A 72,089-nucleotide genomic window follows, 5' to 3' on the forward strand; every position below is an offset into this window, starting at 1 on the left:
AGGCTACCTTTATGTGCTTTTTGGAGCTTCAAAGTTCTGGCCACTATATACTTGCATTGTATGGACCTACAGAGCTGAAATATTCTTCAAGAAATCTTAATTTGTGTTCTGCAGAAGAACGAAAGTCGTGCACATCTGGGATGGCATGAGGGTGAGTAAATGATGAGAGAATTTCCATTTTTAGGTGAACTACTCCTTTAAGATTGATTGCATGTTTATATTGTTTTAAAACAAATATGTCAGGGGTATATGGGGAAATAAAAGTATTTTTTTCAGTCTATTTGACTTTGTGTAATATAATATAAAGCCATAATAATGATAAGTCACATATAAGTAATACAGTAATTTTTATCATTATCAATGGAGATACATTTTAACATTACAGTACATCAATACATACTTCAAAACTAACTTATTTAAATCCCCATATTCCTCACTGCCAAGCCAATATTAGATCTTCACATTTGTCAAACAGCTCATTAAAGCTTGTTTTATCTCATGCACACGCATGTTGCACAGTTATGCTTCATGCATGACAATTTAACATGCAAACGAGTCAAACTTTGTGACACGAGTTGAAAAAACACGGAAGATGTGCATGGTTTTCTTCACATTTCGTCTCATTTCTCCATGTTTGACAGGCGCAGCTGTAGTTTTTGGGTCAGTTTATATACTCCCAAATCCAGGGAGACCCTCGCGAATGACAGGATCCAAAAAGGGTGTGAGGCAACCGGGACTGAACTGGAAACTTACAGGAACTGGGGCTTATATGCTTTTATTAGACGCAATGACATGTCTACAGTGGTAGTATTGTTAATGGGCTTTTCAAGGCAACCATGCATTAGATTATTGCATTAATAATAAACCGTCAAAATGATTGAGAAACAATACAAGATTCACCCGATGTGGTACATTAGGGAGAGTATAAGCTCCACTGCGCATGCGCACTACATAGGCACACTATTTGACAGCGGGCGTTGCGTTCCATACGTGCTGTGCAACGCGGGCGCACTATTTGGCAGCCCAGCCCTGGTCGTGTCCATTCAGCTGTACGATGTTCCATGTACGCCGCGGAGCGAATATAGTGCATATATTAGAACATACAGCAATCCAAACGGTTTTGAGGGGAAAATAACGAAGTAAAATGCTCTTACCAGCCGGATACTCTACGTGAGTTAAGGATATCGACCGCCATCGAAGTGGTGCCGAGCACTGCTCTTCCGACGCCATCTTACCCGGACACCGGGCATCTGGCTTCGACCAATCAGAATAAGACGCCCCCGACGCGTCAGACCAATCGGATTCACCGGACGCTATTAGCACGAGCGGCCATTCACCAAACGCAGTCTCACAGGAAAAAAAAAACCTGCACGGGAACAACGGACCAATCAGAGGCGTCTGGATGAGAGGATTTGACCAATCAGAGGAGGTTCGGCTGGACATATTAAAATTTGATTTATTCAAATGAAAGAAGAAAAATTAAGTGAATGGACAGATTCTCTTCAACTGATATCAGTTTGAATGCATACATTTTACTCTGGTTCATCACATACTGGTTTAAACACGTTTAAAAAGCCAAATTTCATAGTCTAAAAATGGTAAAATCAGTAGACATTGTATATGTTTGCAAATGTACATATCTCCATTCACACAATCTCAAAACAAAGGACATGAACCTGGGGGCGGAATGATAAGCACAAGACCAACATAAATATATAAGATATGTATTTTTAGGGCTCTCAGTCGATTGAAAGTTTTTAATTTAATTAATTACATTAATTTAACTTAATGAATTAATGAATGTAATTAATTTATCTTCCCCCCCAAGTCCTATTCGTCCGCCTCACCGTGGTGGGGGGGTGAAACAGGAGTCTGTCGTCGATGTACAGCGGGAAGCAATTCCTGGCAGGTTCAACCATGCTGAGAAGATAACAGACACCTGGCTAAGGACGAGGGCACAGACCTAGTGGCCTTGCAAGCCGAGGTCTGAACCCAACTGCAACGACAACGACAAACAAGGGCCTCAGTACCCTGCACGCCCCTGCGCCCGTTCTACGGCGGCGGAGTGATCCGGCCAGGGACGAGAGGCTGCTAAGAATCTCAGGTACCAGGCCGCCATACCGACCAAAGGACCAGACTTTCAACGCCAGGACTGTGTCAAATGAGGACAACCTGGCTGCCATCCTGGAAGGCTGGAACAGCATCCGCTGCGACGTGCTCGGGCTGTGCGAGACCAAGCGCCGGGAGCCGCTGCACGTGCGCCGCGACGACGGCAGGACGGTCATCTTGGGTGCCAGAGAAGAGACGCGGCCTGTCGGTGGCGTCGGCTTCATTGTATCCAAACGATGGTCACCGATGATTGACCTGGTCGACGTGACCAACCCCCGAGTCGGCGTGCTCACCCTGCGCCTACACAACAAAGCCACCATCCGGATCGTGCAGACATATGCACCAACAGCAGCAGCTGCGGCCAAGCAAGATGAGGGTTTGCTTGAGCAGTTCTACGAGGCCGTCGAGGCAGCCACTACCCCCCGTCCTGATGGGCGACTTCAACGCCAAGGTGGGCAAGGGGTTGGATGGCGAGCGCTTTGTCGGCCCGTTCGGCAGCGGCAACAGGAACGGACCGGGCGAGCGACTGGTTGCAATGGCCGAGACCAACCGGCTGTTCATCGGCAACAGTCTGTTCAAGAAGCGCCCCGACCGCCGATGGACATGGATGTCTCCCAATGGAGAAACAACCAACGAGATCGACTACGTCCTCTGCAGCCACCGCCGCATCCTGCAGGACGTCGCTGTCATCGGCCGCAAGTTCTTTGACACGGGCAGCGACCATCGGCCGGTAAGGGCCAAGCTGGTCATCGACGGCAGGACCGAAAAGCGCACACTGGCAGCCAGCAACAGGGCAAAGCAGCCGGCCACCACTGACCTAGCCGTCTTCCACACTCTGATCGACCACACCAACTGGGCCCAGCTTGAAGCCGACATTGACCAGGACTACGACCACTTTATAGGCCTGCTCAAGTCAAGCCGCGATGCAGCTACAGTGCCGACCAACAGCCGGGCCAGCCGAATTTCGGACGCCACCAAGTCCCTGATGCAGAGGCGGCGGCAGATGCGCGCTGACGGACCCACACACGTCGAGTACGGCCTGCTGTGCAAGCAGATTCGGCAGCAGCTCAAGACCGACCTCGACCAGTACAGACAGAGGCGCCTGCTGGCGACAGCCGAGAGCCGCAAGAGCCTGAAAAAGTGCAGGCGGGCGATGCAGCAGCAGCGCGGCCAGATACCAGCACTGAAGACGGCCGACGGGCGGACGACCAGGACTCGGTCCGGTATTGAGGCCGAGTGCAGGCGATTCTACAGTGACCTGTTCGCCAGCAAGGTCCCCGTCCCCCCACCTAACCTTCAGCTCGACCAGCTGCCACCCATCCTGCCAGTGCTGGAAAGTGAGGTCCGACATGCAGTCGAGCAGGCACAGGCGGACGTTGAGATCGACCTGCTTAAGGCCGGCGGCCACTCACTTTGGACAGCCATGGCAGCCCGATTCAGCAGCTACATGGCACAATGCCAAATCCCCAAACAGTGGAAGACGGCCAAGACAGTACTGCTGTTCAAGAAGGGCGACCGCGAGCTGCTCAGTAACTACCGGCCGATCACACTGCTGTCGGCCGTATATAAGATCTTCACCAAGGTGCTGCTCAACCGGTTGGCCAAGCAGCTGGACGAACAGCAGCCCGTCGAGCAGGCCGGATTCAGATCTGGCTTTAGCACCATGGACCATGTGCAGGTACTGAACCAGCTGCTCGAGCGGGCCAGGGAGTATAAGATGCCGCTGGTCCTGGCCTTCGTCGACTACGAGAAGGCCTTCGACTCGGTCGAGATCAACGCCGTGCTGCTCGCCCTCCAACAACAAGGCATCGGGGACGAGCATGTGGCCCTGCTGCAGGAGCTGAACAGCAACTGCGCCACTACCATCACCCTGTTCGACCGGCCGCTTAACATCGAGGTCGGCCGCGGGGTCAAGCAGGGCGACACCATCTCGCCCAAGCTTTTCACCGCCTGCCTCGAGCAAATTTTCCGGCAGCTCAACTGGGACGAGGTCGGCATCAAGATCAACGGCCGCTGGCTCAATCACCTGCGCTTTGCCGACGACATCGTGCTGATAGGCTGCTCGGCAGTCGATGTACAGCAGCGGCTCGACCAGCTCAACCAGGCTGGCGCTCGGTGCGGCCTCAAAATCAATCTGGCCAAAACCAAGTGGATGCGCAACGACCAGGTGGCCGACACTACCCTTCATGTCGGCCAGCACCAGCTCCAGCAAGTCGATAGATACATCTAATTGGGCCAGGAGCTGACTACCGACCACAAGATTGGTCGAGAACTGGCACGACGACGCCGAGCCGCCTGGGTCAGCTTTGGCTCAATTGCCAAGACGGCCACTAACAGAGCCATCGACCCGGACATCAGGGCCGCCCTATTCAACAGCACCGTCCTGCCGGCCATGCTCTACGGGGCCGAGACCTGGGCAATGACGGCGGCCGACTGACAAAAGCTGGCCGTGACAAAAGCTGGCCGTGACTGAACGCGCAATGGAGCGCAACATGGTCGGGGTTAAAAGGATTGACCACGTCCGCAACGAGCAGCTGCGGGCCATGACCAGGGTGGACCTGGCCAACAAGGCCAAGAAGCGCTGGGCTGGGCACCTGATGCGGCGGACGGACGAAAGATGGACACGCGAAGTCACCGTCTGGTTGCCGATCGACATCAAGCGGCCACGCGGGCGCCCTGCAACACGATGGCGCGACTCGCTACGACAAGATCTGGGACACAATTGGATGGGACTCGCCCAGGACCGACAGACCTGGGCAGATCGTTGTGGTCTGCGCTGACCACCTTTGGCCGGCGAAGACAGACCGATTCTGGATTCTGGAATTTAACTTCTGCATTTAGACATTTGCTCTATGAGACACAGCGTAAACACATTTGCCCTGTGAAAAAGTGAGGGGGGTGAACTTTGGTTTTATTAAAAATGACGGAGACACGTCCACTGCGTATCCTACGCCCTTGACATGAACTTAACATTATTTATATATGATTAAAATTAAAAACATGATGAAAAATATAACAAATAGAACATTAATCAGGTTCACTGTACAAATAATATAATGTATTAAATAAAATAAACTACAGAAATTAAAGATAGATATATATATATATATATATAAACAAAAACAGTGGGTTCCAAAGTCTGAGCGCACATTGAAAATCAAGGATTTTTTTTATTTAAAATGAAAATAAACAAAGTTGTATAATGTGTAAGCATGATTTTATTCTGCCTAATCATATATAAAATTATAGATTATATTGCAAGAATAATACAGTTAAATACTACACTTGCAAATTAAAACGTTTATCAAAATACTGCAGCTTTGCTAGATGGTTAAAATAGAATTTATCTGGGAATTACTTCAGCTTGGGGTCAAAGGTCATTTTGAGTTAGTTTAAGGGGGGGGTCAGACATTAATAACACATGAATATGAATGACATTTTAAAACAGTCAGATAAAAAGAACATTTATGTTAGCTAGGGAAGGCAAAATGACGATACAGTTTTCAATAATAAAGCAGTGCAATGATTGAAACGTGTCATTTTTAGGAACAGTAGACAAAAACAAAAACATGCACACCAAACGCATTTAAAGAACACAAATACACACACCAAGACAAGATTTAAAAGAAAGTCAGTCTTGCTTTTCCACCTTTCCTGGTTCATTTACTTTGGCCATCCGATTCTGCCTAAAACATTATAATGTCCCAGCTGTATTAAAACACAACCATGCTTTGCCATGTACATTAGTTACCAGTAATGAATCGGCAAAATACAATCTTGTACAACCTATTTAGTAGGTACAGGTGTCATCTATATATTAGTTTTAGCTAAGCAGGCACACATATGCATTTCAGATATGACTTCATTTCACACAAGAACACTGAAAATAAAGTTATCATCAGATTTTGTAGAAAAACAAACAAAGATTATGATTGAATAACCAAGATTGTGCACCTAAAATTGAACAATTATTAATAACAATCATTGGAATAAGGACGTGTTTGCCAAGTTTATCATGAATAATGTCTTTGCTTCAAATTTCTTTTGAATACATTTAGGTTGCATAAACACATTTCAATTTAAGAAGGGTAAATATCTCGTGTGTGCTTGTGTGTAACTCAATTAAAAATATAGTACATCAATAATAGCGGAGGAACAAGATAACTCGTCACCCTGCTTTTCATTGTCCAATTGCATTCAAAGTTAAAATTATACATTATATTTAACAATGGTCATAATTTTCTCCCCTTTAAACTCGTAAAACCCAACAATTCACATTTGCACCAGGACATTTTTTTTTAATTTTTTTTTTTAGCACCAGTACATTTTAAATACTTTTTCATTATGTACGTACAAATTATACATCTGAAATTAAATGTAGTAACCAAAAAAACGAAAGAAATGTAACGGATCTGTCTTTCATTAAAAATAGAGAAAATGAACGTGTGTATTTCTTCTTCTTCTTCTTTTTTTTTTTTTGCAAATAAAGTGCAAGACAGCCAACACAGACATCTTCACGATATCAAATGGTCAATATTGGGAGGAAAAAAATATTTGACTTACTATTGTAATTCCTAATTTCTCAAATTCCTCCTGAATAATATTAAGTAACATTGTCACACCCATAACAATTTTTTTTATTAAAATCTTTTTTTTTTTTTTTTTTTAAGATATACGCATTTCATATAACAATTGAATGGTGTAATATTTAACAAAAAAAATAAAATAAAAAATATTATACGTTTTATTCATTTCATTTTGTTAAAAATTACACAATTCAATTTGATGGAAAGCTGTTATGAAATTGAAATAGCAAATCTTAAAAATTGGCTAAAATGTTATTTTGTTTTTTTTGAGTGCAGCTTTTAAGGTCATGTTTTGCTAAGGCTGTATAATTTTGAGGATAGACGTTTACATTTCATGCACATTCAGTATAAAATAATCAGAATTCGGAGTATTTTTTTACTAACGTTTTAGCGCGAGCGTTGCTTAATGCTGTCATTGCAACAGTAATTACATTTAAAATGATGGTGTAATTGACCAATCAGAAGATAAGTTAACCCGCAGGACGCTAGCTGCTGCGCTTTGGTGTTTGTTTTAATTTTAAAGGGAATGTTGTGGGTTAAACTCATGCTAAACAAATGTTTGACTCGTCCATTGGTTTGTAAAAACGAACAAAAGAAAAAAATGCAATGACAGTAAGTCATAAAATAATCTCTAATATTCTGGTTAGTTTTGTGAAAATGCAGTTTTTTCAGATTAATTACAATAAAAGATCTAGACTGCATCCGTGGCACATTTTCGATTACCAGAAAAAACATTTTCAAAGTCATTTTTTTCTTCCATAGAGTTATATGCAATACATTTATAGACATCTATGCAATATTTAGTTTAATCCAATTTAGGGAGTTAAACAGCCTCTAGTCCATGTTGGTGTGCTCAATGTCAAATTTGTTGATGGTTGGCCAATGGCTGCCATGTTTCTCAATATATGCAACTGTCCTCATAATCAATGATGGCAACTCCCACAAAGACACTGTGTGTCTTTGTGGGAGTTGTTTTAATTAATCGGACCGATGTTTCTATATTTAGAGCCACTTTCATATTGTTCCCTGTTATAGCACCACCAAATGGCCAAACCCAACAACTTTTTCTGTGTGTTCTCAGGTTGAGCCCTTATACAAGAATGTATATTGTATATAATGTCAAGTTTGGTGAAAATATGTAATTTTACTTAAGAGTTACATAAATTTGCGTAAAAGCAGAGACCACTTTTAAAATTCATCGGCCTGTTTTGGGGATTTACGAGACAAATTGTGCCGTGTTCTCTTTCCGCTTGAGAAATGTACTAATGACGCTTCTTATTTTGGTGGTTTCCGATTGGACAAACGTCTTTGAAGCAATTCGCTAAAGTAGTTTCGTAACTATATTCAAAGCGGTAACAGGCCATAAAGCGAACCATAGCCAATATGATATCGTTGCACTCGGCAAGTCCTCCCAAACTTAACAAGACCCATCCTGTGAAAATAGACCAACGCCATTAAAAGTTACAAGCTCACAAATGTAATAAAAATCCTTTTTTCCAGCACTAGGTGGCGCTGGACCCAAACTTCTCAGGCACCTTCAGGACATGGTCCTGATGACACATACAAAGTTTCGTAACGATATGCCAATGCGTTCATAAAATACAGCATTTTGCGACAAAATAAAAAATGGCCGACGCCCAAAATGGCAGACATGGGAAAATTCGGTATCGTTTCACTCTGAATGTTTCACTGAATTCACTGAAAAGAGATTTATCATTTTTGGCCAAAGCGTTCAAGAGTTATAAGCCAAAAAAGCCGTTTTTGCTATCTCCTGACCAGTAGGGGGCAGTGTGGCGAAACGCTACAGGTGACCTCAAGGCATCAAGGCGATGACACATACCAAGTTTTGTCACAATCTATCAAAGTGTTGCGGAGATTCGGAGATTCTTGAAGCCATTTCTCAGGAACGATTTCAAACATCGAAAAGTAAAAGTAATACGTTTGCGTAGCTCTATCTCACGATCGTTTTAAAACAATTTGGGTGGAAATCGGACAAAAACTTCCATCCATCCATCTTCAACAGCTTATCCGAAGTCGGGTCACGGGGGCAGCTGCTCCAGCAGGGGGCCCCAAACTTCCCTATCCTGAGCCACATTAACCAGCTCTGACTGCGGGACCCCGAGGCGTTCCCAGGCCAGTGTGGAGATGTAATCTCTCCACCTAATCCTGGGTCTTCCCCGAGACCTCCACCCAGCTGGACGTGCCTGAAACACCTCCCTAGGGAGGCGGCCAGGGGGCATCCTTACCAGATGCCCAAACCACCTCAACTGACTCCTTTCGACGCAAGGAGCAGCGGCTCTACTCCGAGCTCCTCACGGATGACTGAGCTCCTCACCCTATCTCTAAGGGAGAAGCCCGCCACCCTTCTGAGGAAGCCCATTTCGGCCGCTTGTACTCGTGACCTAGTTCTTTCCGTCATGACCCAGCCTTCATGACCATAGGTAAGGGTAGGAACAAAAATTGACCGGAAGATAGAGAGCTTTGCCTTCCGGCTCAAAAAACGTGTTTCCTTAAAATTCTAAATGGTTATTAGCGTGAACATGAATGAAAATGTGACCCGTTGGTGGCGCTAAAGGGTTCTAGTTACAGACTCCAAATTTGCCGTGGTATCAGTTCAGACTGTCTTCTCGCTGTGTGCAAAATTTCATAACTTTTCTGCAAACAGAGTTGAAAATATTTCTTTCTGGTAATCGAAAATGTGCCACAGAGGCAGTCTAGATTGTTGTTGTTGTGATACGTATGAAGCTAGCTTGACTGGTGATTCACTGTAATGAATATATATATATATATATATATATATATATATATATATATATATATATATATATATATATATATCTTCAAAAATGATAATACATACAAATGGCTAATTCTCTTGAAACGTATCAGAAAATGTCCAGGTCATATTTAACTAAGATTCTGCTCTGATAAACACTGATATAATGTGAGTGTGAGAATACCAACAGCACAAACCACAACAGTTGCACGAGCTCTCAGCGGACACAACTGAACTCAGTTTCCCTCTATGATGCACTTCCTGTGTGTTTCGCTCTCTTAAACCTTCTCACAAAGCCTTTACATCCTCTGCACAAGTTATACGGTCAATCTGACGTAAACATGTCCAGGACACATTTCACCCAAAAATCTAAAGAAATAAATATATTATCTAATTGTATATTCTGTAAGAATTTGAAGCCTATTTTTAGGAATCCTATTTGCATTCTGACATTATTTTAATGACCATTTATCAAACTTACGTTACGCTTCCAGATGTTTACGTTTGAATTTCCAATTTATTCTCAATGGTGAATCTTATTAGTATAAAACAGTACATTTTTGACATTACAGTAAAATAATTACAATAATGCAAAATTACACCAACACTATATAATACCAAAATCAATAAAAATACTTTACAATTTAAATAGGAGAAATAATTATAATTTTTTTCACAATACAGCAATATTCAGTTATACTATATAAATGAATGAATAAATAATACATACATATATATATATATATTTTTTTTCAATTATACTAAATAAATGAATAAATTAAAAAATAAAATAAAAAATTATAAAAAAATACATATATTATTTATTTATTCATTTATTTAGTATAATTGAAAAAAATATTTTTGAAATATATATATATATATATACACACACACACACACACATTTATTATTTATTCATTAATTTAGTATAATTGAATATATATATATATATACACACACATATACATACACACACACACATTTTAATTAATTAATATATATATATATATATATATATATATATATATATATATTAATTAAAATGTGTGTATATATATATATATATATATAAATAAATACATTAAAATGTATATATACATATATTCAATTATACCAAATAAATGAAAAATAAATACGTATATATATATATATATATATATATATATATATATATATATATTAAAAAAATATTATTATTAATTAATTTATTTTATTACGATAGTGAGGATTTAATGTGCTTGAATTGAAAAATGTCACAATGAAAATAATTGAAACTATTAATAATTAAAAAATGTATGTCACAATGCAAAAAAAAAAGAAAAGAAATGGTCCTAAAATTGGCTTCATGTTCTTTAAGCAACATATTTTTTTCTTGCTTTTGATTTTGGGGTGAAATATGCCCTGAACTTTTTCTTTTGTAAGATTCACCCTCATCTAGACCAAAGCTTGTCTCTGTTCAGTAATTCACACTAAAATACACACAGAGCAAAAACCGTCTCCATTCACCCCCTCCAGATAACGTGTTCAGTGCAACTCATGATTCAGTGCAAGACTTTATTTGGCCATTAACACGAGCATAAATGCTTAATGACACAAGTTCATGCACAATAATCTGAAGGCCTGTGTTCAGACGTAAGAGGCATCCGTTGATGTGTTGTGGGTACAATTCAAGAGCAGCAACTCCAAACGAGGCTGCAAGTTTGGCTAAAAGTCTGCCGTTCGTGCCGCCTGGTACCTTCAAGTCAAGACGGTTCCAGACAGGATCGGTTTACAAAGCATCAGTGATTTTGAGCTGTACAAACCGGCCGTCATTCTGGACGCCAGTCCGATTTCTAAATAGCAGCACTGGGCATTCGGTGGCAAACGAAAATGAGTACAAGCAAATAGCCTCCGATGACCTCGTGGTAGTCGTTAATCTCTCTAAACATGTAAAGAAACGAGGTCGAAGCAGGAGCGTCTATGTCCTATGAAGTCCTCATAGTCGCGTTGATTGGTCTGAGGTGATGAATAAATGCAGTCTAAGTAATTAAGGCCACGCCCACACTAATCCATTTAAGTTTGAAACCTCCGTTTTCAGTTTCACAATGTCATTGTTTTCCAAAGTATGCGGATACGGAGAGCGATGGAGGAAAACGGCGTTCCAGTGTGGATGAGAGGAAACGGATTAGTGTGGGCATCATCCAAGTACAGGTATTATAGAACTGTGTTGAACTGCTCTGAAACCTCAGTTGAGCTGTTCGCCCAGTTCTGGATGCCCGGTGTTGGCTTGGCACGGGCTCTTGGGGAGAGCTCCATTGGTATCAGGTAGAGTGTCGATGCCCAGGTAACCAACCAGGATGTCCGCTCGTCTGTGGGACAAACTGAGGATGTCTTCGGCCAGCGATGGGACCGAGGTGAAGCGCACCTTATCGTGGTCAAACATGTCCGTAAGATACTGCACAATCTGTTGCTGTGGAAATCAAAGGAGACACACAATAGCACTGAAATGAACATATTCAATGTTTAAAATATGTTATTTGTTTGGGGGCGGGACTCTCAGTCAATCCGACCAATGTGAGATGGGGTAAATGTTAGGGAAACCTGTTTGAAAACAGTGCTTTTATTTGCAGATCCCTTGGGTGACGCTAGTGGCGCAGAAATGACACACTTCGCCTTTAAACCTTTTTATAAAATTACAATAACTTCTGAAGTCATTGAAGGTATTTTCGTTTTTCGGTTTCCAGCCACAGGGCGTCTGCAATTTCTGGTATCAGCCAAGAACGCTCCCAGGAGAAACTGCGAATCTCAGGCCGGGTTTTGATCTAATGGCGGGCATCGGTGTGTCAGAGATACAATTAGCGTGCGATTATGGGCTGATCTCCAAAAATGATATCCAGGATGTTTATATTTGTGCCGTGTGTCTTACCTTGAATATGGTGCACACCTCACTCAGGTGCTGTCTGGGACCCAGAAACCCGAAAGCCAAAACTGGACTCACATGCTCAGAGATAGCATAAAAATGAGCGATAAAACCGTCTGGAACCTGAGCAACAATCACAAAGAGCTCTGATCAGACAAAAGGACAATTAGTGGTTTTCATACTTCAACTTCAGGCACTTTCATCTCCCAGATGTAGATTTTTATGCAAACGAATTTATCTTCTCGTTGTCTCGTTAAAACAGTCTTGGAAACGTTTTTATATTTGGTACTTTTCAAATGCCTTTCATGCGCATATTTTGCCGTTTTAGCCTCGTCCCAGATGCAGTCTTATAAATATAAAACTAATAAAATGAACTATAAATATACAAATAACTACATTTATGATCATTTAAACAAAGAGGGAAATAAACATGAACCATTTCAATATTTATTGTGTGAAAATTATTTCCATACATTTAAAAAAAAGACTTAAAATGTAAAACTTTTGTATTTAGTAAACTGTACATAAAATGCTAACTACTGTATGTAATTAGCCTTAAGGTGCGTACACACTGCCAGCGACATCGCGCGCGACAGCGACTCCATCCCATTCATTTTCAATGAGAGCACAGCGACTTCCGTCGACACGAGCTGTCGCGACCATTGGTGACTAGATGTGGGCATGTCCAGCGACGCGACAAAGTTGAGACAAGTTCAGCTTTATTCAAATGAAGAGCGACTAACAGAAGCGACAGCCAATAGGAGAGAAGACGGGAGAGCTCACGTGATCCTCCTCTCTCTCTCTCTCTCTCTCTCTCAGCTCCTGCAGTAACGGAAAGATGGATGAAAGGCTAATTCTTGCTGTTAGCAATTTTCCAGTGCTCTATGATATGTCTCTTCCCACGTACAAGGACATTTTTAAGAAAAATACTGCGTGGAAAGGTGCATCTGAGATCGCGGGGATTTTGTGGACCAAGACAGACCGGCGTTTGCGTTTTCGCCGCAGATAAACAGCCGCTCTGGCAAACAGCACGCCTTGTTTCTCATTCATCTTTGATATAAAGCATTTTATGTACTGATTCCATTTATATTTAGTCTTTTCCCTCCAAAATGTTTGTTTTTAGCGGCAAGAAAAGAGATTCGCTGTCAAGAGCAATGGAATGACATCCGTGAATGTCATTTATAAACGTTACTAGGCAACCAGTAGTGGGAACGCCCACTAGCGACTTCACCACCAGCCACTGGCGACCTGCAGCGACAAAGCCGCTGGCAGTGTGTACGCACCTTTAGCATGACAAAGGAATAAGCCAATTTATATATTAAAATACAAAGTTAAAATGTTAATTCGGGGCAACTGTGGCTCAGGTGGTAGAGCGGGTTGTCCACTAATCTCAGGGTTGGTGGTTTGATTCCCGACCCACACGACTCCACATGCCGAAGTGTCCTTGGGCAAAACACTGAACCCCAAGTTGCCCCCAATAGCAGGCTAGCGCCTTACATAGCAGCTCTGCCGTCATTGGTGTGTGAATGAGTCACAGTGTAAAGCGCTTTGAATACCGCTAAAGTTAAAAAAGCGCTATATAAGTGCAGACCATTTACCATTTCATTTCATGTTAAAAATGTTTTTCCATCAGCGTAATTTCCCGCACATAATTCGTGATGCATGTACATGCACTGATGGACATTGTTAGTGGACAAATTAAATAAACTAATGAGACTGTAAAAAATGTTTCAACAGGATTTCACCGGATTTCCAAAGTTGTAGAAACGCACATAAATGCACGTTCTGATTGTAGACACGTCTGTATTTCTGTGCATGTTCTAATTGTAGATCTAATCCCGTGTTGTGTCGTTCACACTCACCATTAGTAGTCTCCTTTTGGCTTTTAGTACAGACCAACACGCTGTTGCCAATGCCTGAGGAAGCGAGAGACGGGGAAGGACAGATCAGAAATCAAAAAGCTTGAACAAAATAATGACACGTGATCAATAGTTCAAAAGTATCTCAATTTATATTTAGACTTTATTATTAATATGCACTGTTGAAAAAATGTAAGTTCTTCAAATAGGTTCTTCTAAGAACCCTCTTTTTTTATTATAGGTTCTTCTGGTCAGTGTTTCAGATTCTGGGTCGGTAACGGGTCAATGGGCCAGGCCAGGAGTGTGTAATAAGTTTATGAATACAAAATAAAAGTCCCTGGATACACAAGTAACTCATGTGTGGTTCTATTGGAAAGCTTAGAATCTGAACTTTTCACAAAATACCATCACTTTTGCATTTATGTTAAGATAAGACCTGAAAAGCTGAAATATAAATATGAAAGTCAACAAGTCATTTTTATTCTATATAGTGCTTTACACAACACACACAACAGCTCACATACAAAGTCAATGCAAAGATGCGAATTCCGAGACTTGAAAGCGCAAAATCGCTACATTCGCGTATTCCGCACGACACATTGTCGCGAAAGTCTATCAGCATTGAGATTGACCGGATGTCACTGACATACTGACGTAGTAGATGAAAAAATTATTGTAGCGGTGTGTGTGGGCATCCGGAATTGTATGACAAAACGTCATATATGTACAGAGACCGGACGAATAAAGACATCGCTTAAGAGGAAAGTGAGCGAGGAAGTTGGACGACCCGGTACGTTCTGAAAATATGCGCGTCTACTTGATTCCAGCTATTGGTTGAAATTTACTATGAACCAAGTCGTAGAAGCCCCGCCTCCTGTCCTTTTCCGGAAGAGAAGGGGGACTACTCGCGGGTTCGCGTTACTCGCGCGAACGCGAGTTTAAATACACATTTATAATCCAGCGGACAAAAATTTTCTTTGCATTGTATGTGAACACACCATTAGGGGCCGTTCACACAACAACGGTTTCATCTAAAAACTGAAAACTGTTTATGCGTTTGGCTGTTTGTTTACATGACAATGGCGTTTTGGGGCCTGAAAACGCAAACTTTTGAAAACAGGTTTCGAAGTGCACATTTTTGAAAATTATGTCGTGATCGTCTCCGTGTAAACATACAAAAATGTGAATTTGTGAAAACGATTGTCACGCGCACGCGTATAACATGTTCAGTCCATAGGCATGCGCGTAAGACATTCAATACTACAATGCCGGACTACAGGACTGTGTTTGTGCTGCTCAAGATTTTGAGTTTACTGACCCAACAAAGTAATTGTAGTAATAAAGCCACCTCATCGTCCGTCCAGACAAATTTGCTCGATGCTTTTTCCATCTTCATTGTTTGTATTCACCGCTCTGTGGAAGAATGCTCATGTGCGCAGGCACGTAGTGTTTCTTTACAAAGTGACATCGCCAACTACTGGCCTGGCATGCATAATACAGCGTTTTTAGTCATTTTACATGAATCCGTGTGAACGGAGATGGTTTTGACGATGTTATCATATGTATGTGAAAAACAAAGGTAAAACTTTGCAGTTTTTAGTACATTGTTGTCGTGTAAACGTACCCTTAGTCAGCGTTGTGTAGTTTGATTAAGTATGATTGTTAATTGTGTATAAAAATAAATGATTAAATAATAAATTGTATTTATTACCCCAGTGAGCAAGCTGCGACTCTGGCAAGGAACGCAAAACTCCATAAAATGTTGGTTAATGCAAGATGTAATGCAAAATTTATAAGGCAAGAAATACAAGAATTTTAAGTTGAGAGATTAAACACCAGTGCAAAGGTTGGTTTCTTAAGAACTACAGAACAAATATTTCCCTGTGTGTTCCTCTGTGACGTCAGTCTCTTAAACCATTTTTGGTTCTAACGTGATCTGAGCCTTAGTGTTGGCGTACCGTCTCTTTAAAGCTGTCGGAGAGCCATCGGTTCCGCAGGACAGCAACCACAGAGGACGGAGGGCTTTCCAGGTCTTCAAACGCATCCATTAGGATGAAGTCCAGCACAATGTCGAAGAAGTTCATACAGACCACCTGGAACACAATGACTAGTCCATCAATTTCAGTCCGTTCCTTCCTTCAATCACGTGGCTTCAAAAAACTTGAAATTTAGCGCACAAGCCATATGGACTCTTTTATGGTGCTTTTAGTCTTTTTTGTAGCCCGAAAGCCCTAGTAGACGTTGACATAGAATTCAATGAAAAAAAATAATAATACGGGTGTGTAACAACATGAGGGTAAGAGAATGATGACAGAAATGTCTTTTAAAGTGTGAATTATCCCTTTATGGACAAAAAAGGAATGACTGATGGACAGTTGAGACTCACCCCTCGCCCCTCCAGTTCCATCTTGGTTACCGGCCACGTCTCTTCTCTCTGGGTGTACTGCAACATGTCTTCATAACTCTCCAGAAATGCCTTCGGACTCTAAACACACATGAAAGCAAAATACGACGAATAAAAAATTATGTTTTTGTTGTTTCATCAATATGTCAAATTTCTCAATCGAAGATTTTATTGTTGTTGTTATTTTCTCCCCTAATTTGGAATTCCCAACGCGCACTAAGTCCTCGTGGTGACGTAGTGACTCTCACGAACGAACAAAAGGCCTCCGCATCTGAGACCATCAATCCGCGCATCTTATCACGTGGCTTGTTGAGTGCGTTACCGCGGAGACGTATCACATGTGGAGGCTTCACACTATTCTCCGCGGCATCCACGCACAACTCACCACACGCCCCACCAAGAGCGAGAACCACATTATAGCGACCACGAGGAGGTTACATCATGTGACTCTACCCTCCCTAGCAACCGGGCCAGTTTGGTTACTTAGGAGACCTGACTGGAGTCACTCAGCAAGCCCTGGAGTCAAACTAACGACTCCAGGGGTGGTAGTCAGCGTCTTTACTTGCTGAGCTACCCAGGCCGCCTGTTTGTTTGATTTGTGCTGATGTAACCAAGGCCATGTGGGCGGGGGAAATAATGCTAACCAATAATATCACGGCCCATTATTTCCCAGTGAATATTTTCTATTTCACTCAGAAATATACCACATTACAGAAGTTACATTTCATCAAATGATGCATGTTGTCTTTAAGAGATACATCTTTATCCGAGTGTTTTAAATCGTTTTAATGCACCTTGTTAGCTTTGGCCATGAGTCCAGAGATCATCTGCTTCCCGTCTCCATAAAGAACATTCTGTGTGTCTCATCCAACAACAGCACCTACAGACACACACACACAGCTCAGCAACAGCTCTTTTCCCATGTGCATATCGGTGTGTTTGTGTGCTATGATGCGAGCTGACCTGGAAGGCCTGTCGAACACAGTGTAGTTTAGCCAGGAAGTCCTGATCGCTGTAACACTCCAAGAGCTCTGTCCTGAAGAGGCAAAATAATGACACTGGAGTGTGTTACTGGGTTCAAATCAACCGTTTTCCCATCTAGTGTTGTTGCCTGAGCAACACAGGAAATCCTCAAATCCCACAGGAGAATGTGTGAAAATAATGACTGTGCTGTGGAACAGTTAGTCCCATCTCATAATAGAATCAGAGTAAATGTAGTGGAATAAACTCTAGGGTCTTATTGTGTTTAGGGTTTCAGAATATTATATGTAGGGTTTAAAGAACTAGTATGGAGTGTTTGTATACATCTATATTATTTAGTGTGTCAGTATAGCTTGTGGAGGTTTAGCGTTTTAGTATGCACAGTGTGATATTCAGGGAGTTAGTATACAGCGTGTGGAGGTTTAGTATTTAGGGTGTTAGTATACAGCGTGTGGAGGATTAGTGTTTTAATATGCATAGTTTAGTATTTAGGGTGTTAGTATACAGTGTGCAGGTTTAGTATTTAGGGTGTTAGTATACAGCGTGTGGAGGATTAGTGTTTTAATATGCATAGTTTAGTATTTAGGGTGTTAGTATACAGTGTGCAGGTTTAGTATTTAGGGTGTTAGTATACAGTGTGCAGGTTTAGTGTTTTAGTACGCATAGTTTAGTATTTAGGGTGTTAGTATACAGTGTGCAGGTTTAGTGTTTTAGTACGCATAGTTTAGTATTTAGGGTGTTAGTATACAGTGTGCAGGTTTAGTGTTTTAGTATGCATAGTTTAGTATTTAGGGTGTTAGTATACAGTGTGCAGGTTTAGTGTTTTAGTACGCATAGTTTAGTATTTAGGGTGTTAGTATACAGTGTGCAGGTTTAGTGTTTTAGTACGCATAGTTTAGTATTTAGGGTGTTAGTATACAGTGTGCAGGTTTAGTGTTTTAGTACGCATAGTTTAGTATTTAGGGTGTTAGTATACAGTGTGCAGGTTTAGTGTTTTAGTACGCATAGTTTAGTATTTAGGGTGTTAGTATACAGTGTGCAGGTTTAGTGTTTTAGTACGCATAGTTTAGTATTTAGGGTGTTAGTATACAGTGTGCAGGTTTAGTGTTTTAGTACGCATAGTTTAGTATTTAGGGTGTTAGTATACAGTGTGCAGGTTTAGTGTTTTAGTACGCATAGTTTAGTATTTAGGGTGTTAGTATACAGTGTGCAGGTTTAGTATTTAGGGTGTTAGTATACAGCGTGTGGAGGTTTAGTGTTTTAGTACGCATAGTTTAGTATTTAGGGTGTTAGTATACAGTGTGCAAGTTTAGTGTTTTAGTACGCATAGTTTAGTATTTAGGGTGTTAGTATACAGTGTGCAGGTTTAGTGTTTTCGTATGCATAGTTTAGTATTTAGGGTGTTAGTATACAGTGTGCAAGTTTAGTGTTTTCGTATGCATAGTTTAGTATTTAGGGTGTTAGTATACAGTGTGCAGGTTTAGTGTTTTAGTACGCATAGTTTAGTATTTAGGGTGTTAGTATACAGTGTGCAGGTTTAGTGTTTTAGTACGCATAGTTTAGTATTTAGGGTGTTAGTATACAGTGTGCAGGTTTAGTGTTTTAGTACGCATAGTTTAGTATTTAGGGTGTTAGTATACAGTGTGCAGGTTTAGTGTTTTAGTACGCATAGTTTAGTATTTAGGGTGTTAGTATACAGTGTGCAGGTTTAGTGTTTTAGTACGCATAGTTTAGTATTTAGGGTGTTAGTATACAGTGTGCAGGTTTAGTGTTTTAGTAAGCATAGTTTAGTATTTAGGGTGTTAGTATACAGTGTGCAGGTTTAGTGTTTTAGTACGCATAGTTTAGTATTTAGGGTGTTAGTATACAGTGTGCAGGTTTAGTGTTTTAGTACGCATAGTTTAGTATTTAGGGTGTTAGTATACAGTGTGCAGGTTTAGTATTTAGGGTGTTAGTATACAGCGTGTGGAGGTTTAGTGTTTTAATATGCATAGTTTAGTATTTAGGGTGTTAGTATACAGTGTGCAGGTTTAGTGTTTTAGTACGCATAGTTTAGTATTTAGGGTGTTAGTATACAGTGTGCAAGTTTAGTGTTTTAGTACGCATAGTTTAGTATTTAGGGTGTTAGTATACAGTGTGCAGGTTTAGTGTTTTCAGTATGCATAGTTTAGTATTTAGGGTGTTAGTATACAGTGTGCAAGTTTAGTGTTTTAGTACGCATAGTTTAGTATTTAGGGTGTTAGTATACAGTGTGCAGGTTTAGTGTTTTAGTACGCATAGTTTAGTATTTAGGGTGTTAGTATACAGTGTGCAGGTTTAGTGTTTTAGTACGCATAGTTTAGTATTTAGGGTGTTAGTATACAGTGTGCAGGTTTAGTGTTTTAGTACGCATAGTTTAGTATTTAGGGTGTTAGTATACAGTGTGCAGGTTTAGTGTTTTAGTACGCATAGTTTAGTATTTAGGGTGTTAGTATACAGTGTGCAGGTTTAGTGTTTTAGTACGCATAGTTTAGTATTTAGGGTGTTAGTATACAGTGTGCAGGTTTAGTGTTTTAGTACGCATAGTTTAGTATTTAGGGTGTTAGTATACAGTGTGCAGGTTTAGTGTTTTAGTACGCATAGTTTAGTATTTAGGGTGTTAGTATACAGTGTGCAGGTTTAGTATTTAGGGTGTTAGTATACAGCGTGTGGAGGTTTAGTGTTTTAATATGCATAGTTTAGTATTTAGGGTGTTAGTATACAGTGTGCAGGTTTAGTGTTTTAGTACGCATAGTTTAGTATTTAGGGTGTTAGTATACAGTGTGCAAGTTTAGTGTTTTAGTACGCATAGTTTAGTATTTAGGGTGTTAGTATACAGTGTGCAGGTTTAGTGTTTTCGTATGCATAGTTTAGTATTTAGGGTGTTAGTATACAGTGTGCAAGTTTAGTGTTTTAGTACGCATAGTTTAGTATTTAGGGTGTTAGTATACAGTGTGCAGGTTTAGTGTTTTAGTACGCATAGTTTAGTATTTAGGGAGTTAGTATACAGTGTGCAGGTTTAGTGTTTTAGTACGCATAGTTTAGTATTTAGGGTGTTAGTATACAGTGTGCAGGTTTAGTATTTAGGGTGCTAGTATACAGTGTGCAGGTTTAGTGTTTTAGTACGCATAGTTTAGTATTTAGGGTGTTAGTATACAGTGTGCAGGTTTAGTATTTAGGGTGTTAGTATACAGTGTGCAGGTTTAGTGTTTTAGTACGCATAGTTTAGTATTTAGGGTGTTAGTATACAGTGTGCAGGTTTAGTGTTTTAGTACGCATAGTTTAGTATTTAGGGTGTTAGTATACAGTGTGCAGGTTTAGTGTTTTAGTACGCATAGTTTAGTATTTAGGGAGTTAGTATACAGTGTGCCGGTTTAGTGTTTTAGTACGCATAGTATTTAGGGTGTTAGTATGCAGTGTGTAGTATTTGGGTATTATTATGCAGTGTGAAGGTTTAATGTGTCAGTATGAATTGCGTAGGATTTAGGGTGACAGTTTACAGTTTGTCGGTTGTTAGTATGCAGGGTTTATAGTATTAGTATGCAGCGTCTAGGACTTAGCATATTGTGATGAAGAGTGTAGTATACACTACCTCAGTGACCTGCAGGCCACACCTCCATCTCTAACTAAACTCAGAGCCTCTTCATACAGAGCTGCAGGCTTCAGGTGATGAAACGTGTCATCTGGAGAATATGTATCAAACAACTGCAGATGCAAAGAGAAAAGCAACATCATTTCCCAACATTTAGAGTCTCAAGTGACCACACATGAAAATGCATCTGTGTGCGTGTGTCCTGACCTCAGCTGCAGAGAAAAAGGAGTCGTCTGACTTGACTGTCGTGGCATCATCATCTTGGATTGGATGAGAGCTTCCAAGGGGAGGCAGAATCATCGTCCCTTCACTCTCTGCACACACACATTCATCGAAATGCTACAAACAGCACACTTACAGAATAAGCCTGTGCTTGTGTGTTTGTGTTACCCAGGTCAGCGAGCAGACTGTCAGGTGGTATGGTGCTGCCGAAGTCCTCCTGCAGATGATACGCTCTGTGCAGAAGAGTTTCCAGCTTCTCTGCAAACCGATGATTCTGCAATTCAGGCTACAACAATGACAGTAAAATAAAATAAGTAAATTAATATCATTTAATTAAATTAATAAAAAAAATTATAATCATATTTTTACAGCCTGAATATTTTAATTTAACAGTTCAGTCTGTAAAAATATTTTTTTATGAAAAAAAAAAAAAAAAACATTAATTTTTTTTTATTAATTGTATTTTATTTTTGTAATTGTAACAATCACAGTTAAATCATTTAAGCTAATTTTAACTTAATATATAATTTTTTTTTTAAATTAAAGTGCATTAATAAAATCAATAAAATTAACAACATTTTATTTATATTTGTATTTTAAAATGAAATTAAATTTAACAGTTCAGGCTGTAAAAATCTACGGAAGAGGATTAGGGCCAAGCAATAATAAAAAAATAAAACCATCTCGAGATTAAAGTCATTATAATGCGAGATTAAACTCGTTAAATTTCGAGAAAAAAGTCGAAATACAATCTTGAGAATAAACTCATTAAATATCGAGAATAAAGTCATTATAATGCGAGATTAAACTTAACGAGTTTTTTCTCGAAACACAACGACTTTATTCTCGATATTTAATGAGTTTATTCGATATTTAATGAGTTTATTCGATATTTAATGAGTTTATTCTCAAGATTGTATTTCGACTTTTTTTCTCGAAATTTAACGAGTTTAATCTCGTATTATAATGACTTTAATCTCGAGATGGCTTTATTTTTTTTATTATTGCTTGGCCCTAATCCTCTTCCGTAAAAATCACAGTTGACAAAATCAAATTAAATAATATTGACTTACTATTTAAAATATATAAATGTAACAAAATTATTAAAATCAATAGGATTAACTAAATGTTATTTAATTTAATTTAATGTAATTTTTCAGGCTGTAACAATCTTATATAACTAAACTTAATATATAAAATATTTACATTTAATTAAATTAATAAAATAGATACGATTAATATTATTATAATAATATTTTTATTTTAAATAAATGTAAATAATTATAACTTCAGCACTAGAGCACAGCAGATTGTTTAGAAGTGATATTTACAGTCTGACGCTCCGCAAGTTCCGACCCTTGTGGGACGAGACTGCTCGAGGCACTGGAGTGGGATCTGTCTCTGATGTTTAAAGCCTGTTCCCACTTACGAAGAGCTTCCTCAAACAGCTCCATACCTGCAGGAGCAACAGATAAAAACATCCCACCATCAGCTGCAAATAACTCGACACTAGTGGAGTCTATGGCTGTGTTGCACATGCAATATTAGTGTACTGCTAGTACTGTGTACTATATAACAATTCTCTCCCTAAAATAAATCAATACATTAAATTAAATTAACAAACCCATCAAAAGATTTTGTTTTTGCTGTGCAGCACCAGATATGGTCCATCACAGTATTTAAACTACATTACCCATGATATAGAGGTTCTCTGCATTAGCATCCTCCATAACTCCAGGCTCTTCAGCTACTGGCTCCGCCTCCCACGGCGTCCCAGCGTTCGCTGATTGGTTGGGAGAGGACGAGACTCGCATCTAAGTCACAGCCAATACAAATTGGGGTTATTTGCGCCACTTAACAGTTTGGTGACAAATAAACTATATGAGAGAATGTGATCTTCCTACAGAGGCGATACTGTGGGAAGAGCTGGAGTGTTTGCTGGGTGCGAGAGACGAAACGGCACTCGGTGTGTCATTACTGCGAACGCTGGGACTCATCATCTGCCGCCCTGGAACTGCACCTGAAACAAACCTTCAATAAGAAAACAAAAGAACACTGATCCAATACTAATGCACTCCACTGACATTTATAGCCTTTCAAGAAGTCTACAGGATAACAGAAGTAATTTACATGTAGGAGTCTTAAAGGTACAGTATTAAAAACAGCTCAATTACGGGGGTCTGGGTAGCTCAGCGGGTATTGATGCCGACTACCAACCCTGGGGTCACGAGTTCGAATCCAGGGGGCGTGCTGAGTGTCTCCAGCTTGGTCTCCTAAGCAACCAAATTGGCCCGGTTGCTAGGGAGGGTAGAGTCACATGGGGTAGCCTCCTCATGGTCATGATAAGTGGTTCTCGCTCTCAATGGGGCGTGTGGTGAGTTGTGCGTGGATCGTGGAGAGTAGCATGAGCCTCCACATGCTGTGAGTCTCCGCGGCGTCATGCACAACGAGTCACGTGATAAGATGCGCGGATTGGCGGTCTCAGAAGCGGAGGCAACGGAGATTCGTCTTACGCCATCCGGAGTAACCGCGCCACCACATAAGTACACAGTGCACACATAACATATATTCATTTTTCCCAAATGTACAACTGTCCCACAGATGTGCCGTCATCTCAACCACACCAATAATGAATGCCCGTAATTCCCATAATTAACGTTTTTTCAAAAGTTAGTGTAATTTTTAACCAAGTCGACAAAAGTGTCAGTGAAGAGCATACTTCAGATGAAATATGCAGGGCTGGACTGGTAATCTGGCATACCGGGCATTTTCCCGGTGGACCGACGCATTTTGGGGACGATCAAGGGCGGACTGGCCATCGGGAGAACCGAGCGTGCCGGTGGGTCGGCCGCAATAAGTTAAAATGAGCCGCCGCGTTATGCAGAACCGACCACAAAACGGTGCCGCGATATGCAGAAAAGGACAGCGAACACCCCCCCCACCCCCCCTCAACAACTTTTCATTCATTTTTGGACATGATCTTGGAGCGGCTAAACACAGTCGCTTTTCTCACCTCTCTTGAGCGAGGCCGGTCTGCTGGTTCGACGCAGTTGTTCCGGAATGCCCACTGGTTTCTGCCCTTCTTTACCCACGGCCTGTTTCCTCTTCCTGCCCCCCTCTTTAACTGATGTGCGGTCAGTGCCAGAGCAACGCTGCCCAGAGCCGTGGCGAACAACACCTTCTTCAGACTGGGGCTCAACTTCAGCTGAGAGAATATAGACTGAGACAGAGGAACATGTGATCGAGACCGGGAGGACCAAAGGAAAACAACGAAGGACAAGATGGAATAGGATATGAGCGATGTCAGTACGGAAGATGGGAAAGAAAGAGAAAGAAAACAGTGAGGTATCAGTTACTATTTTGCTGATTTCACTATGTGTTCATTCGCAAAAGCAAACGTCCTAGTTACGGTTGTCATGGAATATGGAATAAGCTTAATTTGCAATACAAATCAGATTCATGATGTAATAATGCGGTTAAATATGGAGGGCCAAATTGAATAATAAAATAAATATTTAAATAAATCATTAAATACAGGGCATAATGAAATTGTTTAAAAAGAAAAACATTAATTCACTAAATAAATCAATAAATCCCCTTTTTATTTCATTTTAGCGCTAGTTTGCAAGCTTTTTATTTAAGCATTATCTTTATTATTGAGGGTCAAACTACTAAAAATTAAATCATTAAATACAAGTTTAAACAAATAATTTAATACATAATAAATTGTTTAAACAAATATATATATATATAATCATTAAACATTAAATTACTAAATAAATCAATAAATGTCCCTTGTATTTCATTTTATATTAGTATTATCTTTGGGTTGATTATTATTGAGGGATAAAAAAACAAAAATGAAATCGTTAAATGTTTAAATAAATAATTATATATATATATATATAATTTGTTTTACTATAAAATCATTAAATGAATCATTAAATCACTAAATAAATCATTAAATACAAGTTTAAAGAAATAATTTAATACACTGTTTATAATATATATATATTTATATATATAAAATCATTAAACATTAAATTATAAATAAATCAATAAATGTCCCTTGTATTTTATTTTATATTTTTATATTTATATTATATTTTTATTATATTTGGTTTGATTATTATTGAGGGCCAAACTATTAAAAATGAAATCGTTAAATACATTTTTGAAATTCAAATCTAAATACATAATGAAATTGTTTAAAAAAAAAATAATACAATTATTAAATGTATCATTAATAAATCAATAAATGCAATTTTTTTATTTTAGCATTGTTTGCTAGCTTTTTTAATATTAGCATTATCTTTGGGTTGATTATTATGGAGGGCCAAACTACTAAAAAGCTTATAATAAATGTATAAATAAATACTTAAAATATAAATGAAAATAGACACAATCTAGTGCAAAAATTAAAATCAAAACAATGGTCATTTATTGATTTGTTTCATGATTTAATGATTCATTTACTGATTTTAACAATTTCATTATTTATTTAAATGGTTTTAGGGTAAATATTTCAATATTTATTTAATCTTTAGTAGTTTGACCCTCCATAATTTAATAGTAATTTGATGCTTAAACTGCCTTAAAAAATGCTTCGGCGTAGTGTGATCTTAAAAGAAAATGTCTTACAATTAAAGTTCAGCATAAAAATCAAACTATGAAACTATTCTTACAGCACTTTCCTTCACAGAAGATCAAAGATTTGGAAGATTAGTGTAAAATAAAGAAAATGAGAAAGAGAAAAACAGACATATTGGTTAATTTAAACACAATCTGTATTTAAGGTTCAACTTGAAATCTAAAAATCTTAGTCCCAAGTTGTAAAAAGTCTAAGACCTCTGTCTTATTGACCAGCTAAACAAACAAAGCAAATACTAATACAAAGAAACTATTATTTACACTGCATGTGTATGTGAAAAGATTGTATATAGAAGCGCGTGCAGGTGTGCTCACCTGTCCAAAGTTGGAATAGAGAAAGACCGGTATCTCAGCCACGGTCATGGCTAAGGCCTGCATGATGGACATGCTCTCGGCTCTTCCGATTGACATCTCAGTTCCGCCCCTCCCACCTACAAACGCATCCACATCCGAATGCCGACAAACTACACCGGGATCAGCTGAAGATAGACGGGAACTCAGTTCTGCCCTCTAATCAGCTCTTAACACTGCCTGCAGACCAGCTGCACTCGTCCAGATACACAGTTTTGCATTGCACGTCGCTGCGTCACAGAGTTCTTCGTTTTTGTTGCCTTAGAGACCAGAACACAGTTCATATCTTACACAAGGTTAAGATTAGACATTTGGCCTACAAAAACAGACTGAAGTATTCCATTGAACATCAATACAACACATATAAAACTCAATGCTTGCCCATAAAACCCCATATTTACATGCAACTTTTGATTTGTTTCAGCATACAGCGAATCTCACCAAAATTTTATGTGACTCATATTCACTTTGTGGTGAACAATCGGACCAGGTGACAGTCCATGAGCCAGTTAATGGCAGAGCAACTCTCTAGCTTTCGAGGCAAAGAAAAGTTGCTCCATTTTGATTGGATCCTGGCAGGACCGACACAAACAAATGTCAAGCACAGCCATCAGATAAGCTGCTCGGACAACTACCAGACACCCCTCACAAGGCAGGAAAGACTTCTCATTGGTCCATGAGTAGTTGCTTAGCAACCTCTCAAACCCCCCATCCTAAGACCAGAGGTGCAAAGCCTCAAAGATAAATCTTTACACATAAACTTTTACTCCAAACATGGACACCAACTGCAACACCTGCACTCCATGTTTATTCACAGCACTGTTTATGCAACTTGCAGTTGTTCATACAATCCTCAATACACAAACTGAACTATGGTGGTATAAATGAATGCATGCGTAATATTTAATCTTTCAATATCATGTTTGGTCTCAATATCTTCAGAAGAGTATTTTTGGAGGGGTTTGGAAAAGGAACAAGGCATAGAGGAGGCTTTAAAGACATTGTTTTAACTATGTACTGTTTAAAATATGCAAATGGATGCAAATATGCACCAGGTCCCTTATCAGGCTAATTAAGCCTCCGAGAGGGATAAAGGCCGATGGCAGACGGTGGTGCGACGAGAGAGAGATTGTTTATGGACATGTCCGTCATGTGTGTGTTTGTCTTTTGTTTAAGTTACTCATTAAAATATTATTTATATTGCCAAGCTGGTTCTCGCCTCCTCCTTTCCACTGAACACTTTACACTGGTGCCGAAACCCGGGAAGGAGGAAGGATGCCCGTCGCGGTGTCCCCGACACTGCCGTCCACCCAGGGGAGCGCCGCTGCCATCCACCAGGGGGAGGGAGTAGACCGACCGTCCGGACGCGGTGAACGGCCGCCGTCCGCGAGGCGAGTGGGGACTGGACTCCCCGACCGCCTGGAGAGATGGAGCCGCTGCCAGGGGCAGAGGAGAGCCCTGCCATCCCCCAGAAACGCGGAGGGGTCGAAGGAAGACCGCCGTCCGCGAGGGGAGGAGGGAAGTGTCTCCCCGACCGCCCGGAACGATGGTATATTGCCAAGCCGGTTCTCGCCTCCTCCTTTCCGTTGAACTCTTTACATCGGGTTTTTACCTTATTTATTTTTTTATTATATTTTGGGATTTTCTCCCCAATTTGGAATGCCCAATTCCCAATGTGCTTTATGTCCTCTTGGTGGCGTAGTAACTCACCTCAATCCGGGTGGCGGAGGACGATCTCTGTAGCCTCCACGTCTGAGACCTTCAATCCGCACATCTTATCACGTTGCTTGTTGAGCGCGTTACCGCAGAGATGTAGCGTGTGTGTGGAGGCATAACGTTATTCTCAGCGGCATCCATGCACAACTCACCACACGCCCCCCCCGAGAGCGAGAACCACGCATTATAGAGACCACGAGGAGGTTACCCCATGTGACTCTACCCTCCATAGCAACCGGGCCAATTTGGTTGCTTAGGAGACCTGGCTGGAGTCACTCAGCATGCCCTGGATTCGACCTCGCAACTCCAGGGGTGATAGTCAGCGTCAATACCTCATTGTGGTCGCAATTAGTGCTTCTCGCTCTCAATGGGGCGTGTGGTGAGTTGTGCATGGATCGTGGAGAGTAGCATGAGCCTCCACCTGCTGCGAGTCTCCCCGGTGTCATGCACAGCGTGCCACGTGATAAAATGCGCGGATTGACGGCCTCAGAAGAGGAGGCTAATGAGAGATGTCCTCCACCATCCGGATTGAGGTGAGTAACCGCGCCACCACGAGAACCTAGTAAGAAGCAGTAATTGGGCAGTCCAAAATTGGGGAGAAAAGGGGATCAAATTAAAAAAATCTAAATAGCAATAAAAAAAAATAAATAAATAAATAAAAAAATAAAAAAAATATATATATATATATATATAGGCCTATGTTTTCTAATTTAAAGCATTCTTTTCATGTTTCATGTCTATCCTGTATTTTTCATCTGGTCTTGGTTAATGAGTGTTTTATAAAGTAATTAGTAATAAGTAATGCAAAAACTTTTCAGAAAATTAGTCATTAGTGCAGTAATCTAATTACACTGTATAATATGTAATTAGTAGTTAGTAATTAATTACTTTTTAGAGTAACTTACCCAACACTGTCTGCAAGTTAAAATAAACATAAAGACACAGAACCTGAGCAGAACCTGTTTCTTATAAGTTTTCTATTTGTATTTATACAAATTTACTGATAAACTGACCCTCTCTGTGTGTCCATGTCCTTAGATACCAAGCAGCACATTAGCTTAGCTAAAAACACACAACAGTTGTTAACGGTTTCCTCTCGAGTACAAATGTATGCATGCTTACATTAAACATAAGGGCAGGAACTTAAAAGCAGCTTAAGTGGCTAAATACAAATATTTAAAAAAACAGCACACACTCACTTTCTCCCGGTTTGGAAGGACATTTTCATTCTGCGTTGCTCACACTAACCTGTGATTTCCTGGTGGGCGGGGCGGAGATTTGACCGACAGCGACAAAACCCTATAGCTGCATTAGACGGCCTAGAATGAACCAATAAGGTGAGAGAAGGGAGATTGATTATCCAATCACATCAACAGTCGCGATTTGACTCTTGCCTCTCGAAGCTGTTGTGTTGACTGCTGTGCGCATCTGCGTTCAGCACATTTATGTAATAATAATAATAATAATAATCATTAACATTGCTTAAATATTTAAATATGAAAACGTTTAAAACATTACAATATTACTATACTCAACATGTAATACTAATACATTCATACCACAGAACAATAAAAAAAATAATGATGTCTTTATTCTCTTAATTTGTACTTAATTTGCACTTTGGACAAAATTGTCTGCTAAATTACTAATATTATATTATATTAGTAATAATAATAAGTTCATGTCAATTTCCTTCGTTATGTATACTGGTATGGTGATTTCTTTTAATAATTTTTTTTTTTTTTATCTACTTAGATAACTAAATCCTTTATTTCCAAAAAGAAGAGTTACAATGTATGCAAAGAGGGATTTTATTTTATTCTATTTGTATTTTATTTAGCTAATAAAATATATTAAAATTTTATTAAATATAAATTGTATTAAATAGTAAACAGAAAGCACATTTTCATTTTATTTCTACTTTATTTATTAAATAGTAAGTAAAAAAAATTTGAATGAATTGTTTTATATTATTTTATAATATTTAGTTGAAACCGTGTTTCCATGTCGGAACGTAAATATCAGCGTGCCAAGCGAAAATGTGAGAATGCTAATCTTACAGATAACTATATTATTATCAATTGTTTAGTTGCTTTGCATATAATAATATATATTTACAGCTACCATAAATACAGCACATTGAAACCAAGAGAGTTTTATTGTTTATTCTTAGCGATGAACATATCTATGCATAATCAAAGCTGTATAATTGTGATAATTCTGTGATCATGTTTTGACCTGACTTGACCTGTGACCTGTGAAGCTGATGCTAAATTTTAGGCGAAAATCTGTTCTGTATCTGCTTATTTAAGGGGTGGCATGGTAACATGTGTTTTGCATTATAAAATAAAACATCCTGTGCCATTTATTTTAAAGATATATAGCCCAAACACACTTTTTAAGCACAATATTTCACAAAGAGAGGTTTGTAGGGTTTCAAATGATAAAGGATTTACAGTATTTTGGTACCTTCTGAAGATATATTTAATTCCATCTAAAATATATTAAATATAAAGTATGAAGTCATCATTATACTCATAACAAATTAACAAAATATAGGCTAGATAATATAACACTTCAATTATAAATAAATACAATTTAATAAATAATTATAAACCAGACTATATTTATATATACAGACCTATTTATTATGTATTTACTTTATGTATTATTAATATGTGAATATAAGGGAACTATAGTAGGCAAGGTCAGGACTCGGGGCAAAACCAAAATAAACTATAAACTAATAGCATGATATTAAAGAAATGTATTAGCCTATTTTTCGTATATCATTCAAAACATGCTTATAATTATATTCCAATATAATAATAAATGTATTTACTTTTTAAATGTACTTTGACGACGGTATGGCGCATCTATCGTGTGTTTCCTCTTCCACACCGCAAGCGAACTACACCAGCGCAGTTGGAGCGTTCTGATTGGTTGACTGGTTGCTGACGTCAGGCAGCTTCTTTCGGAAACGTTCGCGTCGCGTCGAAAGCGCATGCGCATGCGCACATCCTGCTCTGGCGGAGAGATTATAAAGCAACGGAATGACTGATGATGCTGCTGCTGCGCGGATCAAAAATCAAAACCTGATATATCAGTAAGAAGTGCGATCAACAAACACATTCTGCTTCTGAATACGTTTTATTCTAGAGATCAGACGCTTTATCCTGCTGACCGCGCCAGACCATCAACGGCTGTCGCAAATAGCTTTATGATGTGTGCACGTGTTTACATCAATGCAAATTCATAATGTATGTGTTTATATTGTTTTAAATGCACTGTGATGTGTTTATAAGTGATACTGTTATTCTGCTAAAATACAGGTCTGATAAAGCCTGCTGGTTTAAAGAGGCCTTGAGGTGTGACTGTCTGTTAGAGACAATATTTTTAAATGCATATATTAGGCTATATACACTATCATATACATATAGACAAATATATATATTCATATATTTACAAATTTTATATTTTTATTATTTACAAAAATATATTTACATAAATTATTTTCAAATTGTTGTGTTGCTCAGCTTAAAATATTGCCGCCTTTATTATTTATTAGTAATATTATTTAAAAATGTTTACATCTATATATATGAATCTCATAAAATCATGTCCAGGTCAAATTTCACCTGGAAAAATGTTTTATTCTAAAGTTCCCTAAAGTGATATCCTAATCAAATATCATAACTGTAATATAAAATTAGTTTTTTTATTTATAATAGTAAACAAATAGGCCTTCTGCCATGATTTATAAATGATTTACAATGTAAATATATCATTATTTTATTTTTGCAATACAGTAATGAGAATGAGCTTTTGTGTTTTATTCTCATGAAAAATGTGTATAAATACAAACATAATTTCTACAAGATAAATTAGTCATATATATATATATATATATATATATATATGCATTTATTTATTTAAATGTTTTTGAGGGGATGAAATATGACTCGGGATTGGTCTTTGCTGATAAAATTCCCTACTTTTTTTTTATTTATTTATATATATATATATATATATATATATATATATATATATATATATATATGTAATAACAGGTGTCATAATTTTAAGGTAATATAATGGTCATGTATTATTGGTGAATCAGACTAAAATATGAAGTTCTTGTGTGTGTCTGATGTAACAAGCTGTTTTTATTTGCCTGTTCATACTTCAACAGAGTCACATGACGTGTATCTGATGTCATGTAGATCTTATGGGAAATATGCTATGGGTTATTGTTTTAGTAGTATTAGTAATTTTGTAGTATAGGATTGATTAAGATTATTATAAACATACAGGCTAGCTAAAGAAGGGTTATATTATATGCCATAATCCTGTTTTAAGAAACAAAACAGAGCTGTAAATGGAGAGCATGGCAAACTGATCTCTCTCCTTGTTTCTAGGCATGATAAGTGAAACGTGATAGAAGGATAGCAGGAGAATGAGACTACGGATTGTAGATAAAGTAAGTCACGTTTTTTTAATCAGTAGTTTATTAGTACATTAAATAGATCTTCCACTTATCAGTGTACATTGTTAGCTCACCATTTTACATTTAACATAAAAATAAAAAATGGTGTTATCATTCACTCTCACTCTCTTGTTGTTCACTAACTGATAACATTGTCAGAGTTCTCTGTTTCTCTCTCTCTCTCTCTCTGTGTGTGTGTGTGTGTGTGTGTGTGTGTGTTTAATCAGCAATGGCAGCAGGGCCAGCGGATGGTGATCTATGGGGCGGTCTTTCTCATTACGACCCTCCTCATCCTCTACAGCTCCAACAGCTCAAACGAACTTTACATCCCCTTTAAAGTGAACAGCTTCCACCACGCCGTCAAACACACTAACCTTAAGAAATGGGCTGGGAAGGAGGGATACGTACCTGTTTATGGCAACAAGGTGATGTTTTAAAAATAACATTTAAGATGGAAAGATATACAGCAAGACGGACGGATAGATAGATCAACTGAACAAATTATAGAAAGATGGACAAACAGATAGACAGACAGACGGATGAACGGAGAGACAGACAGATATGTACATACTTAGACAAGCAGGCAGACAGACAGATAAAATGACAATGATAGACAGACAGACAGATAGATATGTACATACATAGACAAGCAGACAGACAGATACAATGACAGAATGATAGACAGACAGACAGATAGATATGTACATACTGTACATACATAGACAATCAGACAGATGAAATGACAGAATGATAGACAGACAGACAGATATGTAAATACATAGACAAGCAGGCAGACAGACAGACAGATAAAATGACAGAATGATAGACAGACAGATAGACAGACAGATATGTAAATACATAGACAAGCAGGCAGACAGACAGATACAATGACAGAATGATAGACAGACAGATAGACAGACAGATATGTAAATACATAGACAAGCAGACAGACAGACAGATAAAATGACAATGATAGACAGACAGATAGGTACATACTGTACATACATAGACAATCAGACAGATGAAATGACAGAATGATAGACAGACAGACAGATATGTAAATACATAGACAAGCAGGCAGACAGACAGACAGATAAAATGACAGAATGATAGACAGACAGATAGACAGACAGATATGTAAATACATAGACAAGCAGGCAGACAGACAGATACAATGACAGAATGATAGACAGACAGACAGATATATACATACACAGACAAGCAGACAGACAGACAGATAAAATGACAATGATAGACAGACAGAAAGACAGACAGGTAGATATGTACATACATAGACAAGCAGACAGACAGACAGATAAAATGACAATGATAGACAGACAGATAGGTACATACTGTACATACATAGACAATCAGACAGATGAAATGACAGAATGATAGACAGACAGACAGACAGATATGTACATACACAGACAAGCAGACAGACAGACAGATAAAATGACAATGATAGACAGACAGACAGGTACATACTGTACATACACAGACAGGCAGACAGACAGACAGACAGATAAAATGACAATGATAGACAGACAGATAGGTACATACTGTACATACATAGACAAGCAGACAGACAGACAGATAAAATGACAGAATGATAGACAGACAGACGGATGAACTGAGAGACAGACAGACAGACAGATAGATTTGTACATACATAGACAAGCAGGCAGACAGACAGATATGTAAATACATAGACAAGCAGGCAGACAGACAGACAGACAAAATGACAGAATGATAGACAGACAGATATGTACATACATAGACAAGCAGGCAGACAGACAGACAGACAGACAGACAGATATGTAAATACATAGACAAGCAGGCAGACAGACAGACAGACAGACAGACAGATGACTCTAATAAGTTGATCAGTTGTGTGTATTGTTGTTGTAGAGTATGACCCTACACTGTCACCGGTGTGCTTTGGTGACGAGCTCCAGTCACGTGTTGGGGACTCACGCAGGAGAGGAGATCGACCGCACTGAGTGTGTCATCCGAATGAACGATGCTCCAACAGCTGGATATGAATCAGACGTGGGGAACCGGACCAGTGTGCGCATCGTGGCTCATTCCAGTGTGTTCCGGGTCATTCGGAAACCTGCAGAGTTCCTCAATCGCTCGGAGAGCCCTGCCGTCATATTCTGGGGCCCGTCGTCAAAGATCGCACGAGAAGCGAAGGGAACCCTGTACCGGCTCATCCAGCGAGTCAGTATGACCTACAGTAACCTCTCGTTCTTTATCATCTCCCCCAGCAAAATGCTGAAGTTTGACACGCTCTTTCAGAAAGAGACCGGCCGTGACAGGTACACACATACACTGCTTCAAGTTATCTCTCAGAAAGGATTGTATTCATATTTGTCCTCACTACTATATGTGTCCTGTTGCACAGGAAAAAGTCGCAGTCCTGGTTGAGCACTGGCTGGTTCACCATGGTGATCGCCATTGAGATGTGTGACAACATAAAGGTGTATGGAATGGTGCCGCCCAATCACTGCGGGTAAGAGAAAATGGTCTGGCCAGTAAAAATGTCATTTAATGGTCAAATGTACATTTTGGAAATAGGATGAAGTAATTTTTATCCTGTCATGGTTATTCTGTAGACACCAAGGATACCCAAAAATACATATATTCTTGATTAACTGTGGTGTATACTGTAATTACTCATTACCCCACTTATAACAGGACTACTTACCAAATAAATTAATGTACATTAAATATTGATTTGTGTTGAAATTATATTATTAAATGACAAAAAAGAGACCACGGAGTCTCCAGAAACAGCTGAATGCAAACTCTGGATTGCTTCAGAGTTGTATTGGTGTTATATTTTGTCAATTCGGGATGTCCCGATACTGATACTTGTATTGGAATCGGGTCCGGTACTGCGCTCATGTGCTTTTCCCAATGCTCATAAAAACCAATATCATCTGACTTGTGAATGTCTTTTAGTAAAGTAAACATTCAGTGCACAAATCCAAATCACATTATGTCCTAGAGTGTTTATTAAACCAGAAAGGCTACAGTTTATTGAGATAAATATATAGTTTGCATGTGCTGCATGCTTCAAAGTGAACGTGTTAACAGATGCTGCCCGGGAGTTGGGACATGCGCCACACGTAATGAATAAGCGTGCACTTCTCCACACAATCCGTTTCTGTGCTAAGGTGTGCAGTTGCGTCGAGTGTGTACCTCCTCAAAATGTATATATGCCCATTTTAGCTATAGCAAATGGGGAAAACATAAGTGAAGTTTCACCCAATGCACAAATGTGCCTGGGCTAGTTCCTGGCAGGAACAACTTGGGACACCATTCCCCTATCGCGTGAAGTTTCAGTAAGAAAAAAACCTGGATATTGTATACATTTTTATATCTATCAACCTATAAATATTAAGCGTAGACATTAATGCGTTAAACGTCCCAGTCCTAATATATATATATATACAGTATAGAAGATAGAACGTGTAGTCTCTGATATTTTCTGAATTATTTCTCATGTAGGAAGCGTCCACAGCCCAAACGGATGCCCTATCACTATTACAAACCAAGGGGTCCGGATGAGTGTGTAATGTACCTGCAGAACGAGAGGGGGCGCCGTGGATCACATCATCGCTTCATAACAGAGAAACAGGTGTTCGCTCGCTGGGCTAAAAAGTACAACATCACTTACACCAACCCAACGTGGTGAGCAACACATCCAACATTGACACCAGTTTCACAAACCAAGGCTAGTTTCATATATCCAGCCTTGTGAGTTGGATCCAACATGGCGGCTTATTGTTGACCCCCCCAATCCAAAGTGGATGCAGTTTCACATGCATGGCCCATTTTAAACTGTTGAACAGAAACTGGTCCAATATGGCGGCTGGTTTCTCTCTTGTCTGGATAAGAAACTGAGCCAATATGGAGGCCAAGAATGGATGAATGGACCATTTTGGACAATGTTTTCCTTTAGAAGTCTTGAGAAAACAGGTTTGAAAAGATGACATATATCAAAGTCTTAAGAAGCATGGCATTTCTAAAAACATCTACATATTACTGCCATTACAATTTTTCACCCATAATGAATAATTTAATAGAGAATGGAGGCCTTTTTAGAACGACAAAGAGAGAGAAAATTATTTTTGTCAATTATTTGCCATTTTGCCAAATGGTAGATGAATTAACATATGAATGTGTCACTGAGCAGGAGCAGACTTCAGAAAATATGAATGGAAATTTTAAGAATTTTACAATATTTATAACTTATAATGAATATGATTTATTTTGTAAATAAGGACGATGTAAATTGTTGTTCAAAAAAGTATTTTTACATGTTTATATGGTGATAAAATGCCCAAAACAAGAATACATTGCAAAATAACACACATTTATAAATCATTTTAAATCATCGTTTTCAGATATACAGCTCCTTGTGTACTTTTGGGGTGGCATGAAAATGGATATTTCCTAACATTTCAGTGTTGTATACCTTTGCTCAGACCTTTATAAAGTCTGATCAGATCTCCACTAAAGTTCTAGAACATTGTATAATTCCATGTAATTCAATTCACCAACAAGCCTAAAAACGTACTATATTCATGCCCATATGCGTTCATAACAATGACAAACAAACTGTGTCGACAAATGTATAAGTGTTGAGGCCTTTAGATATATTATTATCATTTTTACCAGACAGTTTTAATGTTGATAAGTTTTACAACTTGAATTCTGTGGCTACAGCTGTTAGCGTGCGCGCGCACACACACACACAAAAATAAAGATCCCCCATTTAGCCTTAACAGACTGTAGGGGCAAGTGCTGTTAGCGAGCACCTATGAAGGCTGGAACGGTACACGAGGGGGTGGGTGGCCAGCACCACGCCCGACCGCCTTTGTCTCCCCAGTGGCGATGTCTTACACACCGCACCAGGTACTCATTTTAGGCTGAGTCGACCTAGGGGAGGCCCGGGACCGGTTCAGATAATCGTCACTGGTGTTGGCCATGAGTGGAATTTAACTCGGGTTGCCAGGTTCGTAGCGCAGCGCGCTAACCGCTACACCTACTACCGCCCCACCCACCCACCCACCCACACCCACTCTCTTAAAGGAATATTCCTGGTTTAATTAACCTTTATTTTTGCTCTTTTTTTTCTTAAAGGAGGGACGAGTCAAAATAAATAGTTGTGGTAATCAACATTATACCACAAATGCTGTCAATTGAGCTTAACTTGTATTGAACCCAGAATATTCCTTTAAATATCACGCTATGGCTTTTTTTGGTGTGTTTTAATATAACTATCGGAAATGCAGTGCTCTGATTGGACGACGCTGTTTATGGAACTGTGCTTTTATTGGAGAACTCAAGTTGTCGTTGGTAACGGTTCAGGTAGTGGTAGTCAAGGTAACCTCTATGTTTTGCCTTTGATTTGAAGACCTTTATATCCAGTGGTTGTCCTACTTGAAGAGCTGATTTGGGATCAGCAACAGTGTATGGATAAACACAACAGAATCACGTGGGTTACCCACAGTTATTTTGGTTCCGGGCGGCTCCATGATGATTTTAATCACCGCTGGACTGTTTTCTGATCTGTAAAAACTACCAGAACGAGTGATCCACACTGAGAACAACCACCATTTTAAATGTTAGTTGTAGTAAAAATGAGTTCAGGCAAAACTTGACATCGTTGCTGTCGTTGTTAACGTAACTTACCTCATCAACCAACTCTTTAAACTTGGACAGGTGAGATACTGTCAAAGCACGGTCATTGCATCACATTATTTACATGTATTCATTTGGCAGACGCTTTTATCCAAAGCGACTTACAAAAGAGGAAAACACTATAAGCTAATCGTCTTCAGGAGATAATGGTACGAAAAGTGCTGAAAAGAGCTTCATGGATGGAGTTGGGGAGGTCATTCCACCAACGTGGTACGATGAAGCCGAATGTCCGGGAAGGTGTTTTGGTGACTCTTTGTGTTGGTACAACAAGGCGACGTTCCTTAGCCGACCGCAGGCTTCTTGTGGGCGTGTAGCTCTGCAGAAATGATTTTAGGTATGTTGGAGCAGACCCAGTGACTGTTCTGTATGCCGCATCAGAGCCTTGAATTTGATACGTGCATCAACCGGCAGCCAGTGGACAATTTGCAGGGGTCTAATTGTGCATGCAGGGAGGCCTGCAAAGAGAGCGTTACAGTAGTCCAGTCTAGATATGACAAGATATGACAAGGGACTGAACGAGCAGTTGTGTGGCATGTTCAGAGAGGAAAGGTCTTATCTTCCTGATATTATAATGTAAATCTACATTATTGTGCATTATCCACTACAGGGCGGCTGTGGCTCAGGTGGTAGAGTGGGTCGGCTGCCAATCGCAGGGTTGGCAGTTCGATTCCCGGCCCATATGACTCCACATGCTGAAGTGTCCTTGGGCAAGACACTGAATCCCAAGTTGCTCCCAATGTATGGAATGTGTGTGTGAATGGGTGATTGGGACACAGTGTATTACATTTGGTAACCTCTAAGGTTACCAACGCAAGAAAACCTTGTTTACGTAAGATTTTAAATGATCGGGTTATTCTCTGCTTTCAACGTCAAAACGTAAACAGTCACAAAAAATTGGGCACATTGGATAAACCAACGAGAACGTTGGTAAAGCCGTTTACATGCAGTCCAAAATGGGGTGATGGACCTTATTCACGCCAGCGCCATCTTTGATTTTTAATGGGAACGATAAAGTGGCTGTGAGGGATTGACTTACCATCTCTACAATGGGCTGTACTGCAGTTTAAAGTGTTTTTGGATCGTTCCACGGACAAAACGTTGATAAAATATCGGTCCAAGGACAAAGCACTCCAGACAACATGAGTTTTGGAGAATCAAGACGTGATCTTGGAGCTTTATACCATTCGCGCCATTGTAGAGATGGTAAGTCAATCCCTCACAGCCTTGTTGTCACTCCCAATAAAAATCAAAGATGGCGCTAGCGTGAATAAGGTCTATGGGCAAAAATGTACATGTGCTAATCAGCGTTTGTTACAGGTCAGTTTTATTACCTCCCTGATAAAAACAAAACAAAAAACATTGAAGGCGCATAATAGTTGCTACACTGTGTAAAGCTTAATAAAGATTAAAAATAAAGAAATTGTCAAAACGGTAATTGATCGCAATTCAGCTAGCTCATATGACAGCATTTGTGGCAATGTTGATTACCACAAAAATTATTTCATCTTGTCCCAAAAAATTAAATCAATAAACTGGGTTACATTGAGGTGCTTATAATGGAAGTGAATGGGGCCAATCTTTAAACGTTACACCTTGTCTATACCGGCGACGCCCATTGACGCAAGGCAAGGCAACGGCTTGAGGCTTTCTACATTGGACGCATCAACCGTTTAATTTGTGTAGTAGCACCAGCAGCGCAAAATGGAACGGATCACCATTTATTGTCGCCACAAGGGTCGCCGCGTCCAGTGTAGACAGCATCATTGATTATAATGGGGTTCCATTACTTTTGACGCGGTGCACCACTCGGGTCCAGTGTAGACAGGTTCCAAGCCACAATCCGTAAACAATATGTGTGTTAAAATGATTTTAGTATGATAAAATCGCTTACTAACCTTTTCTGTTTAAAGTTATACAATTTTACAACTTCACTGCTGAGGCGAAGTAACACCACAAACTCTAAAACAACCAAAATGATGGACTGTGCGCCTATGCGCTATGGTTCAAGAATTCTGGGTAAGAGTTTTACCTATGAGGTTTTAGATCCTCAAATTTCTGCCCCAGACTATGTATATTGGGCGTTGGGACGGTTATTAAAGTAGGCGACAAACATACTAAAAGCTGGGTCCAAACTAGTGTAATGACTGGCAGACAGATCATTCTTAAAGGATGCAAGTCAAATGGCGCTCCCTCATTTCATGAATGGTTCACCGAATTGGGCAGGGTGGAGGCATTCGAAAAGATGTCATATAAGAGCTTTGCAAATTCAAAATAGATGCATATGGTAAGAAATGGGACATGATCCTTCTGGAAGGCTCTCGGTGAGGGCCATGTGGAGAGAACCCCATTTTTGCTCTCTCTCTCTCTCTCTCTATTGGTGTTTAGATGTGTATATTCAGGCTTGGACCTCAGGAATGGGGATGGGATGGGAGGGGGTAGGGAATTAAGGGGGATAATGGTTGACTCTGTGCATGTATATTTTGCTTTGTTCTGTGTTATGTTTGAGAATCAACCACTAACAAAATAAATCTTAAAAATAAAAAAAATGGCCACTTTTACTTCCATTATAAGTGACTCACTGTAACCTTGTTTTGTTGCTTCTTTTTATTTTAAAAGAAAATGAGGGGGTGAGACTAAATAAATTTGTGGTAATCAACATTATGCCACAAATGCTGTCGATTGAACTCAACTTGTATTGAACTCTGAATATTCCTATGAGAGAACTACATCAAAACCTGTGTCAAACATTAAGCATGAAATCTAGTAAATAGTAAAATGTCCGTTTGTTGTAAACATAAAAAAATAAAATAATAATTGGCCAGAATGTTGAGGTCCTCAGAGAAGTTACCTGGTTGTCTCCATTCATTTAGTCCTTTCAAATGAATCATCAGCTCTTTCCGGAAGGGGATTCTGGGTAATGGCCCCTCAGTGAAGAGGTCAGTGTTATTATCTGGGGCATTTTTAATGAGATTTGTATAGCCTCTTGATTCTGTTCATAGCTTAAAGGGATAGTTCACCCCAAAATTTTAATTCATAATTTTTTCACCCTCATGCCATCCCAGATGTGTGACTTTCTCTCTTCTGCAGAACACACACAAAGATTTTAAGAAGAATATCTCAGCTCTTTAGGTCCACACAATGCAAGTGAATGGTGACCAGAACTCAGAAGGTCCAAAAAGCACATAAAGCAGCATAAAAGTAATCCATAAGACTCCAGTGGTTTAATCCATGTCTTTAGAAGTGATGATAGGTGTGGGTCAATATTTAGAGATCAATATTTAATCTGTTTTTTTACTATAAATCTCCACCTTTGACCAACCCCGTCCAGTAGGTGGCTGATGTGAAAGTGAAAGTGTAGATTTACAGATAAAAAGGACTTAAATAATGATCTGTTTCTCACCCACACCCATCACATAACTTCTGAAGATATGGCTTTAAACACTGGAGTCTAATGGACTACTTTTAAGCTGCATTTATGTGCTTTTTGGAGCTTCAAAGCTCACTTTCATAGTATGGACCCACAGAGCTGAAATAACAGCTCTAAAAATCTTCATTTGTGTTCAGCTGAAGAAAGTCATACACATCTGGGATGGCATGAGGGCGAGTAAATTATAAGAGTATTTAAAGGTGAACTCTTTAAGTGTGAATGAATGGATTCTGTCATATGAGGAATGTACTATTATCATAATTATTACTCTGACTGCAGTGATATGACAGTATGATGATTGTTTTGCTGTGCTCGTCTCTCATTATGAATGTTCTTCACATGCCTGTATTCAATAAATGTAAAAGTTTGAAAACATAAGCTTGGGGTTCATGATTCATTTGTTTAATGTTCTAAACAATATTCATGGCAGTTCATTGAAACAGATATTTCATAGAAATGTAAATACAAAAAAAAAATGTGCATTGATAAAGAGCTCAAAAGCATTTTTCCTCTAAGTTTGTTATCTCAAAAACCATGTGTGTCTGCGTTATGAGTATACACTTGAAGAGTTCACTTCCTCTCGAAGGCCAATCTGTTACTGAACGTCAAACCGCTGAAAACAAAAGTCCTGTTCCAGACAGTCGCAGGGTAAATCTACTACCTGTAGTCATCCTTTAGACACTTCAGGGAATACCGCTGCTATTTTTGGCCTCAGTCCTGATAGAGAGATCAATATGGCTTCCTGTAACACAGAAATATCAAACATGTAATGAAATAGATGACCGTTACCAGTTAAACAGGAAGAGAACATGAGCTTTGCATTTTTATTTAAATTTTGTCCTTTTCTTCTTCTCTTAGGGCGTCACTCTGACGGTCAAAGTCTATTTTTATCCCTAAGCTTAAATTATATATTTTTGGACTTCCCAAGCACAAGTCTGGTGAAACCAAGGAGTTCCAGAGGGTGAAACTTCTAGCGGTCAATCAACATTTGCGCTAAAACGAGATTTTTCAACTTGGATGGAAATGATCATTAGATCAGAACATTTGAAAATGTGCATATATACAGTTGAAGTCAGAAGTTTACATACACTTAGGTTGAAGTCATTAAAACACATTTTTTAAGCACTCCACAGATTTAATAAGAGCGAACTATAGTTTTGGCAAGTCGTTTAGGACATCTACTTTGTGCATGACACGAGTACATTTTACAACAATTGTTTACAGACCGATTGTGTCACTTTTAATTGACTATATCACAATTCCAGTGGCTCAGAAGTTTACATACAGTAAGTTCAGGAAGGAGACGCATTCTGTCTCCTAGAGATGAATGTAGTTTGGTGTAAAAAGTGCAAATCAATCCGAGAACAACAGCAAAGGATCTTGTGAAGATGCTGGAGGAAACAGGTAGATGAGTATCTAGATCTACAGCAAAGCAAGTCCTATATCAACATAACCTGAAAGGCTGCTCAGCAAGGAAGAAGCCACTGCTCCAAAACCATCAAAAAAAGTCAGACTACAGTTCGCAAGTGCACATGGGGACAAAGATCTTACTTTTGGAGAAATTTTCTCTGGTCTGATGAAACAAATATGGAACTTCTTGGCCATAATGACCATTGTTATGTTTGGAGGATAAAGGGTGAGGCTGGCGAGCCGAAGAACATCATCCCAACCGTGAAGCATGGCGGTGCAGTATCATGTTGTGGGAGTGCTTTGCTGCAGGAGGGACTGGTGCACTTCACAAAATAGATGACATTATGAGGAAGGAATGTTATGTGTATATATTGAAGCAACATCTCAAGACATCAGACAGGAAGTTAAAGCTCGTTCGCAAATGGGTCTTCCAAATGGACACATCTTAATACTATACCAGGCAATATATAGGACGCGCACACACACACACAGAGAGACAGAGACAGACAGACAGAGTGTGTCAAAAAAGTCTGATGCACTAGGTTCAAATGTTTCTATCTGTCAAAATGACGGACAGCGCTTGAAATAATCTCAATGTTTGAAAACAAATCGGTAAATGCCAGAGAATTTGTGGTTAGCGCAACCCCTGGTATCACAGTAAATGTATTATTCCCAAACGTAACAACGTTATGCTTTTAAACACTGTTTTTTCCATTTCTGTAATGCTCATTCTTGCTCTCTGTCCTACCTCAGTGCGAATGGTGCGACTGCCCTGCACTGGACAGGTGTTGAGGTAAAGGTCAAAGAGCACGCTGGGGTCAGTGACATCCAGATTATCATCTGCGTCAACACTCGCCTCCAAACCCTGAACACCACCAAACACCACCAACATGTGCCTGAGAGAGAGAGAGAGAGAGATTTTCATTTCTCTTCCAGTCCAAACAAGAAACAATCATAACACACTAAATTCAAAATAAAGAACATTTGCAGTAAAAAATAAGATGCACAACTCACTTGAATGGAGACAGAGAGATCTCATCTGCGCTTTTTCCTCTCTCTGATGTACCAACGGTCAGGTCATACCCCTCTTTATAAGGACACTCTGTGAACACAGCGCCTAAACACACACACACACACACACACACACACAGAGAGAGAGAGAGAGCTGTTATATAAAGAAACAGTTCATCCAAGAATGATAATGGAGGCACGCAGTTATACGTCCTTTTCTCTCTTGTCCCCTAAAAGGCCATGGCTGGACATCCTCATCTGCCTCCAGCAGCTTGGTACTGAATAATTTGTACACATTTTGTTCACTTTTAAATGTAAATCTGCGGTGTAAGACTACAAATACAGAGAAGATGATTTGTGAGGTAAAGATTGCTTTAAAAGTATACTATTGTGCATGATCCGATCTTCCATACCCGCTGTGTCACTATCAAAAGAGCACGCACGCACCGACAAATTCTGAAACTTACTGAGATTTACCTGAAACAAACTAACTCTGAAACATGACCTTCTCCGGAGCAGGTTATAGTCAGAGAGTAAGTTGCTATGGCTACGAACATCCCCTGAAAGTGACCTCAGTTTTTGGAACCGAAAGTTGAGGTTATCCACTTTGTGTAAATTTACAAGCCTGCATCTGGAATACCCCCCCGAAACGAAACGATCGGCTTAGATGTAAAAACAGACCAAAAACTCAGTCCTCCAGCTCTTAAAATCCAGTTCTCGTTGCATGTTTAGGAGAGAAGCTTGTTCACATGTCCTCGCGTTTGTCGCATGCACAGAGCACTGAACACAAACCAGACAGTGTTGCCAGGTTCAAGGTTTTCGCGACCAGTTGGGCTATTTTGAAACTGTAGATACAAGATGATATGATGGATTTAACCCTTTTAGACCCTTTGAGGTTGAGTTTTGGGATGCTTTTAAAATGCACTGTTGCCAAAAGGTTTATGATAAACCTTAGAAAATAAAAATGCAACATGTAATTTATGTATAATGATTATGGGAGGGCATGGCAACCAGTTGCAGTGTCAAAAAAATCACCGTCTTGAATACTGTACTATGTTCCAATTGGGCCAGAGGTTGAAATTTATAGTGAATATGGACTAAAATTTTCTGTTTCTCTCACACAAAGTGATTATATCGGTTCAGAAGACATAGATTAAACAACTCGAGTCATATGAATTACTTTTATTCTGCCTTTATGTGCTTTTTGGAGCTTGAACGTTTTGGAACCCAATAACTTGCGTTGTATGGAGAAAAACACATTTTCTTAAAACCTATTCCTATGTTGAATTGACCTTCATTTTATTAGCTGCTGATGAATAAGTGATGAAAATTGGGGAAGATAGATGAATAAATGAGAAGAACTCACTAAGACAGGAAGCCAGACGCACGCTGTAACCCCAGTACAGCCCCCCCTCTGTCCTCGGGACATGAGGAGCCACAACTGCACCTTTACGCACTTTACTCTCTGAAACACACACATGCACACAGTGTTCAGAGAAATGTCAAGGTCCAGCTTACTGCTGTGCTAACGGTGTAGAAATGCATGTGTGGAGTTTGTTTACCTTTGTTTTGGCTCTTGTTGAGCTGTACAGTGACTCTCAGTCCGGCTTGTAGCTGTTTATCAATCTGAACTTCCTGTGCACAGAATAAACAGACTCCGGTCACTTACTGTTCAGTAAAAGACAGGTAATGTTTCTGACGTTCTGTCATTCTTTTTCCTTTCTATCCACCTCTCTATCTATCTATATTTTAAGTCAGAAGTTTACATACACCTTAGCCTTTAAATTGTTTTGGGTCCAATGTTTTTTGTATCCTTCCACAAGCTTCTCACAATAAGTTGCTGGAATTTCGTCCCATTCCTCCAGACAGAACTGGTGTAACGGGGTCAGGTTTGTAGACCTCCTTGATCGCACATGCTTTTTAAGCGATCGGATTGAGGTCAGGGCTTTGTGATGGTCACTCCAATACCTTGACTTTGTTGTCCTTGAGCCATTTTGCCACAACTTTGGAGGTATGCTTGGGGTCATTGTCCATTTGGAAGACCCATTTGTGACCGAGCTTTAACTTCCTGGCTTATGTCTTGAGATGTTGCTTCAATATATCCACATAATTTTCCTTCCTCATGATGTCATCTATTTTGTGAAGTGCACCAGTCCCTCCTGCAGCAAAGCACCCCCACAACATAATGCTGCCACCCCCATGCTTCACAGTTGGGATGGTGTTCTTCAGCTTACAAGCCTCACCCTTTTCCCTCCAAACATAGCGATGGTCATTATGGCCAAACACTTCAATTTTTGTTTCATCGCACCAGTGGACATTTCTCCAAAAAGTAAGATCTTTGTCCCCATGTGCACTTGCGAACTGTAGTCTGGCTTTTTTATGGTGGTTTTGGAGCAGTGGCTTCTTCCTTGCTGAGCAGCCTTTCAGGTTATGTTGATATAGGACTCGTTTTGCTGTGGATCTAGATACTTGTCTACCGGTTTCCTCCAGCATCTTCACAAGATCCTTTGCTGCTGTTCTGGGATTGATTTGCACTTTTCGCACCAAACTACGTTCATCTCTAGGAGACAGAATGCGTCTCTTTCCTGAGCGGTATGATGGCTGCATGGTCACATGGTGTTTATACTTGTGTGCTATTGTTTGTACAGATGAACGTGATACCATCAGGCGTTTGGAAATTGCTCCCAAGGGTGAACCAGACTTGTGGAGGTCCACAATTTTTTTTCTGAGGTCTTGACTGATTTCTTTTGATTTTCCACTGATGTCAAGCAAAGAGGCACTGAGTTTGAAAGTAGGCCTTAAAATACTAATTGTCTAAAAGCTTGACATCATTTTCTGGAATTTTCCAAGCTGCTTAAAGGCACAGTTAACTTAGTGTATGTAAACTTCTGACCCACTGGAATTGTGATATAGTCAATTAAATGTGAAACAATCTGTCTGTTAACAATTGCTGGAAGAATTACTTGTGTCATGCACAAAGTAGATGACCTAAACAACTAATATTAAATCTGTGGAGTGGTTAAAAGAATGAGTTTAAATGACTTCAACCTAAGTGTATGTAAACTTCTGACTTCAACTCTATCCATCTATTTATCTATATGTTTTTATCTATCTGTCTGTCTATAGTTAAAGACACACCTTCATCATCCCACAGTTTACAAATGACCCTTTTCCCTGTTTGCTTGGCCGATCAAGTACCACCCCCTCACGAAACTCCGCCTCCTCATCCATGCGCATGTGGTGAGGGCTGTCCAGAGGATTCAACAGACCTTAACACACACACACACACACACACACACATAATAATTTTGCAGGCATGCAACTCTAAACATTACATTTTAAATAAAGTATTCAACCTCTGTCATACTCACCAGCAAACTGCAGGTCTTGATGCTTTGGGAAGAAAGATTTGCGCAGATATCTGCACACAATGTAGATCTTAAACGTATTGCTGTTTTCTACAAATTCTCATAACATTGGACATACATTTATAATAACTGTATATTTTCCTTGTGACAGCACTCACTGTGGACATTCGAGGTACTGCAAGATCCGTGCGAGCTGAACGCAGGCCTGGCCTTTCTTACCAACACCTTTGAACTCCCCCTCAACACTTCTGAAATATGACAAAAATTAAACATACTTTTAAGATCTTTTTAACATCAGAGGCAAATTTACAATGTCACTATCTCATAATCAGAGACAAAAATGATCAGAAGTAGCCGCTCACTTTGTGTCCTCTCCATGCTCATCAAATATGACGACCTCATCCACACAGAACACGGCACATGCCCGAGCGATCTGACCTGCCAGGTACGTACGCAGCTCTGGCGACTGCGCATTATCCATCACTGATCCAGGCAGAGCCACACTCAATGTGTACGCACGACCTGACAGGAGAAATAATAGTTACAAAAAAGCAAGGCTTTACTCATATATTGTACTTCAGTAACGCACATAAAAAAGGCTTGGTGTGTTGTCTGACCTTTACTTTCTTTTTGTTCCTGTGGAATCTGTTGTTGATTCTCCTCCTCTTTCTTCTGTTTCTGTTTCTCTAGCTGCTGAATCAGTCGGCTCTCTTTCCGTCGTCTCTTCTCCTCTTTTTCTGAGGATGAAAACACAGACATCAGCCATAAAATCAACACACTGTGAGAGGAGTTTAACATCATTATCAGTATGCGGTTTCAACTTTTAAAGGCTTATATATGCACAAAGACATTTCTTTGATGTTGTTTTACAAAGAGCAGGCCTGCAGTAACTGACATTTAGGGTTTACTGAATTCCTGAAAACCTTCTTATAGGAAATGTAAAATTATATCATGATTATGTGAAGCATAGAGCAAAAACTGGCGTACGACAGTCCTAATGATTTTGATTAATGCTTTTTAAAATGTTATTATTGTTTAGATTAGCTCTGGTTTGTTGTGATTCCAGCCATATGCAAGCATACAGTAGGATGAAACATTTCGGCAGGTAACTGTGAATTACATACAATTCTTGTAAACAATGACTGTCAATCAAAACATACTGTGCTGTGTATAAAGTATTTATTATTATTTTTTCATCATTGACAGAATCATGATTTAATACACAATCTACAATGAACACACTGTAAACAATAAATATAAATACATATTAATATTTTTAAATCACTCACTTTTTGCTTTCCATTTTCGCCAGTCTACTTTCTCCTCACCCTAAATTGGAAATATTATAAACACAAGGTAATTTGCTGTGCCAATTGTAGTCCATAAATGTGAAAGCAGGTAACAACGTACAACAAATAAGACACAAAATCAATACAACAACATTTTAAAGAGGGCTCATTGTTTATTTTTAAACTACATAAGAGCACATAAATATGGAATACAATATTAAAGAGTTCAAACCGCTTTATTTATCTTCACTGGAGGTTCATCGGCCATGCTGTTCACACTGTGTTTCACCTGTAATGATCCTCGTGGAAACAAACTGCCGGCATATTTCGTTCCTAGCATTTCTCAGAATTACGATTTTATTTAAACAACGGACATAAATTCACATATTTCTAAACAAATATTTCTCATATTTATTCAAGACAATTGTTGCTGTCTGCTTTACTCAAACGGGCGACGGTTTGCAGATGTTTTCCTTTTGTTTAAAGTGTTTCAGACGGACGGGTTTTCCGGGCGCGCTTCCTCTTAAGAACAGGCTCTGAGTGAACAACATCGCGAGCTCGAGCCTCAAATAAAAACATCAACATATCAGAAATAACATCAGCTAATAAAACCAGAAACCTGTGAAGATAACAACACAACATATATCATCATGGTAAGAAGATAAATACTGTCGGTGTCGTTTAATGTGTTTGTTTAGCGCGAGTCTGACATGTGGTTGGTTGGTTGGTTGGTGTGTGTGTGTGTGTGTGTGTGTGTGTGTGTGTGTGTGTGTGTGTGTGTGTGTGTGTGTGTGTGTGTGTGGGGGGGGGCTGTGTATGTGTGGCTGTGTATGTGTGTTGATATTGTCTCATAAGTAACAAAGAAATAAAATCTTAATTTCCGTTAAACACCACTCATACAAAAAATTACCTTGTTTTGAAGTAACTATTTTAATTTCTGAAATAAGATGTTTTTATCATATATTAAATCACCTATTGAAGGAGTGAGGGAACTTTCTGAAATTAAAAATGGTAACATATATATTATTGTCATTGCAAAAAGACGAATGATGTTGAACATGGAAAAGCATATTATAAATGTTTATATCTGGCATTTTATTTACACTTATATTAGAAGTCGACTGATAGTGGATTTTACTGATACCAATAATAACTAATGTTGTGGAAAAGGCAGATAACCGATTAATTGGCCAATAGTTTTTAAAATCGATTTAAAATAGTAAAAAGTCTGAACTATGACGGGCACAGACACAGAGGCTACAAGAGAACAAAATGAATAAAATCCCAGATTCAGTTTATTATTCAACCAAAATCCCAATAATAACCAGAAAAAAAAATACAGATTTGGTAGATAACTTTTAACCGTAAACACAAAATAAATAAGTTTCCTTATTTTAGGACTATGGAGTATTTACTTAATTAAGCCAATTTATAGCCTAAATATTCATTTAAGATTAAGGATTTAGTTTGTACAGTAAAATATTTCACCAGATGAGTTATTTGTGAAGCTGGAGACACAATGAAAAAAATAAAATAATTATCAACTATTGACTTTAATTTTTGCTGATAACCGATAACTTAAAAAAGCTACTCTCGGCACCAATTAGTCAATAAAATAGATTTATTGGTCTACCTCTAATATATATGTTTAACCACAATCATGTTCCATTTAATCACCTGTGTAATGTAGCCAAACGTTAATCATCAGTTCAGTTATCAAATAAATTTATTGTCAGATTTTCCGTTATTATTACATAGCTCTTTAGCATTCTTGATTTTGATTGGTCAATCATAATAAAGTATGCAAATATACAGTCAGCTGATTATTGTCACAAGACCCCAGTTAATTTTAAAGACGATTAAACGTATATTATCCCACTTATTCATATAGTTCTCAGAAGCAGTTTACAGCTTAACTGTCATGTGTCTACCCACAGCCTCAGAACGAGCACATCGAGTTACACCGTAAGCGTCATGGATACCGTCTGGACCACCACGAGAAGAAGAGGAAGAAGGAGAGCCGTGAGGCACACGAGCGCTCGCACAAAGCCAGAAAGATGATCGGCCTCAAAGCCAAACTCTACCACAAACAGAGACATGCAGAAAAGATCCAGATGAAGAAGACGTGAGTATACCTGTTGCTATGGAAACAAACATATGGAAACGGCCCATAGCGATGCAGCCTTCCATCCTACCACATCTACCAGCTGTACTTTGCTTTAGTTTGGTTAAAGTAAACATGAAATAAAAATGGACCATTTTTATTGTCGTAAAACATGCTTTTGGTCTTACTGTGAAAGATTCATCAGTGCACGTTATTGACCCCACCTGTCAGTCAATTCACCATCAATTTAAGTTCTACTGTTTCACTTGGAAATGCATCCTATAATGTTAGTAAAATGAATTGCAAAGTGTCATTTTATGTTGACTTCAAATTCTAGGCAAACAAAATCTACTTGGTTTTGCTAAACTGTTACATGTTTATTTATGCCTGTATTACAGCATTAAGATGCATGAACAGAGGAAGAGCAAACAGAAAGATGATGACAAGACACCAGAAGGGGCAGTGCCAGCTTACCTGCTGGATAGAGAGGGCCAAACGCGTGCCAAAGTTCTCTCCAACATGATCAAACAGAAAAGGAAGGAAAAGGCTGTAAGTATCCAAACACATGAGATTGATGCTTCTGTTGTGCCCAAGTAAACTTCTGTCAGAGCTGTTTGGTGCAATTATTAGATTCTTGCACCATATATTTGTTTATTGGAGACTGAAAATGCTTGCTCTATCTGTTCATGACGTTGAAATGAATGGTGGAAACTTGTAGTCATGTTTTTGTGTGTACAAAACCTAGATTTCGCCCAGTCTGGGATGACATTATGCTGTTGGGATGTGTAAAAGATTTATGATGATGAAATCTGTCCTAGCTACAGTTAAAGTCAGAAGTTTACATACACTTATGTGGAAGTCATTAAAACTAATTATTTAACCACGGACATCTACTTTGTGCATGACACAAGTAATTTTTCCAACAATTGTTTACAGACCGATTGTGTCACTTTTAATTGACTATATCACCATTCCAGTGGGTCAGAAGTTTACATACACTAAGTTAACTGTGCCTTTAAGCTGCTTGGAAAATTCCAGAAAATTACGTCAAGCTTTTAGACAATTAGCCAGTTAGCTTCTGATAGGCTGATTGGAGGCATACCTTCAAACTCAGTGCCTCTTTGCTTGACATCATGGGAAAATCAAAGGAAATCAGACAAAACCTCAGAAAGAACTTGTGGCCCTCCACAAGTCTGGTTCATCCTTGGGAGCAATTTCCAAATGCCTGAAAATACCTCATTCATCTGTACAAACAATAGTACACATGTAAAAAACCATGGGACCACTCTGGATGGAGTTGCATTCTGTCTCCTAGAGATGAACGTAGTTTGGTGCGAAAAGTGCAAATCAATCCCAGAACAACAGCAAAGGACCTTGTGAAGATGCTGGAGGAAACAGGTAGACGAGTATCTAGATCCACAGCAAAACGAGTCCTATATCAACATAACCTGAAAGGCTGCTCAGCAAGGAAGAAGCCACTGCTCCAAAACCACCATAAAAAAGCCAGACTACAGTTTGCAAGTGCACATGGGGACAAAGATCTTACTTTTTGGAGAAATGTAAACAAAAATGTAACCGTTTGGCCATAATGACCATTGTTATGTTTGGAGGACAAAGGGTGAGGCTTGTGAGCTGAAGAACACCATCCCAACTGTGAAGCATGGCGGTGCAGCATCATGTTGTGGGGGTGTTTGCTGCAGGAGGGACTGGTGCACTTCACAAAATAGATGACATCATGAGGAAGGAAAATGATGTGGATATATTGAAGCAGCATCTCAAGACATCAGCCAGGAAGTTAAAGCACAGTTGCAAATGGGTCTTCCAAATGGACAATGACCCCAAGCATACCTCCAAAGTTGTGGCAAAATGGCTCAAGGATAACAAAGTCAAGGTATTGGAGTGGCCATCAAAAAGCCCTGACCTCAATCCAAGGAGGCCTACAAACTTGACTCAGTTACACCAGTTCTGTCTGGAGGAACGGGACAACATTCCAGCAACTTATTGTGAGAAGCTTGTGGAAGGATCCCAAAACATTTGACCCAAGTTAAACAATTTAAAGGCAATGCTACCAAATACTAACAAAGTGTATGTAAACTTCTGACCCACTGGGAATGTGATGAAAGAAATAAAATCTGAAATAAATAATTCTCTCAACTATTATTCTGACATTTCACATTCTTAAAATAAAGTAGAGATCCAAACTGACCTAAGACCGGGAATGTTTTCTACGATTAAATGTCAGGAGTTTAAATGTATTTGGCTAACGTTTAAAACTACTGACTTCAACGGTATGTGTTGTGAATTTAGGAAATCTGTCAAATCCACTAAATATAAGTTTTGTTATTTGTCTCTTTAGGGTAAGTGGGAGGTGCCTCTTCCGAAGGTCCGAGCTCAGGGCGAGACGGAAGTCCTTAAAGTCATCCGAACTGGAAAGAGACAGAAAAAAGCCTGGAAGAGAATGGTGACCAAAGTGTGTTTCGTGGGAGACGGTTTCACACGCAAACCGCCCAAATATGAACGTTTCATCAGACCCATGGTAAAATATCACAGTGCTTTGCATTCTTCTTCTGTTTATTAAAGCAGTTATGAGTGAAAATGCCTGACGTAAGCATCTATATTCAGGGTTTGAGGTTTAAAAAAGCGCACGTCACTCATCCAGAACTAAAGGCCACGTTCTGTTTGCCCATCTTGGGGGTGAAGAAGAACCCCTCGTCCTCTTTATACACCACTCTGGGGGTCATCACTAAGGGAACAGTCATTGAGGTCAACGTCAGCGAACTCGGATTGGTCACACAGGGCGGAAAGGTCATCTGGGGTAAGTGACTGATTGGCTGATGAATTGAACTTGATTTTTATTGCAATGCTATAAAAAAACATCTCTTTTTACAATGAGTATGTAACTTCATCTTGTTTCAGGGAAATATGCCCAGGTGACGAATAACCCAGAAAACGATGGCTGCATTAACGCTGTGTTGCTGGTATAATGGAAATTAAATGTTTAAAGTTGAACTGTACAGCCGGGATCAGCGCTTCTGTGGATTTCTGTTTTCATCCTCAAAGGAAATGTAATAGTTCGGTAAAGGACATGATTTGGAGACAGCTGACCATTTGCCCTGTAATGAACTTTCACCTCTGGACCAACACTCACAAGAACACGTGCTGTTTATTTTCAAATAAATAAATAAATAAACAAACAAAGGACTGAGATGTTCAAGTGTTACGAACATTTGGTTTTACTTTAAAACGAATCAAAATGAGATTCAAACAAATGTTAAACTAGTAACTGACTTATTTGTCATTTTAAACATTGCTTTTTGAAGTTGGAAAAAATAGGCTAAATATTAAATAAATAAACACAAATTTAAGTATCATTGACAAACAATTATGCCCAAAAACACTACAATGATCATTTACTTGACATCATACAAAATATGTCAAATTACTAAAAGATTAAGGGATTAATCAATACAATGTTTCATCTCTGTCTTAAATAATAAAATATAGTTTTTTTCCCTTTAGCCAAATTTTGTATATCCAGATGGTATTTTCACATAATTAGACAAACTAAGAAGAAAGTAAAAATTGTCAAATTGTCCCACCAAATTTACCCACAGTAGGCAAAATTTCACCGCGTCCCGTATCTAAGCTGACCAGCTTAAATGCGGGACAAATCGCGTCTCGTAATGATTCGATGCGGGACGTGTCATTTCATCTTTATATACGGGACAATACCATGTTTTACGGGATGGGTGGCAACCCTACGTGGGTGAGAACTTCAATCTTATTCAATCAATATTTAAGTCCTTTTTTTACTATAAATCTCTACTTTCACTTTCACATTCTAGTTCTTTGTTTTTGGCGATTTGTATTCTTCATGCATATCGCCACCTACTGGAAGGGAGAAGAATTTATAGTAGGACTTAATGTATCCACACCTATCATATCACTTCTGAACATGTGGATTTAACCACTGGAGTCATATGGATTACATCTATGCTGCCTTTACATGCTTTTTGGAGCTAACGAATTTTAGTACCCATTCACTTGCATTCACCAAAATCAAATTTGTTTTATTAATTTTCGTCCATTTGATATCTGAACACACACAAATAGTTGATTCGATCAGTCTAAGTGGTAGAATTTTTTTTTTTACACTTGTAATGTTCCCGGTCAAAAGTGACCGCCATAGGAAATGAATGGGAAACACTAAAAATCTGTGTTTATTTATTTATTTTATTATTTGTTGTATTAAAAAAAAAAAGACATAAAGGGGAGACTACCAAACATCAAGAGTGCAAAACACTGTAACGTTGCTTAGCAGTAGTTGGTAGGCAACCAATAACAAGACTAATACATTTTAACCAATGAAAAGACAAGACTGCTAACAAGAACTCAAACAATGAACCAATGAAAACAAAACACATGAACAAGGGAAACACATGACAAGATCACATGAGTTAACAAGAAATCACATGACATGGACTAACTTCCAAAATAAAAGACAAGAACACATAACATGAACAAAAACACACACACACACACACACAGTTATACTCACAAAACTGAACCGGTCAGACTATAAAACTGTACCTTTTTTTTTAATTGATCAAAAAAATCAATAAATCAGCCACAATGCTGAACACAAAGAAGAATGCATTGGTGAGACCGTAACACATCTACAATGCTGAACACACACACTCATGTTGTTACAACCAGGGATAAATTAAGGATATTGTTATTCTACTAATTTCAGGTATGCAAACGCTGACAAAAATAACCTCAAACAAATAAAACCAAATGCTAAACTCTGACAAAAGTAGTCTTTGATAATGTTTAACTATGTATGTAAATGCAGAACTTCTTCTCTTTAACCAGGTATGAATAAGTAGCTCTCTGCAGCCACCTAGTGTTCATACTTGTAATTTCACCATTTTTTATTTATTCAGTTTTCTCCCAATTTGGAATGCCCAATTCCCAACGTGCTTTTAAGGCCTTGTGGTGGTGTAGTGACTCAATCCCAGCTGCCTCCGCATCTGAGATTGTCAACCCGTGCATCTTATCACGTGGCTTGCCATGGAGACATAGGCTACAGACCATCCACCGCGGCATCCACGCTCAACTCACCAAGTGCCCCACCGAGAACGAATCACATTATAGCGACCACGAGGAGGTTATCCCATGTGACTCTACCCTCCTTAGCAACCGGGCCAATTTGGTTGCTTAGGAGACCTGACTGGAGTCACTCAGTACGCCCTGGGATTCAAACTTGTGACTCCAGGGGTGGTACTAGCCAGCGTCTTTACGACTGAGCGACCCAGGCCCCGTGTTTTTTTAAACGGAGAGCACAATTCAATTCTTGAGACTTTAAGCTTTCAAACAGGATTGGATCAGTATTTGTGAAAATATTCATCAAAATTAAATTTTACATGATTTAATTTAGAGTTGTTACATTTCTTTCATAACAATTACACGTTTATTCTTTCCGGTCACTTTTGATCGGGCACAACTAAAACATGATTTAACGATGAACAGTGCGCATAAGGGTTAAGAGAAGATGATTTACTTTATATTTAACAAACCAGGTTTGTTCAGTTAAATATACAAGTCCAATCTGTTGTGGATGTTCTTGCACCCCTGCATGGAGAAGACACGTTGCTCTTTAGGAAAATAGTTCAGGTCACGGGCCATCAGTTCCACAACGGCTATGTTTGGGCCGAAACCCCTGTTGTACAACTCTGCCAAACCGCACTCCAAGATGTGCTTGTGCTCCAGAGGAAGAAACGGCACAAAGAAATCCACCATGTTCAAATCGATTAAACTAGTATGCCAGAGACCACCTACAGAGAAGAAGAAAAACATTCAATACTACAATGCTTTATACAACACTGGCAGATAAAGTCATACAGAGAGTGAGACACACTATTCTTGTTGTTGAAGACAGACAGTGAAAGTGCTTCCTCTAAATCCTTCAGCTGGATCTCCTCTCGTTCTCTTCCTGCTTTCCAGAAATCCAGAGCAACCTGAACAATGTTCTCTCCTCCTGCATTGCTGAAGACACAAACACAAATGGACTCCATTCTGTTTTCCAGACATGTAAAAGACATCACATGGACATAAAATAGCATAAATATGATATGCATGAATACATGCCGGATGACACATACCTGAGGAAGATGAAGATGGCATGTCTGTATGACAGTCCATTCATGTTGTCATAAAAGTCCAGAAATGGTTTTATACTGTCAATCAGTCCGGGATGCATTTTATCCATTTCATCAAAGATGAACATAGAACGTGCACAAATGGACACATTTCCCTTGATCCATTCCTGTAACTGATCCTTAATATGCACAAAATAGAGATCAAATCAAATGATACGCTGCATTTGTTCAGTTAAATCAAATACCTTTAGTTCAAAAGTATCTTGTATCTGAATATTTGATGTAATTATTGTGTAGGTTGACTAGCAAGACATTACCTAGTATGCGTTTATGCGCACCGCATGAGGAAAGTGTACTGTGGCGGCAAATAAATGGACAAATCTGCTCGAAATTCCTTTCTGGTAAATGTTTTCCGCTATGATCTGGCTGACAAAGTTCTTCCCAGTTCCGGTCCAACCGTGAAGGGACAGAACCAGCGGCTTCTTTGGGTTGTCCTTTTGCATGAAGCCCGTGACAGCTTGCAGGATGACCTGTTTGGCGACATGCTGCCCGAACAGCTTCGCCTCAAGGTCGTGTTTCAGACCTGTGGATGAGAGAATGACTCACAGGACAGAGTCAGAAATATCTGGTCATTACTGTAATTGCCTGTAATCAAGCCATTAAATAGTTTAAACCTTGAACTAGAAATGGGAAATTCATCAAGACAAACTATGGACATGATACCATATTTCATGGTAGTTTAAAAAGTCTTGAAGTTGTCAAACTCCACATCGACAGCTGCTCTTTGACTGTGTATAAAGGACTTACCGGTGGCGTTAAAGGTGATCCAGTTAGCATTACAGTTTTCATATGCATAATTAAAAACATAAAAAACACCCGTTGCCAATAATCCACAAACAGTTGCACCAACAACGCCAATAATCACACCATTTCCAACCGTCCCTGGTATAAGGATGAAGAGCAGCAGTGTAGCGTAAAAGAGATGGTCCCTTTCTTTCATTTTAATGACTTGATATTTTGAGAAAATAAATGCAAGGTCCAAACTCACATTCAAAGCCACTTAATCTCACATAGTTAGACTTTAGACTGTCATTACATTTATACTGTCTGGTCCACATTGACGCTCATTCTGTGCAAGAAACGCCCATTTCAGCCTTTAAACTCCAAGAGAAGTTCAGAAGCCACATTTAAAAACATATACATACCACATAAACGTTTTATACAGACCAACATTAACCAAAGCTTGAGCAAAATAGCCAACGGTGGCCAAAATCTCCCAGATATTTCAAATGTGGGAGCAAAAAATTACACCAATTGAAATACATTTTTTTCGAAATCCAACATTTATAGTATGGCCTTGTAAGAAATGAGAGGGAAGATAAATAAATCAATTAACGGATTAATATAACACAGCAGGTTTAATTTAAGATCAATGAGTTTTATCGAAAAGACTGTTTCAGCAATTGTAGAATGACCCCGTTGCCCTGTTTTCCTTTGACTCGTTGTGCATGACACCGCGGAGACTTGCAGCACGTGGAGGCTCATGCTACTCTCCACGATCCACACACAACTCACCACACGCCCCGTTGAGAGCACCACTAATCACCACCACGAGGAGGTTACCCCATGTGACTCTACCCTCCCTAGCAACCGGGCCAATTTGGTTGCTAAGGAGACCTGGTTGGAGTCACTCAGCATGCCCTGGATTCAAACTCGTGACTCTAGGGGTGATAGTGAGCGTCAATACTCACTGAGCTAACATAGTCAATTTCTCAAAAGTCATTGTACAATATACAATTGTGATGGCAGATACTTTCACTCATAGTCATACTGCAATGTACTCAAATGCTATAGAAAAGCATATCTCTAAAAGACTCTGAATTGAACAGTATAAAGTCTCTTATTATTAAAATGTACAATTATTTTAAATGTGAAAATCTCATAAAGGGCATGAAAATATTTTTCTCTTCTCTATATTGCAGCTGTAATTTTAACATGTAATACATTTTAAAAACATGTAAAATATGTATACTGTACATTAGGTTTGATATGTATTGAAATAAGTATGTTTAATTATATCACTTAAAAATGAACATAAAAAGTCTATTGCTATCAGTGGTTACCGCATAAACAACAAAACACTAAAGGGTCGTTTGTAAATGGTTTTACCCTGTTATGCCATGTATTATAATGTTGGTTGTTTATCATCAGTGATATTATATGATAGATGTTGATAATACTTTGTGATATTTTGATAGATGCTGGGCTTTTTTATAGATCTTGAAGGGATGTTGCAAGCCGCTGCAACCCCTCATGATATAATATTGGGAGGAGACTTTAATCTTTTGATGGACTCCTTAATCATAGTGAAGCAAAAGTCTGCAAGCCCTCTAGAGCAACACTGATGCTTCACGGGATGTGTAAAAATCTTTAAGAGTTTTGGCTATTCAGGGCAAGACAGTCATTCATTGAATCGGTGGACAAAGCAGGGAAGCTTTTGGCTAGATATGTAAAATCAATAATGCTTTTAAAGAATTATATCTTGATCTCTATAGTTCCATGTCTTCATCTACTGATAAAGATATTAGACATTTTGTGGAACCATTTGAACTCCCTAAACTGACGACTGAGCAAAAAAGTTATCTTGATTCTGAGATAACCTTGGAGGAGTTTGGCGAGGTAATTAAGACCTTAACTACAGGCAAGTTTCCCGGGCCAGATGGCTTATGCCACAGAACTGGCTCCACTTTTGTAATTAAAATGAATTGTATTCCAAAATTCAACTACCTACTACAATCTATCCAAAAGCAAAAGTCTGTATGTGGAGATGCAAGGGTGCGGCTTATGCAATTCAAGATTTTACATAGATTATATTGGACCCCATCTAGATTGTATAGGCTTGGTCTTAAAGACACTCCCACCTGGTGGCGATGCCAGTCAGACAATGGAGACATAACCCATGTTTTTGGTGGTGTGTTATGTGTGATGTGTTGGGCACTCAAATTTAATTTTGCCCCAGACTCCGTATTTTAGGCGATGGGGCGATCGTAAATATTGGAGATAAACACGTAAAAAATTGGGTCCTGACCAGTGTTATGATTGGCAGACAGATTATTTTAAGGGGATGGAAGTCTGCTGAAGTGCCCATATTTCAGGAGTGTTGTGTGGAGATGGGGAGGGTGGCAGTAATATATATAAATATGTATATATATATATATATATATATATATATATATATATATAACCACCCCCATGCTTCACAGTAGGGATGGTGTTCTTGGGATGGTACTCATCATTCTTCTTCCTCCAAACACGGTTAGTGGAATTATGACCAAAAAGTTCTATTTTGGTCTCATCTGACCACATGACTTTCTCCCATGACTCCTCTGGATCATCCAAATGGTCATTGGCAAACTTAAGACGGGCCTTGACATGTGCTGGTTTAAGCAGGGGAACCTTCCGTGCTATGCATGATTTCAAACCATGACGTCTTAGTGTATTACCAACAGTAACCTTGGAAACGGTGGTCCCAGCTCTTTTCAGGTCATTGACCAGCTCCTCCCGTGTAGTTCTGGGCTGATTTCTCACCTTTCTTAGGATCATTGAGACCCCACGAGGTGAGATCTTGCATGGAGCCCCAGTCCGAGGGAGATTGACAGTCATGTTTAGCTTCTTCCATTTTGTAATGATTTCTCCAACAGTGGACCTTTTTTCACCAAGCTGCTTGGCAATTTCCCCGTAGCCCTTTCCAGCCTTGTGGAGGTGTAAAATTTTGTCTCTAGTGTCTTTGGACAGCTCTTTGGTCTTGGCCATGTTAGTAGTTGGATTCTTACTGATTGTATGGGGTGGACAGGTGTCTTTATGCAGCTAACGACCTCAAACAGGTGCATCTAATTTAGGATAATAAATGGAGTGGAGGTGGACATTTTAAAGGCAGACTAACAGGTCTTTGAGGGTCAGAATTCTAGCTGATAGACAGGTGTTCAAATACTTATTTGCAGCTGTATCATACAAATAAATAGTTAAAAAATCATACATTGTGATTTCTGGATTTTTTTTTAGATTATGTCTCTCACAGTGGACATGCACCTACGATGACAATTTCAGACCCCTCCATGATTTCTAAGTGGGAGAACTTGCAAAATAGCAGGGTGTTCAAATACTTATTTTCCTCACTGTATATATATATATATATATATATATATATATATATATATATATATTTTTTTTTTTGTGTGTGTGTGTGTGTACTTATATGTGACCATAGGGATGTTCAATGAGGGGCAGGGCGGGGTTGATGATTAGGAAGGGGTATTAGTGGGGGTTAAATGTTAATTCAGTATATATATATATATATATATATAATGTTTTGTTTTTCTTTGTTATCGGTGCAAATCAATAAAAAATGTTAATCGAGAAAATAATTAGAATCATAACTATTCCCATAAAATATAATGAAATGTTGTGGGTCATGCAAGGAATTCTGGGAATTATCCAGTTATTGTTTCTTTTACCATAATTTTAACAATAATTTACAGTAAAAAGCACATATACTCTCTTGTTAAACATAATATACATTTTTACATGTTAATTATACGGTAAAAATCACACTTTTTACATCTAAAAAAGGTCATTTGTACAACGTTTGACATTTTCTTTTAAAATATTTTATAATTTTTTGAGTATATTTTAAGGTTTTTATTGTTACAACATCTTGACATTATTTACAGTTGTGTTTTTGTATATTGATTTGATTGTTCAGAATGAGGCGATATAAATGTATTTACACAGAAATCATGATTATCGGGAAACAATTTATTGTTTGATTACAAAAGTTGATTGTTGATTCCCACGCTCATTCGAAAGAAATAAGTGCATTGTCAGGACTTGAACTTGCCTCTGGAACTAAAGGGTGAGGTGGCACAGAGTCGTCATATTTTCATATGGCTTTTATGCAGTATTGCATTTTTATACAGGATTATATGTGCTGTAGGCACATATAGAGTGGTGGTGGCGTAGTGGGCTAAAGCACATAACTGGTAATCAGAAGGTCACTGGTTCAAACCCCATTGTGTCCTTAAACAAGGCACTTAACTCCAGGTTGTTCCGGGGGATTGTCCCTGTAATAAGTGCACTGTAAGTCACTTTGGATAAAAGGGTCTGCCAAATGCATAAATGTAAATGTAGGGAGGAGACCCCCTTAATTTGGCAGTGTGGAGAAGTCTTTAGACAGTAGGATGACCAACAACACCAAACACAGTTTGGCCTTTTGTGTGACATCTAGGGGCAAGTAAATGTAAGATCAATATCACAATACAAACAACATGACACCAAGTAGTAGCTTATTCAAGTAATGGCACAGCAATCTCCACTAAGGACTGTAATGGGAACAGCAAAACAATTTGGGAAAAAAGGGAGTACCTTGAAGGTTATAAGTACTGAAAATGATCATAAATAAGTTACATTGTGTCTCAAACAAAACTCAAATGCAAATTGGTGCATATCCAGCAACTAGTTCTTTGGAGACTTTCATTTCGGTTAATTGTCCATTTTGTTTGCCGGCGGACTGAAATAAACCTGTGCATCCCGACTTCTTAATATATGTTCCTTGTGGTGTCATGCTCGTGCAAGCAGTTTGAGACCATTCCATATCTGTCTTCATGCTTTCGGAGACGGTACGTCTTCTAAGAGGCCTAGGTCACGTAGTCCACTTCTCTAGAGTCTTCATGACCCAACAACATACATTTGATTATGAACGTTTCTGCCAAGAGATCTACTACTGTCTATAAAGGGAAGACTGTCCATGGCCTATGACCTGACTCGGGACCATTGGAGCCTATATACAGAACTAAGGCGTCATGCCAATAATCAATGAGATAAATGATGTACACGATGACCATGTTCAGACATGTTCAATAGTTATCTATGCTTGTAACCAATCAGTATTCTAGAAGCTATAACATTAACGTCAGCTTGATGCTATATCTGACTATAAGTATTGATGTTTTTGGACCTGTGTTCAGTTCATGAATCTCCTGTCTTCCAACTCCGAGGCTTTTGTACTGCTGACTTCTGCCATTTGATTTAGCAACTCTCTTCAGAAATATGTAACCAATTAGATAGACTCCTCGACTCCTGGTCTTCATTCCAAGCCTACTGGTGTACAGGCCCAAGCTGTACATCATTTACATTTACATTTATACATTTGGCAGACGCTTTTATCCAAAGTGACTTACAGTGCACTTATTACAGGGACAATCCCCCCGGAGCAACCTGGAGTTAAGTGTCTTGCTCAAGGACACAATGGTGGTGGCTGTGGGGATCGAACCAGCAACCTTCTGATTAACAGTTATGTGTTTTACCCCACCACCACACATGTAGCTGTAATCACCTACACCACATAAAAAGAGCATAAAAGTAATCCATATAACACTTAAGTGGTTAAATCCATGTTTTCAGACATGATATGATAGGTGTGGGTGAGGAAAAAGATCAATATTTCAGTCATTTTTATTATATATTCTCCTACCTGACCACTAGGGGGCGATATAAACGAAGAATGCGAATCGCCAAAAACTGAAGGAGAAAGTGAAAGGAAAAAGGACTTAAATATTGATCTGTTTCACTTCAGAAGACATGGATTTAACCACCAGAGTCGTCTGGAGTACCTTTTGTTGCCCTTATGTGAATGTTTGGCACCCATTCACTTACATTGAATAGACCTACAGAGCTGAAATATTCTTCTAAAAACCTTTGTTTGTGTTCAGCAGATGAAAGAAAGTCACACATCTGGGATGGCATGAGGGTGTAAATGATGAGAGAATTTTCATTTTTAAGTGAACCAATCGTTCTTGTTCAGGTCTCTATGTAAAAATTATTGATGACCATGCACAATTAAAAAGACGAAAGGACTTTATTAAAACGAATGAATTCGTTTAATTCGAATTTTAAGTTATAAAACCAATTTATTTAGGCCTTTAATGTTGTCATTTTTCAATAGCTTGATCTAGCGATCGTCAAATCACTGTATTATAGTTAGTATCTATCCAAACATTATTGAGCAAAACTGGTGCTGAGAAATCAAGTAATTTAAAGTATATTTAAAATGAACCACATTTAGTTTTAAAAAAGTTTGTAGACTTTTTAAAGAAAATATAAATGATCAGAAAAAGACATCTCCAACAGGCCAGTAGAAGAATAAATCTCTGCAAGACAAAATACATTCATTTACCTCATAAAGCTTTTATCAAAATCAATATGTACATTGAATCCTTCAAGTATTTTGCCATTTTATCTTGGTTTCCTACACAATTAAGTTCAAAGCAGAAGATGACCAAATAATGAAGACTTATTATCAACAAATATAAAAATAGCATGTTGACATGCTAATAACTGTAATAAAAACTCAGTGTTCTTCTTATAAGATAAACAGGCACTGATTTGCTTAATAGCACCTCCGACCAAACTTAAAGGACTTTAAAAAACCCAAATATAAACCTTGATGGTAACTAAATGTTCCGGAACGTTCTGCTTTAGCTTCAAAGTTCAAAACGGGATTGAAATGAACAATTGTGAGACATCTGACGATCATCACCATCTTAAGCATTCAAGTCATGTTGTTTTTTTCTTCTCAAAAATGGCTGAAATGAATGTGTATCTGACATTTCAAGCTGAAGGCAAATACATGTTTTCTTCTTCTCATGATAATTAATACAGATTGACAACATTAACTCTAATTAAAAAACTCACTGACAGCCAGTGTTTCACAGCGCCACAATGTGCAAAGATTAAAAAAAGCTTCCTCTATCAGATTCATCCTTGAAAACAAGATCTTACCCTGCAAGAGCCGAAATTAATCAAACAGTTCTATAATAGAACACTTTCGTCGTCTTGCTTTCATCAGAGATTGTGACATCATAGAACGCAATAGTGTTTGAGTTCTATTAGAGAATGTCCCCAACTGACACTCTCTGTATAAAAATTCAAATCTCGATGGAGTCGCACGATTCCATGGACAAAAAAAGCACACAGTCAATAATTAATTGTTGTTTTCGATTCTCTGTTTTCTCTCTCGTTCAGTTTATATAGAAGTCCATTCTGCTGGAGATGATCTTGCAGCCCTGCATGGAGAAGACGCGATCCTCTTTTGGGAAGTAGTTCAGATCGTGGGCCATCTGTTCAACTACTTCCTGATTCGGCACGTGATTCTTGGAGGCCATCTCGGCCAAACCGCACTGAATGACGTGCTTGTACTCCAGCGGAAGAAACGGCACGAAGAAATCCACTAAGTTCTTATCGATTAAACTAGCGTGCCAGAAACCACCTACAGACAGAAAGATGACAAAATAATGAAGTAAACGTTTAACAGAAGTAATTGCATTCAGCTTAGTATAGTGTCAAATCTAAAAAAGAGAGGCTGTGTGTTACATTTATTTTACTACGGTTAAGGCCTAACAACAACACTTAACTGTGATAAAAACATTTTAACACATACACCTGTGGCCAAACGTATTGGCAGTGACATAAATGTTGTGTTTCGCAAAGTTTTCTGCTTCAGTTGTGGTGGTGTTGATTCACATTGTTTCTAGATTAATGTGCAGAGTGATCAGATGCATTTTAAATCATTGCAAAAAGCTTCATTGTTTTTTGGTCCTGGCACAAAATGACCAGCAAACATCATTTCACTAATCATATCAGCAGCATCTGGGAAAGTGTGAACGAGTACTAGTCAGGTTAAATCACTCTATCATCACTTTACATCAAAATGGCCTCACATGCAAGGAAATTGCTGCAAAGAATATTGCACCTGAAAGAACCATTTACCGGATCATCAAGAACTTCAAAGGAGAGAGGTTCAACTGCTGTGAAGAAGGCTTCAGGATGTCCCAGAGTGTCCAGCAAGTGCCAGGACCGTCTCCTCCTGAGGAGTCCGCTCTGGAACCGTGTCACCCCCAGTGCAAAGCTCAATATGGGCAGCCAGTTGGTGTGAGTGCATCTGCACGCACAGAGAGGGAAGACTTTTGGACAATGGCCAGGTGTCAAGAAGGGCAGCAAAGAGGCCACTTCTCTCCAAGACAAACATCAAGGACAGACTGAAATTTTGCAGGAAGTACAAGGATTGGACATCAGAAGACTGGTGCAACTGATGAAGCCCCCTTCCGACTGTTTGGGACATCTGGAAAATCGATAGTCCGGAGAAGAAATGGTGAACGATACCACGAGTCCTGTGTCGTGCCAACAGTGAAGCATCCTGAGACCATCCATGTGTGGGGTTGCTTTTCATCACAGGGAGTGGGCTCGCTCACAATCCTGCACAAAAACACTGCCATGAATAAAGAATGGTGTCAAAACGTCCTGCAAGAGCAACTTCTCCCAGCGATCCAGGAACAATTTGGTGATGATCCGTGCATTTTCCAGCATGATGGAACACCATGTCACAAGACAAGAGTGATCATTAGTGAAGTGGCTCGGAGATCATTACATTGACATTTTGGATCCATGGCCAGGCAACTCCCGGATCTCAATCCCATAGAGAACCTGTGGTCAATCCTCAAAAGGCGAGTGGACAAGCAGAAGCTCCGAGCACTAATAAGTCAAGAATGGATCTCCATCAGTCAGGATTTGACCCAGAAGCTGATATCCAGCATGCCAGAGTGAATTGCAGAGGTTATGAAGAACAAGGGTCAACACTGTAAATATTGACTCTTTGCATATATTGAGTGTTTTTGCCAATAAAAGCCTTTAAAACTCATGAAACGATAATCATTGTTTTCCAGTCCATAGAAACATGTGAACAAATAATTACAAATACTGAAGCAGCAAACTTTGCAAAACACTAAATGTATGTCACCGACAATACTTTTGGCCACGGCTGTAGCGTCTCATGGCTTATTACTTTCCTATACTATACAGTGAGAACAACAGAGAGACACACTATTCTTGTTGTTGAAGACAGACAGTGAAAGCGCCATCTCTAAATCCTTCAGCTGGATCTCCTCTCGTTCTCTTCCTGCTTTCCAGAAATCCAGAGCAACCTGAACGATTTTCTCTCCTCCTGCATTGCTGAAGAAATGAACACAAAAATCAGCATAACGAACTAAATTAATGCGAAAACAAACAATTGCATCCGACTAACAAAATGCATCTACATAGTAAACATCATGCAGATTTGGTTAAAACATGGCACAACATCCAAAACCCTGAAAAAGAAAAGGCTAATTAACAATCTAAATTAAAGGCATACCCTCATGCCGTCCCAAATGTGAATGAATTTCTTTCTTTTGCAGAACAAACATTATGGTTTTTAGAAGAATATTTCAGCTCTGTAGTTCCATTCAATGCAATGCGTGCTAACATTTTGACATGCCAAAAAGCACATAAAGGCAGCATAAAAGTAATCTGTATGACTCCAGTGGTTTAATCCATGCCTTCTGAAGTGATATGATAGGTGTGAGTGAGAAACACATCAATTTTTAAACCTATATTGCAAGAAATTCTCCTCCCTGCCCAGTAGGGGGCGATGTGCATGAAGAATATTAACCAGCAAAAACACAAGAAGAAGAAGAATGGGAAAGTTAAAGTGGACATTGACTGATTAATGGGCAGGGAGGAGAATTTATAGCAAAAAAGGACTTCCATTTTAATCTCTTTCTCGCCCACACGTATCAAATCGCTTCTGGAGACTTTGATTTAACCACTGGAGTTTTATGGATAACTTTTAGGCTGACTAATGTGATTTTTGGAGATTCAAAATGTTGGTACCCATTCACAAGGCATTGTATGGATCAAAAGAGCATAAAAGAAGATTTTCTTCATCTAAAAATCTTCATTTGAGTTCGGACACATCTGGGATGGTATACGGGTGAGTAAATGATGAGAGAATTGTCATGCTTGAGTGAACGATCCCTTTAAGCTGACCTGAGGAAGATAAAGATGGCCTGTCTGTACGACACTCCGCTCAGATTGTCATAAAAGTCCAGATATGGCATAATGCTGTCGATCAGTCCGGTTTGCATTTTATCCATTTCATCAAAGATGAACATTGAACGTGCGCAGTTGGACACATTTCCCCTGATCCACTCCTGTAACTGTGTCTATATACACACACACACACACACACACACACACACACACACACACACACACACACACACACATACACAATTAAATATAGATTTGACAATGCACAACTTTGGAGTGTGATATTTAGTTCATGCATCATGAAATATGAGATTTGGTTCCATTTGATTTCAGCACAATCTCCAACAATTGTACAACTGAAAAGAGGTCAAGAATTGTATTTCAGATTAAAAAATACAATACATTTGGGCGTTTTTATAGTCATATTTATAAGCTATTGTATTCTGTAATAAAAGCACTGAAATTGATGCCTTTTCACACTTCAATTTGACACGTGGCATTTGTTTTATTTGCAGCAAAATACTGTATTTTTAAAGATTAAGATTCAACTTTATTGTCATTGTGCACAGTACAGGTACAGAGCCAATGAAATGTTGTTTTCGCATATCCCAACTAAGCTGGGGTCAGAGCGCGGGGTCAGAGCGCAGTGTCAGCCATGAAACAGTGCCCCTGGAGTAGATAGGGTCAAGGGCCCTGCTCAAGGGCCCAACAGTGGTATCTTGGCAGTGCTGGGGCTTGAACCCCCGACCTTTCGGTCAGTAACCCAGAACCTTAACCGCTGAGCCACCACTGGCCCTGCAAAACCCCATGTTGATCAAACAAACAGATAGTCCCAAACCCAATTTACGCCATTGGCGAGACGGGTTGCTCAATAACAAACAGAGCATTTTTCATAGCGCCACAGAGACACGGTGTTTACAGTTTTCAAGAAATTAACTTACAAATGGCTTACTTATAGTCATCTGCATAATATGCTGAAAAAGTTACACACTTCAGCTTTAAGGTATTTTGTGGTCCAACAGAATATTTGATATAAGTTCAGTGTGCATTACGTGTGTTTGTATGTAAATAAAAATACATTACCTTGTAGGAATCTATGTGCTTCTCATGAGGAAAGTGTGCTGTGGCAGTAAACAGATGAACAAAACTGCTCGACATGCCTTTATGGTAAATGTTTTCTGCTATGAGCTGACTGACGAAGTTCTTCCCTGTCCCAGTCCAGCCATGAAGAGACAGAACCAGCGGTTTCTTTGGGTTTTTACTGCTCATAAATCCCGTGACGGCTTTTAAAATGACTCGTGTAGCAACGTGCTGCCCGAACAGCTTCGTCTCAAGGTCATGCTTCAGTCCTGTGGATGAGAGGACAGATTTGCACGATCAGAAATGTGCTATTAATTTACAAGACATGCAACATGTCAGTAGCATTCAGTGAGAACAGAACATTATAGAGGAGGATCTTATTTATCACCCCATGGCCATCTTTGCCTCTAAATGGTAAATGGTCTGCACTTATATAGCGCCTTTTTAACCTTAGCGGTATTCAAAGCGCTTTACACTGTGACTCATTCACCCATTCATACACCACTGATGGCAGAGCTGCTATGTAAGGTGCTAGCCTGCCATTGGGAGCAACTTGGGGTTCAGTGTCTTGCCCAAGGACACTTCAGCATGTGGAGTTGTGTGGGCCGGGAATCGAACCACTAATCCTCCAATTAGTGGCCGACCCGCTCTACCACCTGAGCCACAGCCGCCCCGCCACTATTGACTAAGAGTGCCAACAAAACAACAACAAAAAGTATAATGTCAGAAAACGGCAAGGAACAAGTCTAAAACACTAACCACATAATTGATGAATGTTGCAATGCATGCTGGGAACTCACACATCATAAACACTGTTCAACATGAAATCGTTCATTCAGACAACTCTGTTTGACTAGTTGGGACAACATTTGGGGTACTATTGTTGGTCTAATGTGTGTTTTTATGACACAAAAACCCCCATAAGCCGGATGAAATGCACAAACCAACACTGTAAATGTCAAATTGAAATTTTTTCATGTGATTCATACGATTTTAAAGCCTTAAAAGAAAATAATATATCTCCATTTTTTTATTTGATTAATACATTTGAAGTTAAATATGTAAAAATGACTTCTTAAGGTTTATGAAGCACACATGCAGAAAAAAGCACACATCGAGAAATATGTCAATTTACATGCTAATTAATCGTTAAAATCCTGAAAGAGAAAATTAATTGTCAGCCAAATTTCATAATCGTGAAAGCTCTATAAAATAATATAAATTAGCAATAAAAACGTGCATGAGATTTTACTGCATTAAGAACAGAACATGATGCACAAATGTTGATCTAAATGAACCAAAACTATTCATGCCTGGACAAATCCACATTGATACTAAACGACTGGCACTTCAAAACAAGTTTCTTTGTTTACAAAGGGGAAAAAATATGAAAATAAAAATCAAGCATATGGATCCATTATTTACCTAATTTTAAAATAGTACGTGACAAAATACACCAGTATAATAAACCAATGATATCAATCAATAATAAACCTGCATCTCCAAGTCAAGTTACATTGTTTACTTAACAAAAGAAGAAAATGAACAGCAACCGTATGGCTACATTTTCCTTTGAAGCCAAAATAAAAAAGTTAAACAATTAAAATAGGATAAGAACGCTAAACCAGATAAAGTGTGCATGATAATAAGGGTATTTTAGTGAAACAAGAGCATGTGTGCATAAAATGATGATGAATAAAAGCATGTTGATCCAGATAAAATCCACCTACGATACTTAAAAGCTGATAAAACCCATATTACCTGTTGCATTAAAATTGATCCAGTTCTCATCGCACACTTCAAATAAATATTGATAGATTTTCCCCAGAGCAGCAGCAGCTCCAGCACCAACTATTAGAGTGGTGGACACGGGCTCTATGGCTTTCACAACCACCCCTGAGATCAGGATGCAGTGCAGCAGGGTAGTGAATATACGACGCTGCCGATCTTTCATTTTACTACGAAGTCATCGATACTTTTGATTAAAACTGAAAGAAAACAACATTCAGGTTCCAACTCACAGCCGCCACTTCCTGGAAAACTGGTGTCATTAGCGTGCGACGCATGACGTGCGACGCATGACGTATGACGCATGACGTAGAACGCATGCGCGCAGTGGAGCCGTTGTGTTCAACGGTACATTTGCTCCGTGTTAAAATATATTTAGAAACAATAACCAAAAGTTATTTCTTTCTTTATTTTTTGGTTATTTTATATTTCTTTATTTATTTTTTACCCTTGACATAATGGCTATATGTACTCTTGTATGTAAATTATTTTTTGTTCTTGTTAAAATGCAATAAAGAATAATATATAAAAAAACATTTGTTCTACGGGTGTTAAGCCAGTTTTGGTCATATTTTGTCTACATATTATACATGAACCTTTGTGCGAACTTCTGGACATTTTGGTCTTTAGCTTTTTTTCTCGATCATTTTGGCTGTGTTAATGCCAACGACATAAATGTTGCCAAATGTGTATATTTTTGGAGGGAATTTTGACAATTCAACCTCAGTTCCTATAATACATCTACTGTGTACATAAAATAGTTACACTCAGGACATTCAGGACAAAAATGTCCCCATTGAAACCCATTAAAATTGAATATTTGTTCCCAGTGCCATTAAAGCATAATATCATGAGTTTTATGATATCATGCTTTCATTCCAGAGCCCTGGCTTCAAAATATTTGTTTTTAATGTTTTCCACCAGATGCCGACATGTTTAGCCTATGGAGCAAATACATCCTTTTTTCCTATTTTCTGTTTGTCTGTATTATAGAGCACTGCAGGCCAACTGAATAAATGATGCAGATAAAATTGTGTGGGTGTGTTGGTATGGATGTTAGAGTGTGTTTTGTATATGTGTACTGAGAAATGTGTGTGTGTGTGTGTGTGAGCGTGTATTTATCACTTTGTGGGGACCAAATGTCCCCATAAGGATAGTAAAACACGA

At 39.0% G+C, this 72,089-nt stretch overlaps 6 protein-coding genes and 1 pseudogene across 7 annotated transcripts in view; 2 read left to right on the forward strand and 5 right to left on the reverse strand.

Annotated features, from left to right (window-relative positions):
* LOC127628698 (dolichyldiphosphatase 1-like) overlaps positions 1-1,233 on the reverse strand; it is a 16,215-nt gene extending 14,982 nt beyond the window's left edge. The window contains exon 1 of the mRNA XM_052105496.1: positions 1,155-1,233. Coding sequence (XP_051961456.1) covers positions 1,155-1,230 — 76 coding nt within the window. The 5' untranslated portion in view covers positions 1,231-1,233. The remainder of the gene's footprint in view (positions 1-1,154) is intronic.
* Positions 1,234-10,703: 9,470 nt separating this feature from the next.
* Positions 10,704-29,416, reverse strand: LOC127628689 (mitoguardin 2-like). Its single transcript, XM_052105482.1, is given in 18 exon segments — positions 10,704-11,920; positions 12,377-12,493; positions 14,233-14,286; positions 16,188-16,322; positions 16,616-16,714; positions 17,428-17,471; positions 17,474-17,513; positions 17,597-17,669; positions 21,225-21,337; positions 21,432-21,538; positions 21,615-21,732; positions 22,778-22,902; positions 23,140-23,260; positions 23,351-23,466; positions 24,460-24,559; positions 24,562-24,666; positions 26,412-26,707; positions 29,363-29,416. Coding segments are annotated over 17 exon segments (1,788 nt in total). The 5' UTR covers positions 26,508-26,707; positions 29,363-29,416; the 3' UTR covers positions 10,704-11,695.
* Positions 29,417-31,164: 1,748 nt separating this feature from the next.
* LOC127628696 (alpha-N-acetylgalactosaminide alpha-2,6-sialyltransferase 6-like) lies at positions 31,165-40,236 on the forward strand. Of its 2 annotated transcripts, none has more exons than XM_052105493.1 (6): positions 31,165-31,269; positions 32,582-32,643; positions 32,877-33,074; positions 34,561-34,970; positions 35,057-35,164; positions 36,166-40,236. In XM_052105493.1, exons 2-6 carry the CDS (start codon positions 32,620-32,622, stop codon positions 36,350-36,352), a joined length of 927 nt encoding a protein of 308 aa, XP_051961453.1. In that variant the 5' UTR covers positions 31,165-31,269; positions 32,582-32,619; the 3' UTR covers positions 36,353-40,236. The 2 variants fall into 2 exon arrangements, with proteins under 2 accessions (XP_051961453.1, XP_051961454.1); XM_052105494.1 differs by lacking the exon at positions 31,165-31,269 and adding an exon at positions 31,327-31,423.
* Positions 40,237-42,179: 1,943 nt separating this feature from the next.
* spout1 (SPOUT domain containing methyltransferase 1) lies at positions 42,180-49,170 on the reverse strand. The gene is made up of 12 exons (XM_052105491.1): positions 49,102-49,170; positions 48,870-48,909; positions 48,198-48,317; positions 47,943-48,102; positions 47,739-47,828; positions 47,584-47,633; positions 47,351-47,481; positions 45,775-45,847; positions 45,579-45,677; positions 44,216-44,318; positions 43,950-44,097; positions 42,180-42,533 (listed from the first exon to the last, which is right to left on the reverse strand). The coding sequence occupies exons 1-12, from the start codon at positions 49,135-49,137 to the stop codon at positions 42,459-42,461; spliced, it is 1,125 nt and encodes a 374-aa protein (XP_051961451.1). The 5' UTR covers positions 49,138-49,170; the 3' UTR covers positions 42,180-42,458.
* A 188-nt stretch (positions 49,171-49,358) lies between these two features.
* On the forward strand, positions 49,359-54,178 carry LOC127628697 (ribosome biogenesis protein NSA2 homolog). The gene is made up of 6 exons (XM_052105495.1): positions 49,359-49,522; positions 50,807-50,994; positions 51,372-51,522; positions 53,330-53,509; positions 53,596-53,788; positions 53,890-54,178. The coding sequence occupies exons 1-6, from the start codon at positions 49,520-49,522 to the stop codon at positions 53,955-53,957; spliced, it is 783 nt and encodes a 260-aa protein (XP_051961455.1). The 5' UTR covers positions 49,359-49,519; the 3' UTR covers positions 53,958-54,178.
* A 2,387-nt stretch (positions 54,179-56,565) lies between these two features.
* Positions 56,566-58,134, reverse strand: LOC127628589 (torsin-1A-like; annotated as a pseudogene).
* A 5,922-nt stretch (positions 58,135-64,056) lies between these two features.
* On the reverse strand, positions 64,057-71,173 carry LOC127628695 (torsin-1A-like). The gene is made up of 5 exons (XM_052105492.1): positions 70,896-71,173; positions 69,138-69,403; positions 68,052-68,227; positions 67,069-67,196; positions 64,057-65,457 (listed from the first exon to the last, which is right to left on the reverse strand). The coding sequence occupies exons 1-5, from the start codon at positions 71,086-71,088 to the stop codon at positions 65,210-65,212; spliced, it is 1,011 nt and encodes a 336-aa protein (XP_051961452.1). The 5' UTR covers positions 71,089-71,173; the 3' UTR covers positions 64,057-65,209.
* Positions 71,174-72,089: the final 916 nt, after the last annotated feature.

Source organism: Xyrauchen texanus, chromosome 35, assembly GCF_025860055.1.
Source record: "Xyrauchen texanus isolate HMW12.3.18 chromosome 35, RBS_HiC_50CHRs, whole genome shotgun sequence".
NCBI classification, from domain to species: Eukaryota; Metazoa; Chordata; class Actinopteri; order Cypriniformes; family Catostomidae; genus Xyrauchen; species Xyrauchen texanus.

Excerpts from the sequence above, each read along its gene's own strand:
- LOC127628696 (XM_052105493.1), top strand. The coding sequence starts at position 32,620 with ATGAGACTACGGATTGTAGATAAA. Across the intron at positions 32,644-32,876 it reads GACTACGGATTGTAGATAAA|CAATGGCAGCAGGGCCAGCG; the intron begins GTAAGTCACGTT and ends GTGTTTAATCAG. Across the intron at positions 34,971-35,056 it reads AAAGAGACCGGCCGTGACAG|GAAAAAGTCGCAGTCCTGGT; the intron begins GTACACACATAC and ends CCTGTTGCACAG.
- spout1 (XM_052105491.1), bottom strand. The coding sequence starts at position 49,137 with ATGGCCGATGAACCTCCAGTGAAGATAAATAAAGCG. Across the intron at positions 47,634-47,738 it reads CAGTACCTCGAATGTCCACA|ATATCTGCGCAAATCTTTCT; the intron begins GTGAGTGCTGTC and ends CATTGTGTGCAG. Across the intron at positions 42,534-43,949 it reads GTCGCACCATTCGCACTGAG|GAAGCCATATTGATCTCTCT; the intron begins GTAGGACAGAGA and ends TCTGTGTTACAG.
- LOC127628697 (XM_052105495.1), top strand. Across the intron at positions 50,995-51,371 it reads AAGATCCAGATGAAGAAGAC|CATTAAGATGCATGAACAGA; the intron begins GTGAGTATACCT and ends CCTGTATTACAG. Across the intron at positions 53,510-53,595 it reads AACGTTTCATCAGACCCATG|GGTTTGAGGTTTAAAAAAGC; the intron begins GTAAAATATCAC and ends ATCTATATTCAG.
- LOC127628695 (XM_052105492.1), bottom strand. The coding sequence starts at position 71,088 with ATGAAAGATCGGCAGCGTCGTATATTCACTACCCTGCTGCACTGCATC. Across the intron at positions 69,404-70,895 it reads GATCAATTTTAATGCAACAG|GACTGAAGCATGACCTTGAG; the intron begins GTAATATGGGTT and ends TCTCATCCACAG. Across the intron at positions 68,228-69,137 it reads AGCACATAGATTCCTACAAG|ACACAGTTACAGGAGTGGAT; the intron begins GTAATGTATTTT and ends GTGTGTATATAG.